Source organism: Papaver somniferum, chromosome 3, assembly GCF_003573695.1.
Source record: "Papaver somniferum cultivar HN1 chromosome 3, ASM357369v1, whole genome shotgun sequence".
Classification (NCBI taxonomy): Eukaryota; Viridiplantae; Streptophyta; class Magnoliopsida; order Ranunculales; family Papaveraceae; genus Papaver; species Papaver somniferum.
The window spans coordinates 952,604-1,024,692 of NC_039360.1; the positions used below are offsets into that span (position 1 = coordinate 952,604).

General features: G+C 35.7%; 2 protein-coding genes, 1 long non-coding RNA gene and 1 pseudogene across 6 annotated transcripts; 2 read left to right on the forward strand and 2 right to left on the reverse strand.

Annotated features, from left to right (window-relative positions):
• Positions 1-5,230: 5,230 nt before the first annotated feature.
• Positions 5,231-8,430, forward strand: LOC113360835 (annotated as a pseudogene).
• A 1,825-nt stretch (positions 8,431-10,255) lies between these two features.
• LOC113360836 (protein NUCLEAR FUSION DEFECTIVE 4-like) lies at positions 10,256-12,086 on the forward strand. The gene is made up of 3 exons (XM_026604284.1): positions 10,256-10,585; positions 10,672-11,537; positions 11,622-12,086. Exons 1-3 carry the CDS (start codon positions 10,256-10,258, stop codon positions 12,070-12,072), a joined length of 1,647 nt encoding a protein of 548 aa, XP_026460069.1. The 3' UTR covers positions 12,073-12,086.
• Positions 12,087-24,750: 12,664 nt separating this feature from the next.
• LOC113355119 lies at positions 24,751-27,796 on the reverse strand. Of its 2 annotated transcripts, none has more exons than XM_026597899.1 (7): positions 27,676-27,796; positions 27,145-27,265; positions 26,830-27,034; positions 26,465-26,666; positions 25,625-25,697; positions 25,310-25,514; positions 24,751-25,149 (listed from the first exon to the last, which is right to left on the reverse strand). In XM_026597899.1, exons 1-7 carry the CDS (start codon positions 27,732-27,734, stop codon positions 25,046-25,048), a joined length of 969 nt encoding a protein of 322 aa, XP_026453684.1. In that variant the 5' UTR covers positions 27,735-27,796; the 3' UTR covers positions 24,751-25,045. The 2 variants fall into 2 exon arrangements, 1 of the variants encoding a protein (XP_026453684.1); XR_003362129.1 differs by having other exon boundaries at positions 24,782-25,149; positions 25,629-25,697.
• Positions 27,797-56,159: 28,363 nt separating this feature from the next.
• On the reverse strand, positions 56,160-58,273 carry LOC113360837. Of its 3 annotated transcripts, none has more exons than XR_003364824.1 (5): positions 58,118-58,273; positions 57,917-58,005; positions 57,107-57,188; positions 56,782-57,008; positions 56,160-56,683 (listed from the first exon to the last, which is right to left on the reverse strand). It is a non-coding gene; the product is annotated as an uncharacterized LOC113360837 (long non-coding RNA). The 3 variants fall into 3 exon arrangements; XR_003364823.1 differs by having other exon boundaries at positions 57,107-57,239; XR_003364825.1 differs by lacking the exon at positions 57,107-57,188 and having other exon boundaries at positions 56,162-56,683.
• Positions 58,274-72,089: the final 13,816 nt, after the last annotated feature.

Consider the following 72,089-nt stretch of genomic DNA (forward strand, 5'->3'; position numbering starts at 1 on the left):
AAGGTTTTGTCTTCAAATCATTTTCCCTCCAGCCTTTTAAATATTTGAACATAATATGGAACCTATAACTCTTATGTTGCACAAGATTATCCCGACCAACATAAATATGATACCATTTGTTGGGGCATACCGATCTGGGACGTTATACACAATGTGGAACCTACACAAGCAATAATATGCAATACGACGAAAATAATACCAATCACACAACATGAAAGATTAAGACTTCCACTATGAAAAATAATGGGTTACAACGATATCTCCCAAAATGGGGTTTCACACAACTTCAAGGTGCATATAGCACTTGGATAACAATTCCATCTTTCTCTACTCACTACTAATTCTTTACCAAATACTTAGTTAAATTCATCCAATAACAAAATAAAGAAGATGAGAAACTTACTACTAGAATTTGACCAAACCCTAGAATTACCCCTTTGAAGAGATGTACGATTTGGTGGATAAATCTTCACCAACCAAACAGATTATTCGCTAGAACACCTTTCTTATTCAATCTCACAACTCAAATATTCACCAAATAGTGGCTACTTCTTTTTTCTCGCTCCTTATCTTCTCACTGCGGCTAAAAACTCTTCTCTCTGTTTTTTGCTCGCGGATTTCTTATTTCACAAAAAAGAGATTTATACAGATCTCGTTTCCTTTTCCAACCTAACTAGGTAGCTCCTAGTTAGCTCATCTTTATTAGCTAAGGAATACCTGACTATTGGGTCCATAAGGAGTGACCATCCCAACAAGAGAGACATGAATCTCGCATATGACAAGGATTTGAGTTGTATTTTAAGCCGAGAAAATTGATTATAGAAAGTGTTGCTTCCATGGAGAAATTTTGTTACATATGTCTTTTCAAATCCATAATATCAATTGTATAATTTAAGGATTGTTTATGTGGATAATTTCAAGTAACGGAGTTGTCAATAATATTATATTAAGAAGGCACTACTATTGTGTTTCGAACTCTCAAGCTTTGCTATTTGTCCGAGTTATGTTTCTGTTAAGGATTGTTTACGTGGATAATTTCAAGTAACAGAGTAATCAATTGTATCTCATTTTAACACCTATGTTTTTCTTTTCGGAAAAACTGTGATTTTGCAAGCTTTACCAAAATGACACTTCAGAGGAGCAATGTACAGAGAAAATTGAAAGCAGAAAAAAACAATCATATATTGCAAATAGAATTAAGAGCTAGCTGATGGAAAGCTATGGTTTTTGTTTCCTCACTGGTAAATATGGTGGAAGAAAATATGGAACAATGCATGCAACCCCTAAACATAGAATCACCAGCCATCCAACCCAGATAGCTTTGTGTGGGATCTCAAGTAAGAGCTCATCACAAACTATATGACAGATCAATCAACATAAATAATAAATCACAAGAATCATAAATTATGAACAAAAAGTATATTAGTATTAACTACAGTCATTGTGGAATGAAAGACGAGATGTATTGACATTTGTAAAACTCGGAATTGACTCATGAGTCAAAATACTGTATACACATCTGGAAACACAGATTATCCAGCTTAGAGGATCCAGAATAAAGGAAAAACAAAAACGAAAAGGGAAATGACTTCCAATTACGGTCCATATAAATGGGTCTATGGCAGATTTTTTATATCAACGCAGCTGGAGTGGAAATGACTTCCAATTACGGTCCATATCAGTGGGTCCATGACAGATCTTTTCAGTTACTTATGCAGACTTTTGTTACACATGTACCACAAGGGAAAATATAAATTAAGGACATTTGTAATTTCAAAGGTCATGACTATCTTGTTGGAAAAAATTTAGTTTTTGTGAATAAATAAAACATGATGCCAATTTGGTTTCTTGTGGGGATATTCTCTTGTCTCCCATATGCTTCATAGCACAACTTTTCCTAAGAAATTTGTTTGATTACTCTCGGGTAACACATGTGGTATTCTCAGCTGTTGCAAATTTTAAAGTCGTTGCAAATTCGTAACTGCATAAGAGCTGTTACAAAATTTAGTTGCTAATCGGGAAAAATGGTGTGGTGATTTATCATGAAATATTAATTAATCATTCATCATAAACAATTAATAGGACACTAATTAATAAAGTTTGGTAATGGTTAGTTGAAAAAACCACGGCCGTAGATTTATCCCTCCTAGACAAATCTGGGCCGCTCTTTTTCTAGCCTAACTTAGCCAAGCATTATTTTGTTTTCTAGATTGATTTTTTTTATTCAAGATATGTAAAATTAGCTACATTTTGTTATAGTAGCAATTGCTTTTTATATGGTAGTAATCAAATTGTACATTCTTCCTATTCTCACCCTTCTCGAGTATAATACATGCCATGATATACATAGTGAAGATGTAGGTCCACTCCAGGGCATAATGAAAGTGAAAAGATATTAGACTGCATGGTTTCAAAAGCCTTTGTAGGCAAACTATCTTATGCGGCCAAAATAAGTCCAGGGAAGATCAACCGATTATGAATCTCAAAAGTAAAGCCTAAATCAAATGTATCTTTTTAATCAAAAACTTACATAAGAACTCGATTAATGTTTTTAAACCCTTATAATTTTTCATGATTTGTGAATAACAAGAACATGTTTTACATTTAATGAAGGCTTGTACATTACAATTTGGCTAATGGTCGTTCTTCTTTTTTAATGGTTTTAAGTTCTTCATTAGTAGTTTTTCGCGGTAGATAAGCGGTAGCATAAACTTTTTTTTTTTTAGTTTTTCTATCTTGCACAATAGAATACGTAAATAGAGAGAAGAAAACATGGAAAAGAGAATAATCAAGCCACATCCTCGCCCACCTCAGCAGTTGGGTTTTACGGTGGGTTTGACTTAGTGGAATAAGTATATAGAATTATTGCACTACCTTTTGTTTATGATTCTTTTTGGTTTTGCCTATTTCATATCTCCACTTTCACTAATTCCCATCCCAACCACATATATCATATTTTATATAGCTCTATGAAAATTGGGTAAACAAAACTCATTTTTATCTTCCATCATTAATGATTTATTAGGTTGCCAAATTAATCGTCAAATTATCATTTTCATCATGTTTTAGAGATTGAATTTTGCATAGATAGAAAAATAACCCGTTAACAAAAACTATTGGATTTGGGAAAACCTAATACCGTGAAAACCTAATTAAATCCTATGAGAAACCAATTATATGTTTCCTTATCATCTCAGTTTTTTAGGTCGTAGACATTGTTTCCGTCACATCAATAGGAAATAGAAAATTAATTACAACTTCTGTGATTGATTAAAGATTTTGTTTTTGATTTAAAACCATCATTAAATCGTTGAACAATACAACTGTACCAGTAATATACAATGTGAAAAAGGAAATACAAGTAGTTACGAAAGTTAATGGTGGCAGTAGATCAGAACTTAGTACTGGTAGTAGTTAATAGATTTATTAGGATTAAATTCGAGAAAGCAAAAGAAAAAAGACTACTGTGAATGAAGATGAGTAATAGGGTGAGTTTTGTTTACCCTATTTAAAAAGAGTCCTACAAAATCTGGCTTATGTGTTTGGGAGGGAGATTAGGAAAACTGGGGATAGGAAATAGGTAAAACCTTCTTTTTTGTTCTTCCTTAAGGCCGAGTATTATGGAGGAAAGAAACATGATGGATGAGACGTAAATGCGTGGCATAATGTTTGGTTCCTTTTCTCTCTCCTTGAATATGGAAAAGGGGTGAAGGATGAAATTTTGGGTGAAATATGTAGAAAAATAGGCAAAAATTTAATAGATATATTTTCCTCAAATTTTTGGCCCACCTTTTATATTGGCAGTGACTAAATACAACTCATATTCTAGTTAATTACAATCCTTCCAAAATATCAGAAACCTCGTTGTGATGGGTAAATAAAACTTACCTCCATCTTCATGATATTTGCAGACACAAAATTCATGTTTATCTTCCTTTTTCCATCATTTTTTCCTTGGTTGGACCTTCATCCATTAAAATTTTATTTTTACTTCATTGTTAACTTCAAAATCAGTTGATAAATCCAATTTAAATCCCAAGAACATACATGGGTTCACTTCAATTTCAGCAGTGATAATATAAAACTAGCATGTGTATTCATTTAATTTCAGCAGATACTAAGCTATTTCGTAATATTTTGTTTGGTTTCTCATATTGGTTTTTCTTTTATTTATGAAAGTTGTTCCAAGAAGAAATAAAAACTAAAACATTCATCAACAAAGACACGATAATCACATCAAATGTTTATGATAATGAAGAAAATCGTTTACCTACAAAACTTTTTTACGAAGAGGAGAATAAACATTGTGAATGACTTTTAATTCTTTTTGTTACATTGATGATTAATTTGATTGGATTTTGATTAAGAGTTAAGAGAATCCGATTTTGGGATCACGTAGAACTATAACAAACTACCAAGTTTTAATAATAAACAAAAGTTTTGTTCACCCATGGAAAGAAGGTTTAAGAAGGCATTACTATTATGTTTCGAACTCATGAGCTTTGCAATTTTTCTGGGTATTATGTTTCTGGTGTGACCATTTCATCTTCCGTGCAGACTACTTGACATCGACGAACATGCCCTTGAACTATCAAAAGTACCCACCTAGCAAAGGTCGGAAGTTTTTTTTTTATCAGTTTTTTTGTTTTGTTTTTTACAAAACTAGTCATAAAAACCCAAAATGACCAAACTTGTGGTACAAAAACCCCACTCAAATGTTGGGATCCATCAAAACTCCATCCTAAACATAACTGATACAAAAACCCCAAACTTTTAAAAATTGATACAAAAATCTCAAATTTCAAAACTGGTTTCATCAAATTTTATGATGAAACCAAATTTTGGTTTCATAAACCACGAGTTACTTTTGCTTCGTTGGGATTTTTGTGTTAATTTTATTTTGACGAGTTTTTTGTGGATGGATAGTGAAACTTTTGGAGTCATAAGTCGCGGACCATTTTTTTTAATCGGCAAAGATTAGAAGTATTGGTTGCCCAAAAATGGAGAAACCGAGAACGCCAACAAAACCACTTCTAGTCTTGTTTTGGTGAGGTTGCCTTCGGGAGTCGAGTCTAGACTCGGTCTGATGGTTGACTAAAGAGTGTAATAGGAGTGTAACAAACACTCCGAGCTGAACCATAAACAAAATGTTGGTAAGCCCTAGAAAGTAGAAACCCTGTAGAGAATGTAAAAGCAGAGAGGAGTTTGCAGAAGAGAAAAGAGAAGAGAAAAATGAAAAGGATGAGTTGAAATGGATGGAGATGCAAGATTATCCTCAGCAGTGCTTATGATCCAAGCTATTATTGTAATAAACAATACAAATCTGCTTACTGTGGAAATTGGTATCTAATTGATTGCTCTGGGGGTTGTTTTTCTGCTGATGAAATTCAGGTATGTTGAAACTACATTTTGATTTCATCATAGTTGTTTCTTTTTCTTTGTTGAGACAAAAGGAGAAGGCATCATCATGTTTTATAGTCTGTCTATTGATTGTTTTATTCCAGTGCATGTTGACAAGGCATCATCATGTTTTCTACGTTGTTATCACGTCATTCCTGGTTGTTGATGTTATCATCCTACCTTTATATATGAAAAATGAAGATGCAGCTACCTTCATTCACTAATTTTTCCCAATTGGTAAAATCTGTTAGTTCTATTAGGTATCACTTCATTTACTAAATTTATTGTCTTGTTTAATGGGGTAGTGTTTATTGGTCTAGCATTTGGATGTCTATCAGAATTCATAAGTGAGGTGGTGTTGAGGTAGGAAGGATACGACATTTATGAACATCTCTTAATGTCAAATGTCATAGTTTCACCTTTGGTTGTTGGATTATTACATATTGTGAAGTGGTAAATTTAGTATATTCTACTTCGTACACAATTTTATCGTACAATTGTAGATTACTAATATTATGAATGTAACATTGGTTATTACTTTACCCAGTCTGTACTGTCAGTTATGAGATTTCTCTATTATAATAGTGGAAGCTTGTTTTGGCATCTATTTTTCATACAGGGCTTGTCAGGCTGCTCTTTACATATTCCCTGGATGGTTTGGCACCTCTAGGATCAGCTGCGGCTTCAGGTTTTACATTTCATGTCGAGGCGGCGAAAGGTGGGGTTTACTGTTCCTTGATCATTATATGTTGATTATACAATAAAATATTTATTGAACAGCCTAATCTGTGTTGTTGTTCAGAAAATTGAACAGGTTTTGGGATCAGCCCTGCGCAACCCACAAGCGCCAGCTTTGGCATATTTGAAGAATGAGCATATTTCACTTTTTATAAATTTTTTTGGAGATATGTATATTTGTGATGCGTATCTCGGCTTGATGAAGGTCTGCCCAGAAGGTGGATTGGCTGCATCACTGGCAACTGAAAGCAGGCATACTGTTGTAATTCACAAATGATTTTGATATTGATAATGAAGGAAACACATATTTTACAGCTAGTAGCATTACCTACCAGAGGAGGTTAGATTTTCTTGCATACTCTGATGTTATTACCTCTGGATATATTGATTTTAGCTTTAATTTTCTCTTATTCATGTAGTCCATGCTAGACTTAATGAGATTAATCTCTGGACTGTAGGCATTTAATTATAGTCATCCATTGCAGTATTACCACTAAAGAAATTGTAGACCCATGATTCACTATGACTCTTTTATTTGAAGGGTGATATTGGTGCCTTGACTTACCAAGAGTAAATATTTGCATGTTGTGTGTGTGTGTAGAAATCTGGAAATAGCTCTCACTTGGGAGATTTCATCTTTTAGTTGTTATCTTCACCTGTAGAGGTATCATAGCCACATAGGTGAAATGGGAAGATATCCTGTTAAGGAGATTTTGGCTTCCTAGCTGCATAGACGAAAGTCTTCATGGTCATTATCTTGCTCTGGATGGACAAGCAGATAGGAAAATGGAGAAGCCATAGTAAGTTACAAATGGGTTTTGGAAGTTTAAGATTCTGAGTTTTCATTCCTTGTTCTCATCTCTAGCGTTTAACCTTGTTTTGCCACAGACCAAATCTAATGATCAAGCAGAGTTTCATAAAGTGTGTTGACACAGTGACTCTTAGAATTTTTACTAATCCCGTCAAAGTGCCTGCACTGACCAGAGAGTGATCTGGAAACAGTCTTATCCTTCAGATGCTGCTTGTCTCCCTGCAAAAGCTAGCACAGTATCAGTTCAGAGCTGACCACATAGGGATATTCAACGGGGCCAACCTACATCCTTCAGCTGAACTAGAACTTAACCATCTCATAGGGTTGAATATAAATCAAGATTACAAATAAATACCCAGGAAATAATTAAGGTTGTCTACTCCGATGATATCTCCTTTTGCAACAAAAAGCTTGGCTCTCTGTCAGTTATTATGTTACAATTATCTCTGTAGTAAGAGTATATCTTACCATGATTCCACATTGTGCGTATATAGCTATCAGTATAAGGCACTATTGGGCATTAGACCATGATGTAACTGAACATGCTCGTGAGGTAGTTGGCCTTGTTGGGTTTCAGCAGCATATCATTTACACATGGCAGTGATGGTTTCTACAAGTCACTAACACTTTATTTACTTGTAGGAACTTCATTCAGCTGGTTTTCTCGGGAGACAATACAGGGAGGCTTTTGAAATACAAACCAAATACAAAGGAACCCACCGTCCTTGTAAGAAACCTCCAATTCCCTAATGGAGTACCAGGGGCAAGGACAAGTCGGTCTTCATCTTCTGTGAAGGATCCCTCGGCAGGTCAGTCTCCTCCCGCGGGCAAAAGTATAAATTCTTTTTGATGCTTTTACTTGTTCCATTAACATATTATATTAGCTATGATTTAAAAGGGAAGGAAGACACCATTAATTATGTTCTGTTATCCATGTTTAGTTTGTGTATGGTGAAACTTTAGGACGAGGATGTGACTAGATAGAGCTCCCAATTTTATGCCCTCAAATCCTCAATTTTCTTGCTGTTGCTGGTTATCTCTTCTCAAAAACTCTAGGTCGTCATATTTCATGCTCATTGGAATTCAATCGCATACGATGCTTACACTTGAGTTGTTAATAGGAGGAGATACTGGTGGAAAGGAGAATAGGCGGGGACTTCTTAGGTATTTGCCTTTCTACCTGGATTTCCAGATAATGTAAGAACCAACCTTTAGAAAGGGAGAATTTTGGGTGGCTGTCCACTGTTTCCGATCCATATACAACTATATGTATGTGTTCTTTACCTGGACTCAGTAAACTCTTGCTGAAGTACCCATTCATAGCCAAGATCCAATTCCTCCTCAATATTGGAGGCCGACTTCATGGAGTGCTCGTCAATGCAAATATTGGAGGACAGTGAAGGTAAGGTCGTTAAAAGCTGCAACTGAAGTGAAGGAGAGATGGAAAACTATGGATAGGTAGAGTCAAGTGCACGCGATAGTCATACCAGAAAAATATATCTACTTCCTTTGTCTCACAATGAAAAGTCAAGTCTTTACAGACAAAATTGGAATCGATCGGTAATTCAGGATATTTTGATCTTATCTTATTTGAATTGGAGTGTTCTATTACCTCTATTTGTCCCCCACGCCAATACTGCTGAAACCAATTTGATTAGTCAATGTATTTTTGAAACCTTTAAAAAAGTTCAATTGCATCAACAACACTTCATTTTATTTTCAAAGGACAAATACAAGAATATCATTACTACCGAGACTGGAGTTCCTTGGCTAATTCCCACTGTGGTTAAAGACCAGAAGAGTTCCTTCCTCTCACGACCCGAGTTCAAAATTCATCAACATTAAATTCTTTACCGACAAAAATAAAGAAGGCTTATTTGGGTGCAAAGTTGTGCCATCAAAAGTTATCTGAAGTCGACCTATAATCCACTGGGTGCCGTACAGACCACAATTTTTCACCCACAATTAAAACGTAGGTACGTCCAAGCGTCCAAGTGAATACCACTGGCCGAAGTTACAGAAACTTGGTTATAACACGCGCCACTCTGGTAAGAATTGTGCACAGACTGTGCAAGACCACCATGTGCTTTCGTTTCTCAGCGGATTTAATGTTTTTCTTTCTTATTAGGTAGGTGATTGACGTCATTGATGTCTTCCTCATTGGCAGAGCCGGGCCTGAGGGTGTGCAGGGTGTGCGACCGCACAGGGCCCAGCTCTGCCTGAGGCCTTTTTCCCTATGGATCTATGATGTATACTCACTTTCCCCTCCAAGCCCAGTAAGCCAACGTATCAAAAAAAGAAAAAAATCTTTGCCTCTGTTAAGACTAAGGGTGAGCATTTAGCCCGTAGTCCGCGGATTTAACCGGGACCAACCGTTCTTTTGCGGATGGATGTCCGGACCGTTCGTTAATGGGTTGGATGCGGATGGAATTTTTGAAATCCAACGGATAACAGATTGGGCCCGGATGCAACCATGAAAATCCGTTGGACATCCATATCCGTTAAATTAAGGACCTTTATATAGTTCTAGAAAATACTATGAATCATTTAGGAATTTTTAAGATGTTTGCTTGGGGTGTTGTACATGACATTTTTATATTTGTATGCATATATAGGATATGCAGGTTTTATAAGGAGTCATTTGTGTTAGCTTTATTTTCTTTACCATAATTTTAACTAAAACAAATCCATTGGATTATCCGTACCCAATCCGTCCATCCGTGCATCCATTGGATGAAAATTCGTTGGATCTGGATTGGATGCGGATGCCAAATTTGAAAACCGTAGTGCAATGGATTGGATGCGGACGAGGCGAAAACCGGTCCATACCGGCCCATGCTCATCCCTAGTTAAGACTCGAACGAGTGACATGGGTGAGATAATTAAGTTCCTTAATCCACTAGGCTGACTACTTGTTCTTGTTATACTTTTCAGCTCCAGACCATCAGTACTTTTTGAATCTTTATCATATTATTTCCGCATGCACCTGCCCATGACTATATATTTTGAGTTTGCTTTGGGTATTTTTGTGCATGTAGGTGGACATTAAGAGTTATCATTTGCGTTAACTTTATAAAAGGCCCTGCGAAACTTTTTCGCACAGGGTCCTTCTAGACTCAGGACCGGCTCTGCTCATTGGTGGCTAACATTGGCAACAAGGTGCATGCTGAGCTGTTGGATCTTCATCTTCATTATACTTTCCATTTTTATGCTGTTGTATATAGTTTCCATTTAATACCGACATATTTACTGAGCAAAATAAAATAGCGACATCTTCATCAGTTAAGATTTTTAGTGCTAATAAACATGCATGAATCTTCATCTTCTCCTTCTTCACTAGGAAAATGGTTAGGGTTTGTAACAGCAATATGGGTACAAGCGATATCAGGAAACAACTATACATTTTCAAACTACTCAGCTGCTCTAAAATCATTAATGTCTTTAACTCAGCTACAACTAAATAATCTATCAGTAGCTAAAGATGTTGGTAAAGCTTTTGGTGTTCTTGCCGGTATAGCTTCCGATCGTCTTACTACTCCTGTTATTTTATTAATTGGATCTTTGGAAGGTCTTATCGGTTATGGCGTTCAATGGCTTGTTGTTAGTCGGAAAATTCATCCTCTTCCTTACTGGCAGGTATAACACTGTTCCATTTCTCCAGGTCCTGCACTAGCACACTCCGATGTGTACATTTCAGAAACTTTTTTTTTTCTTAACTGCAGATGTGCATATTTCTGGCCCTGGGAGGAAACAGTACAACATGGATGAATACAGCGATTCTAGTTACATGCATGCGTAATTTTCGTAAAAATCGCGGTCCTGTATCTGGAATCTTAAAAGGGTTTGTGGGTTTAAGCACAGCAATTTTCACAGATGTTTGTAGCGCTTTGTTTGCTGATAGTCCTTCAAAATTTCTACTCATGTTAGCAATAGTTCCTGCCGTGGTTTGTCTCACCGCAATTTTCTTCCTCCGCGAAGTTCCGGTTACAAATACGGCTGCCCAACAAGAAGAAGAATCCAAATATTTGAACTTCTTCAATATCGTTGCTGTCATTGTTGCTCTATATCTCTTAATATATGATCTCTCCGGGAAGCACAGTCATCTGATGTCTTTGCTTTTCGCTTCTGGACTTCTATTTCTATTAGTAGTCTCGCCATTATCTATTCCGTTATACTCTATATTTAAGAACTCATCAAACTCTCATAATATTAATAATGATGATGTTGAAACAAGAATTCAAGAAGCAGAAACACAAACAGTTGAAACAGAAATGAGAGAAAAATCGGTACAAGTAGTAGTAGAAGAAAAAGATTTAGAAACTGATGACAAAGTTGTTGAAATGGATTACAAGAAACCAATTCTTGGCGAAGATCACACAATCTTAGAGGCAGTTCAAACTTTAGATTTCTGGATTCTTTTCCTTTCGTTTCTTTGTGGTGTAGGTACTGGTTTAGCTGTGATGAATAATTTGGGGCAAATGGGTTTAGCTCTTGGGCATGCTGATGTTTCTATATTTGTATCACTTACAAGTATATTTGGTTTCTTTGGTCGTATCGGCTCAGGAACGATATCTGAATATTTTCTCAAGTACGTGCTGTTTCGTAATCTTTCGTGTATTTTATATTTATAATTTTCTGTCGACTTTATTGAATTCATTCATTCATAATGCAGGAATCATGCAACACCAAGGCCACTATGGAACGCTGCATCGCAAATCCCAATGTCTCTAGGATATGTTGTTTTAGCCATTGCATTACCAGGTTCTTTGTACGTGGGCTCAATTGTTGTTGGTATTTGCTACGGTGTTCGTCTTGCCATTACAGTTCCCACTGCTTCAGAACTATTTGGCCTTAAATACTATGGTTTGATCTACAACATTCTAATCTTGAACCTTCCCCTTGGGTCATTCCTATTCTCTGGTTTGCTAGCTGGTTTTTTGTACGATGCACAAGCAACTAAAACAAAAGGAGGTGGAAATACATGTGTTGGATCTCACTGTTACAGACAAGTTTTTGTGGTCATGGCTTTGTCGTGTGTAGTTGGTTTGGTGTTGGACGTGGTACTTGTGTTCCGAACGAAGAAACTTTACAAAAAGATCCAAATCGGTAAGAAGTCTGGCTAGGAAAATTAGGTGTAAATCCGAAAGAAAAAAAAAATGAAACTGAAGATTAAGTTCCTTTCGATGTTAATTGTATGTTGAAACTTGTTTTTCCTGAAAATATCAGCTTGATCTTGATCAGCGCTTATTAAATTCAAAAATGCTATCAATTTATCTCTTTCAGCACATTTATGTCACACAGTGCTAAAATTTGAGCACAACAGGAAACATCACATCACACAATCTGGCAAACACAACACGGTAGTAGATTCGTGGATTGAGTTGTGCCTGGTTAATCAGCACGTGAAGTAAGCATATGCAGTAAAGCACAACAACATGGGAAGAACGCACATAACGTCATGTATTGTGTGTGCTAATTGTTGACCATTTTATTTTTGTTACCGTAACTAATTTTCTAACACTATAATAACAAGGTGTTTATTTTTTGGTGATTCGGGTTCTAAATCGGATTTAAGCCTTGATTCGGACGAGTCAGATGTCAGGTCCTTTGTTTTTTTAGTTTGAATCAACTTTAAATCACGACCTGATTTAATCCCTGACTATGATGTGGTTGAGTCGGGGAATGAAATGCCCTCAATTCATGAGACTAAGTCATTGATTCATACATTTTTGAGTCATATCTGATTCAAAATAAACATAATAAGTCGGATCCAAATGAATCAAGTGTCAGGTCCAAAAACAAAAAACAAACATGATATACATGACCAACCTTAAATTCTTCAATACTTTTTCTACGTATATATCCGGGTCGAACAAAAAAATCTAACTTGTAACTAACTATTCCCTCCGTCCCACTAATAAGTGACCTAGTTACTTTTAGATTTTCTCCCACCATTAAGTGACCTATATCACTAAATAAGGACATATTTTTAAAATTATCCTTTTAATTGATTATAAGAAATATAAGAAATAGCATAATTTGAAAGACATGTTTATATTCGTTATATAGGTGTTTCAAAATACTTTTCAATGGTACGAAGTTTGCGAACATCCATGGTATAGTTTGAGAGATAAATCATTTCAAAATTTCACTATTTATTATCCATAAGGTATGATTGTAAAGAGTGCTTAAAAATACTATTCCCCTTGCTTGCCTTAAAACGTGTGCGAACTTGAACTAGGTCACTTAATAGTGGGAGGGAGAGAGTACACAACAGAGGAGCGAGAGCGTCTGCAAATCGGTTTCCTTCTGAGTCAACAAATCATGGGAGATTCAAAAAAGGTTATGCAAATTGAATGGAAGACATTTGAAATCTCCAAGATAAAGCTGGGAAAAAAGGTGGTATTCGTGCAGAGGAGAAAAGGAAAGACGGCAAGAGGTATTGGATTCTTTTCTCGTCAGAAATTGGACGCTGGATCAAGGAGATTCTAGCATTTATAGTAGATAAGAAGACCAAGGAAACTCGCTGGACCAGAAGAGAAGACTCGTATTTCTTCTTAGTAGAGATCAAAAGCAATAAAAGAGGAGAACATCAAAATTGCAAGATATGATGCCAGCAAAAGAAGGAATAACTCTGTCTGTCTTCCCCAAGGAGTAAATGAAAAAGGTTGGTAGAAAATGGACGAAATTCTAGAACAACAGATTGGTGTTAATGCTCGCTCTACCCAATAGTTCCTTACCAGGAAAGATATAATAAATTTCTATTACATGACAGTTCTAGGACGTCTCGAGTAATGTTGGTATCTTTTCAGGGTACTTCTTGGAGTGAAATTGTAAAGTCCATATCATATAAATTAAAGTGGAACCAGTTTATTAAATTGGTAATTACGGGAAAAAAATTATCCATTTTTTATCCAAACTCTGAAAGTGAATGGATGAGTGGTTTGACACCATTAAAGTGGTCTGAAGCAGACACATCTATTGAAGTAAAATAGAGATCTTGCATCAATGAAGTTCTGCCAAGAGAAGCTCTGAATAAATTTAAATGGTGAGTGAGAATAACAGGGCTACCTCTACATCTCTGGTCGGAATCAAATTTATCGCCATCGGCAACAAACTTGGAGGGCTTGCAGAAATTTAGAAGAAAAAAAACTTGTCTTTGTAACCCAAAAGTTTGTAGAATTTCTATCACATGAGATCTTCAAAAAATCCTAGTTGATCTAGACATTGAAATTGAAGGAATCTTTTATCTACTTTCAGTTCGGTGGCAGCCGGAATACATCCGTAAAAAGTCTCCCTCGCAGAAAGAATAGCATTACCTTATGACAGACTTGAATAAAAAAAAAAGTACAAAATTCAAATGTGTCAGTAAGAAAGAGACAAACAACAAGTTCTCGGTCAGACCCGAGTCAACATGGTCTTTTTCAAAGAGGGCAGAATGTAATTTCTAGTGCTGACTCAGGGGGACTAACCAAATTATAATTATGTTATAAAACTTCAGGAAAAAGAAGATTCAGTTACATAATCAGGCAAATAAAATGGGAATTTCGAGTTTTGGTCCAAAAACTACCCCAGAACCGCAAATGGAAACCACCTCATCCTCACTAGTATTAGACGACATCAATCCAATGAGTAAGGAAAAAGACAAATCATTATCCAGGAAACTGCTAAAGATCATCAATTGAGGTTCAAAATGGGAGAGTGGTCATTGATTTAAACAATCTCAACTCTGACTGGATCAAATATTGAAACAATATTCACCACTGTAGAACTAATGATGGATGTGAGCAGCAACTTAAGAGTTAATATATAAGACGGGGAAACAACAAGCATTGCAACACATATTTTTTTTAAATAATTGAAAGGCATGATAAAAACTTGGCCAGTTTTGCTGCCAAAAAAAATGAAGGGGCACAAGCTATTACAAATGGATTCTAATCAAATGAATGCTCACATAATATCATGGAACGCAAGGGATATCAATGCAGTAAACAAAATGGATCATCTGAAGGATTTGATTCAAAAATATAAACGTATTGCAATGGTCATTCAAGAAACCAAAATGATAAAAGTTTCAAATTGGTTAGTGAAACGTTTATGGGGCAATGAAAGGAATGGTTAAAGGATGATAGCTTCAGAAGGCTTGGGTAGAGGTATGCTGACAATATGGGATACATACAAACTTGAATTCATATATGAAGTGGTTTCAACAGATACTTTGAGCCAGGAATTTGTCAATAAATCGGACAGATTTGAATCGACTCTCACCAATTTATACTCTCATTGTCTGACTGAGGAAGAAGAGAATTCTGGGAAGAGTTATATTATTTGGTTGGTTGGTATGAAGGAGCTTGGTGCATTGCTGGGGATATCAATGCTGTTAGAAAAAGATGAGAAAGGAATAAGAGAGGAGGATCACAGCTTGGCAAGAGACTCTTCAACGAATTCATGCATATGAAGACCTAATATATTTTCCAATGGATGGAGTTATTTACTCCTGGTTCAATATGAATCAAGACCCAATATTATGCATACTGGACAACATTATTATATCTCCAGAGTTTGAAGATAAATTTCCAAATGTGGCCCAAACCCTTCTCTCCAGAAACTCTTCAGACCACTCACCATTTCTTCTCACAACATGGTAATGTGATACGTCACAATCCTCCTTTAAAAAAATCAAACTTATTGGCTGCACCATAAAAAAATTCTTAGTAACTTGATAACCTGGTGGAATGTAATCGAGTACACTGGGTCCCTAAGTTTTATTCTTTCTAAGAAGCCTCGAAACTTAAAGTACTTCATCAAAAGATGGGTCAAAGAGAAATATGGGTAGAAAGCATAGAAAAAGAAGAATTTGATAAAGAAGATTGATGAATTTAATTTAAAAGAAGAGGATGGAAAACTTGAGACTGTAGATTCATAGAAGAGCTAATAGCAAAGTTGAGTTAAAACATATTAGGTTTGATAATTCTCAAAAAATGGCAATATAGATCTAAAACAACTCAACTTAGAGATGGAGAGAAAAAAAATAAGTATCTTCATCAGTTAGATAATGGGAGAAAGAAAATAAACACAATGTACAAGATGATAATGAAGACAACTTCAACCGTCTAGAGATTAAACAAGAATTCAGCAAGCATTTCTCAAATTTATTCACTGAACTACATTCTTGGAGACCACAATTAGAAGATTACGATGTTCCAAAAATATTTGCAGTTGTTCAAGAATGGTTAGAGAGACATTTTGAAGAATTAGAAGTATGGAAAACAATTAAAGCTTGTGGAAACAACAAATCTCCAGGGGATGATGGATATCATATGGAGTTCTTTAAATTTGCATGGGAAGTACTCAAAACTGATGTGATGAAAGTGGTACAACAGTTCTATGACTCAGAGAAGATAGACTAGAGGCTCAATTGTGCCTTCATTTGTCTCATCCCCCAAAAAAAAACATCCGGACCTCAACATTTAAGACCCATAAGTCTGGTGGGCTGCATTTATAAAATCATCTTCAAATTATTAGCTACAAAATTTAAGTTGGTAATTCCCAAACTAATGAGTGAACATCAAGGAGCATACAATCAAGGAAAACAAATTCAAGATGGAATTCTTATAGCAGGTGACCTGATTGATTCTAGAATAAACTCAAAGAAACCAGGAATTCTTGTCAAGTTGGACATTGAAAAATCTTTTGATAATGTAATTTGTTTCTGCTTAGACTATCTGCTTAAAGGTGCAGGGTTTGTTGACAAACAGTGAAACTGGATATGTTGGTGTCTCTCATCCTCTCAATCTTCAGTCTTAGTTAATGAAAGCCTTAGCAATAAGTTTAAACTTCATAAAGGATTGAGACAAGGAGATTTCCTCTTTCGCTTTATCTTTATTCTTGTAGTTGAGGCATTAACAAGACTTCTTAGAAGAGATGAAGAATTACTAATTTCTGGATTCAGCACCCATCCTGACATTAGTGTGTCTTATTTGCAATTTGCTGATGACACACTAATGTTTCTTGATGCAAAAGAAGAAGTTAATGGAAGCCTTAGAAATAAGTTGAAACATTAGAATTGACTAAAAAATGAGATTTCCTCTCTCCTTTCCTCTTCATTCTTGTAGCTGGGGTATTAACAAGACTTCTTAGAAGAGTTGAAGAACTATTGATTTCTGGATTCAGCACCTCTCCCGGCATTAGTTTGTCTCATCGCAATTTGCTGATGACACGCTACTCTTTCTTGATGCAAAAGAAGAAGTTGAAAATTTTGTAATGATACATCAAATTTATGAAGCTATCACAAGTTTTAAGAGTAAATCTTGAGAAGAGTAAGGTGACTAGCATAAGAGATGACCACAAAACCCAAGCCATTGCTAGAATCCTCAACTTTGACATTGAAGCTTTTCCCATAAAATATTTAGGAATGACACTTGGATCAACAAGGAAACAAACTAGTATTTGGGATTCAACTCTTGGTATAAATTCAAGTCAAAACTAGCTAAATGAAGAAGAAAATTCTTATCTAAAGAAGGTAGATTTGAATTGATTAGCAGTGCATTGGCAAGCCTTCCCGTGTATTTTATGTCCCTGATTTAGATGACAGAATGATAAAGCCAAAAAAATAATGGTGGGGTGGGGGTGGGGGGTTGGGAATATGAAGTCTTAGAGCCACTAAAAAATTCCTTTTAGCAAAGTGGAACTGGAGATACACACAAGAAAGAGAATCCCTATGGAAGAAAATCACCAAATACAAGACTTTGCCTGAGAAATATGATGTGTTTCTTAAAGAATACAATTCTTCTTATGGGGGAGGTTTCTAGAAAGATATTTCAAAATAAAAGAGCATCATATAGTGGAATTCAAAAGTGATTCTTTGTTCAGGGAAGGGATTAATCATATTTTGAAGGGATCCATGGAAGAATCAAATACCCTTTTGTGAAACACACAAAAAGGCTTTTAAAGATGCAGCTCATAAAGATGCCAAAATTGCTGATCTAGTCCAAGATGGAGTCTGGTGTATTAATCTTCTAAAACAACCTACAACTGAAGTTACAAGCGAGTTGGAAAACTTACATGAACTTCTAGGTTCGACTCCAATTCTTGAAGTCCCTGTGGATCATAAGAAGACACTCTAAGCTACCTCCTATCTTCTAGCTATTCTACAAAAGTTGGATATGAATGGCTCATGCAACAACAAGGTCAAGACTCTGCTGAAGACTGCAACTATGTATGGAAGAAGAACGTACCATCAAAAGGAAGACTACAACTCAATACTTACAGTCCACAATTTAAACAAGAGGGGTTGTCAGATTCAATAAACATCTTGTCCACTCTGCATTGGTGTTCAAGATGAACCACTTTTACAGATTTTATCACGAATTGGAAAGCATCTCAAATTTAAATTGAAAGTGTATCGAGCGTAGAGGGATAAATTCATAAATTATGTAATTTTCTTGGTTGTTATAGCTTTTCTCTCTTTAATAAAATTTTACCTCTTTTGTAGTAAAAAAGAAAGAAAGAAAGAAACTGGCTTTTCTAAGCGCTCCTTAATAACGCGTTTGGATATAAATTTGCTTCTGACTTCTGGTTCTCCAGAAGTCGAAGTCAGAAGCAAAACCATTTTGCTTCACAAAAAGTTAATTTTCGACTTTTAGAAGTCGAAAAGCTACTTCTGATATGCTATTAAACAAACATGTTATTAATGAAACTGTAACATCTTTTTCAGTAATCCAATGAACAACAGAAAAAAATCGGTTATTATTAAATATGAAAAAATTTGGACCAAATCGTACCCAAAAAAAGAACGACTAAATTGTCACCGATTTTAAGAATGAAACCTGTTTTGAGGCATACCAAATTTTGTTCCGGAATACACAATAAGGACAAAATAGAGTCACTATCACTACGTAGTAAAACCAATAATCCCTTATCCGCGATAGTTGATAATGACAGTAATGTCCTTATCATTTACTTTTTTAAAAAAATAATTTTTCAATTTACATTTTATTTTAATTTTTTTTTTAGTTTTTTAAAGTTTTTTCTGAAATTTAAATTTTTTAAAACATACTTCGGTTCGTCTGAGAAGCCGAACTTCACTCTATAACTGTTAAACCTAAGTTCGGCTGACTCGAGCCAAAAATAGGATAACCAAACTTAACATTGTCCTTCATAAGGTGAAGCTCAGCTAACATTTTTGTGTTTAATTATCAGCCGTATTGTGTTCATTAGCACTTTCAGAATGAAGATCAATGAGTAATTCGGCTGATATTTCGTTTCAATTGTAAGCCGAAGTTCACTATGTAACTGTCATAAAACCCGAGTTCTTTGTAGAGAGGATCTGGTTCTTGATCTACAACTTCAGTCAATTTGATTTGCTGATTAGAAAAACGAATAACGTCTCTACAATTAGTCGAAGATGAAGAAATTTGTAGTCCGGTTAGCGTCGATTGGAGTAAAGAAGATAAAACCTTTTTTGATTTTTCTTTAGTTTTTCTTCTCCTACAAACCTTTTTTGATTTTTCTTCTCAGAACCTTCATCTTCCCTCCTGCTAGTGTTGATGGTATCTAATGGATTCCTCTCCACAGTTGTCTTATCTCTTTTAACTTTTCTATTATCCCCTTTGCTGTGTATAGATTGTTCTTTTGTCCGTAGTTAATCAACGTCCTTTCCATTCCGCTGCTACTGTTCTCTCTGTGTCGTTGTTTTATTGTTCTGCTGTTATAGATAATTCCCATACTGGTTTTGTTGCAGCAAAGTTTCCTCTTCCGGAACTCGTTTCACTGTTCCAAACCCTAAAAATAGCAAGCCCCAATAAAAAAAGTCTCTCAAGAGGAAGCATTGCATGACAAGGTATTAAGAAACACCTCTCTTCTTTAGAATAATATTGTTGCCCCTGTTTCTTATATGCGTTGATGTTCGCAAGATGATGCGAGAGAGAAAGAAAATAAACCTAAAAGAAATAGACAACCCCTTACCATTAATACTCGCATGACCCTTACGAGTTTCAAAAAGAATCCTAGCACTACACAACATGAGTCTAGTACTCAGGCGAATTCTTGTGCTTCTGATCAAGCTAGCATTACCACTTCTCTGTCATCTTCTACCCTTCCTCAGGCGAATGTTATCGCGTTCTCCTCATTCTCTACTCCTGCCATCAGTCATGTTCAAAACCCTTGTAAGGACCTTATGCTTGTATCTCCTCCACACTCTTCTTCTTTTCCCAATGTGATTTCTAGCTCCCAGGAGTTGAGTGTTACAACTCAGGACATCACCTTTTCTACTGAGTAAGTCGTTGCATCTTTGCAGGATATACCCCTTTCCATTTCTTCAACTATTCCCATGTATGTGGACTACCTCTTCTATTCCCCTTTGAGATTTACCTCGTTCATCCCTTCCATGAGTACAGTATTGACCACTTCTCCTCTTCGTACAGATACCTCTCCTCAAGCGAGGTTGACTTCTTCTGAGACATATGTTCCTGACACAGCAAACTTGGGAACAAATCCTCTTCTCGATACAACTCGCTCGCTCATATTCCAACGATTCATCCCAACAACGTTTGTGCGAGTCCCTTGTCAAGCTTCTGGGGGACGCCTCTCCAGATAAATCTACTAGGAGCGAGATCTTCTCTCAGATGGATCCCTCAATTATCGAAGCTTTTGATTGTATGGAATCTCGACGCCTCTTTATCCAAGCTGAAGGGTTTTCAGAGTCTAGTTCCATTATACGAGATCTTACTCGTCAGAATGCCATGTTGAAGGCCGATGTTTATGCTGGGGAGGTCTTGGGTGAGAAACTTCGCAACAAAAATCATGAGCTCAGAGGTATTTCCTTCTCTTTCTTATTAATTATATGATTATATCTTATCTCGCTCTTCCATTAAGCTTTATTGCATGTATTTATTCGCAAATTTTTTTTTGCCTCTGCTCGTGTGAATATATAGAGATACACCAAAAGCAAAGTCATGGAAAGATTCAACTTCCCATATTCAGTTGAAGATGCTTGTAAGGAGGATATAGAGTTGGGTGATCAGTAAGACCAATTGAATAATAATCATTCATATTCGCTTGATCAAATTGATAATTTGAAAAGTGAGAATTATGGTCTTAGTTCCCAAAATGACTCATTAAACTCCCAAGTGTCCAAACTTGAAAGGTTACCAGCGAGCAAGTAGAGCTACAATACCTCGCGCGTCATGGAAAATGAACAAATCTCCAGACGCTTGGATAGATCTGGTCACCTATGCTCTGTCCAACATGCCTCTAACACGAGGAAAACCCAGCATGTGTCTCGCCAATCCAGAGAATTTTTCTAAAGGCCGTCGAGAAAGCTTGAATTTTATAATCGACGCAAGGAAAAGTCCTCGTTCAAGACAAAATCGAATGGATGCTCGAGGAGTCACCAACTTCTTCTGAACAACTTCTCTAGGATTTATCAAAAGGCGAAATGCTGGAGATTGAAGACGTTTTTCATTTCCCTGTTGAACCGCGAAAAATGCACCATCTATGTTTGGAACGTTTTTGAGCCCCGGAGTTTCTTCTTCTTCTTCACCAGCAGAAGTCTCATCCATACATGTATCGTCTCTGGAGGCATCATTTTCCTGGGAGTCAGACATCCTAGCTGTAATGTGCACAAAACATTCTACTTCACTGTATCATCATATAAGGTGCAAACTTCGACAATACGACGGAGTTATATAACCTGATAACAGAATACTTATGCAGACATCTACAAAAATGGCAATTCTTAACTCTTATCTTTTTTACAATTTCATTAACACAGTAATTGTGATATAAGAGTTAACGCTCCAAATTAGTTCGTTCTTTGAAACCTGCAATAACGAACAAAACCTTATCATGATGATTGAAACTGGTTTTCCATAAAATCATGAACATAATTTTCATAGTATAAACATCCACAATTGGACTATGAAATTTACACCAAGACAATATTTCATCATAAATAAATTATCTAATTGCAAGGGTTGCTCAAAACCCGTGTTTTGATTTTACAAAACAATGAAAAATCGTGATTAACTCACGTAAAAAAATAAATAAATAAAAAAGCATGAATTATTTATGTAAAACATTTTCAAAAATTGTTCTTTAACGTGAGCACACTCGCGTAAATAAAATATGTTATATATTTTATTTTTTTTGGAACATGTCACGGTTTCATATAAGAAAAACTTTTTTCCTTCGTACGATCGTCTGTCTTCGACACGAACGTTTACACTAATTTTTGTGAAAGCTCACGCCTTCAAGATAAAGTTTTTGTTTTCATGAAAGCTCATAAACTAAATTTATCACTGGACACAGGTCTATGTATAAAAAAAATCTCTTCTACGTCAGGAATTATTACTAGTTTCTTAAACTAACGATCGAACGAACGTACATTTTCTAAAACAACTACCAAAAATATTTGGTTAAGAGGCTTTTGATTTTACTATTTACAATCCTTTTTTGTCTTTATTCAATATGCGCTGAAATTTTTAGATATGCCCTAAAACATGGTTCGTCTGATATATGATTTACGCAAATTATAGGGGCAAGTGTCAATAGGATTTTGGAAGAAACATTAAGTTCTTGTCCTCTTTTATTTACTTTGTTATGCTTAAAAAATAAAAAATTCATCTCGGTCTTCTTTTTCTTAACAAAAACTTTTCACAGATTCCCGTCCCCTACTGTCCTCCGTGGGGCCCATGGGACCAAAAAAAACTGTGAGAGCCTTTTAGCATTCGGCTTTTATGTGGTTTATTGTGCGGAAAATGGGTCATTTGTCCATATATTTTTAAAACATGGTTCTAATGGACGAGTAAAAATTGGTATGGGTGAAATGGACACCAAAAAAATAGCAAGAATGAAACTGGATTCATCCTGGCTTAAACTTTAAAAATAGGGAGGATGAAACTGGATGCATCCTGATGTAAATTAAAAATAAGAAAAATTATTTGAAAATGGGTAGGATAAAACTGTTTACATCCTGACAATATTTACATTTTTGTCCAGTTAAACAGTATCAAATTTTACATATCTTTTTCACCAAAAAATTGTTGGTTTTGGTCTTTTTAACCAATTTTGTATTTATTTTGTTATCTGTTTAGAATCAATGTTTTCTTAATCCATCTCGGTCTTCTTTCTTCTTTTAATATTTCCCCCAACCACGTAGGTGTGCACCATCAGTGGCGGAACCAGAAAATGAATGTTGGGGTGGCTTGAAAACAAACTGGTTGGACTTGGGTTGGCTCAAGCCTAATATTTGGGCTTGATTTGTTATAACCAAACACAATTACACTACAAAATGTAAAGTTTTTTTGGACTTTGGGCTTGCTTAAGCCAGCCCAGGTCTCTACATAGATCCGCCCCTGTGCACCATGGTCCTAGAATGTGTACCTACTACCCACTGACTTTTTTTTCCTTCTTTTCCACGACCATCATCAACTCAGGTCGGGCCTTAAGCACGAATGTTGTAATTTTTTTCCCTAATCTATTTTTGATCATTCCCCCCCTAATTTATGCTTTTATACTAAATGAAATTTCTATTTGGTAATTGATTTCTTTTGTGTGAGTTATTATGATACAAATAATATAAAATTTGTTGAAATGAATCAAATGCTCTTTAATTTCTAGGATTTGTGCATTAAAATAGCAGTGACATTTGATAATTATTTGGTTGATCATAGGCATAAGGTACTGTTTCGAGTCTTATTCAACAACTGAAAACCATGATCTTTCATCTTTAGTGTTTGTGCAGAAAGAAATTACACGGGCAACAAAAAAACAAAGGTTGGATTCCGGGCAAAAAATTCCCATGAACGACCCTGCATTACGGGTTTGTAGCAAAACTAAACCACAGTTCATTTCTAGAGGGATGGTTAACCCATATGCATGCTTTTTGACATAACGTATCAATTGACTTTCCAACTAGCAGGTCGCGTACACCAGAATCATTAGGCTGATCACACTATGGTCATCCAAGATACCAGATTCAACGTGGTTCAAGGTAGCCTCCTAGCCACTAACAATCTAAAAATGCCAATCGATTAGGCGCTCAGCGACCAATAATTTGGTAGAGCCGTTAGATTTTTAAGTTTAAAGAGAATCTAATGGCTGAAATTGAAAGCGCCAAATGGCATTCTCAATATAATCGTTAGATTTTGATTTCTAACATAAAATCTAATGTCTAGGATTAAAAGCGCCTAATCATTTGGCACTTTGAAAAAGTTTTTCAACGCCAAACCATTGGTCGCCTATTTGTTAGTTCAAGCTGACATCCAAGCAAATGCTCGAGCTTTAGCTTGAATCAAGCAAACTGCAACACTTCTGCAGTGCTTATGTAACACTCCTCAGCTTGTATCTTGAATGTTGGATGACCATGGCGGTCAGGCTCAGTAAATTAAAGAAGCGTATCCGAATAGTAGCTGTAAAGCTTTCCACCTTAAAACAAGAATTGGAATTAAAGCAGGTGTTAAAGATGCCGAATCTAAACATCCGAATTTTCAATAAATACATCATTTTAAACACTTCTTGAAATTCAGTACACAAAAAAAGCATTTACATCAGTCCGTATTCAAGTTTCTAGGGGTAATATAGTTCTTCCATGCTACTACAGTTAAAAGCTGCTATGAATTTTTGGCTGCTCGGGAGGCAGAAGGTATATGAAAAACCAGAAATTGACAAGGGGATGGAAAGCAGATGCACTAATCAAAGTGGCGTAGGAGCATGTTCAACAAGCGCATGAGATATAGAAGGACAAAGCAGAAGATACCAGGAAAATGTTCAAATATTTTCAAGCCTTTCTTGAATTTTTTAGATGAAACTGTTACTATACTGGCAGCATAAAGGAAAAAAACATCCAAAAGACGCATTAGACGACGACATAGGGGAGTAATAATAGTCAAACCATGATATTATATCATCTGTAAGTTGCTCAAAAACTCTTAACTATATCTGAATACAACCAGTACATCGCTTAACACAGCCCGGATTTTCATTCAGAGGCACAAATATCAGAAGGCAACTACACATGCGTCAAGCATTTTCCAGCTCTAATTTAAGTTTCAATACACATGACTGACCATTGTCGTGTTCATAAAAGGTTCACTGTCAATCATCAAGGAATAATCCCTGACCGCCGCGTGAGAATCCTCCACCTTCAGGATGCTGAATATTTTCAAGCGTGCAATAACAGCAGCCATTGTTTTTATCTCCTGCAAGACGAGTTCATAGAGTTGCCAATAAGTAATCATAAATCAGAATAGTGATCCCCGATTGACAACCAAATCAATCAGCAAGCAAGACAATGCACCTAACTGTAGCAGAAAGAGGCAAATGTAACCACACAACCACATGTACATGTTAAATACAAACCTGAAATGGAGTCTCTTCGCCCCATGCATTGGCAAAGGTTGATGGCACGAACCCCACCGATAGTTGTCAATTCGGCAAAAAACATCTTCTCTGGAGCATCAGCGACATCAGTCTTCTTAGCCGTGAAGCCGACATGGTGAAGAATGCATGCCTCAAGAGGCACAGATGTAATGGAACCAGGCTCCACCAGCTCATATTTCTTATGCTAATGAATTTTAGGCCAAGGCAAGAGAACAAAAAAGAAAGATTAAGAGAATCCAACCAAAATGGCAATTGATTTCAAGAAATGCAATAAAGATTCAGAAGAAAACTGACTGATATTGTGTTATAGAAATTAATGGCATCAGCTACATAATGCCTTGCTACATCAGGAACTTGTTTATTAGGCCTGAAATTGTCAAGATTAAAACTAAAATCACTTTGAGCAAATCAAAAGTACTCAATTGAGTTTATGATAAAGATCAAGATGTGTTAATAACCATGTCTAAGTTTAAGATCACAACCCCTACTTGCCCTATGTTCGCTCAAGACATTAAATTCATACTTGAAAACAAAATCACTCTAAAGTCTAAAATGAGTACTGCCTAAGTTGACCCCGAAGAAGCATAAACATACCACACAAAAGATAAATGTGCACGACAAAGATAGTAACCAAGCAAAGCGGCAACATTCTTGTATCATACTAGGTACATACAAACATTCTTCCATGGAAAAGAAAAGGAAGAAGAAAATGCACCAAATTATAACCTATTGTACTCAAACTATTTAGACAAATTCTTCTAAGAATCATGTAATACAAATATTTGGCAGTCTAGAAAAACAATCCTGGCTCAGATGAACGCTGGAGGCCATAGAGAAGTAGTACGTAGTTCATCTTTATGTGCCAATTAGGCTCACAGGCAAAATAGCAATACTCAAAGCAAATGGAAGTGTTTAAGATGTATTAGACACGGGTAAGACAAGGTAAGCAAACATTGTAAAGTAATAGTACAAGTTAAATCTAGCAATTGGTAAAACATGAATTGCAAATAAAATCCAGAAACTAACAGAAGCAACCCCAAAATATAAAAATTCGCAACTAATAACTCAGTTAGGGATTACAAAACCCCATCCCAGATCGAATAGATGATTGTTGGAAAAACAAAATAGAATTACCAGTCGGACACATCCGTCGAATGCTTGGAGCCATCAAGTGAAAGTTTAGACGCATCCGTCAAAGGCAAACTTTTGGAGTTGGATGAAGAAGAACTACCGCTGTCATCACGGAATCCTCCACGACCGCCACGCGAGAATCCTCCACCCTTAGGATGCTGAACATTGTACCACGTGCAATAACAGCAGCCATTGTTTTTATCTCCTGCAAGACGAATTCATAGAGTTGCCAATAAGTAGTCATAAATCATAATAGTGATCTCTGATTGACAAACAAATCAATTAGCAAGCAAAACAATGCACCTAACTGAGGCCCTGAGGCAGTAAGAGACAAATGAAACTACCACATCTACATGTTGAATACAAACCTGAAATTGAGTCTATTGGCCCCATGCATTTGCAAAACTTGACGCAACGAACCCCGTTGGTAGTTGCCAGTTCTGCAAAAAACATCTCTTCTGGAGCATCAGCAACATCAGTCTTCTTAGCCGTGAAGTCAACATGGTGAAGAAGGTCCGCCCTGCGAACCACGGGTGTCATGGCACCAGGCTCCACCAATTCATATTTTTCACCCTATGAATTTTAGGCCAAGGCAACATAACAAAAAAGAAAGATTAAGGATATCCAAACAAAAATGGCGACTGATTTCAAAAAAAACAATAAAGATTAAGAAGAAAACTGACTGATTCGTTGTTATAGAACCTCATGGCATCAGCTGCATATGGCATCACCAGATCACAAGCTTGTTTAAATGTGTACTTGCGCTTCTTTTTGGGTTTCGCATTCAGGTCCTTTGGAACATGCCTGAAATTGTCAAGATTAAAACCAAAACCACTATGAGCAAATCAAAAGTATTCAATTGAGTTCACGATAAAGATCTAGATGTGTCAATGACCATGTCTAAGTTTAAGATCATAACCCTAATTGCCCTATGTTCGTTCATAAACAAGCTTTCACCAAGACAAGCAATCCTGGCTCAGGATGAACGCTGGAGGCTACGAAGAAGTTTAGTATGTTTTTCACCTTTCAATTAGGCTCACAGAACAAAAATAGCTAACAGAAACTAACAGAAGCAACCCCGGCACAGATTCATTAGTAACAAAAGAAGAATGTTTGTAACAGTTAAAGAAGTGGGAATATCTACTAAAAGATGATGGATCAACAAATAAATAGCTAATAGGGGCTTCAAATTTGGAAAAATAAAATAGAATTACCAGCCAAACACCTCCGTCGAAGGAATCTCTCTTTTCCTAGCTGAACGCAGAACCACCATCGTTTTACCCTCTCTCCCTCTCTCTCTCGAGACTTCCAAACACCTCTGCGTTAACGCCTCACCCAGTAATATATAATGAAATTTGGTGGGCCTGTTTAATGGAAGGTCCATCCATTTGCGCCACATTTGTTGTGGTTTGCGCTCAGTACAGTCCATATAACGCCACCCCCTCTTGTAACCGAACATCCTGAAAGGAAGAACACGAATAACAGTTCGGTTCTGTAGGATTGAAAACTATGTCACCGAACTCTTTATTCGGTTGTTTCGCAAAAAAAAATCTTAATACTACAAAGTAATCGAACTCTACCGAACTGTATTATTTATTTTGCCCACTATGTTGATTTCTCATATAACCGAACTTATCCAACACAGTTCGGTTATCTCGCAAAAGTTTTGAAAACTACAAAGTAACCGAACTCTACCCTTTTTACGAAAATAAAATCAACAAATCCAGTCTAACCGAACTGTGTTATTCTGGTCACTGATAGACGCATTTATATGTCTAATATATCTCATTTGTATATAGTGTTAGTACCCATTTTTGTACTTATTATGTTGTTTTATTTATTTGTAGGTGTTTTTTGGAAAAATAAACTCCTGCGGCGAAATGAGCTCAAAAAGTAGTGTTTTACACCCCCGGAGAAAATTACTAAGGGCACCTCTGAACTGCACCAGAGACACCCCAGAAATACACCGGAGGCGTCCCAGAAATATGTCGGAAAAGTCCCAGAAAAAGTGTTAGAGGCACCCTAGAGAAATTATTAAAGGCACCCCCATTTTGGATAAGGGCACCCCCAGGCACCCAAAGGATGCAGGCACCCGAACTTTGGATTAGGGGCACTTCATCTCTTTCATTTTCAAAAACAGAATTTTGGCGGGAAATGGAGTTCTCAACTGTGTAATTTTCAATCACAAAAATGAAGGAGTTATAGGTCAATTCAATGGCTGAAATTTTATGGAGAGTTGTGATATGGGTTAAGGAACACATTATGGGCAGTGGGTTTGATCAGAAGTGGCTGGAATTCTCGGTGTGATCCTTGAGCCCAAAACAGAGCACGTACACTGTATCACGAGCAAAAGTGGAGTTCTTGGATTCTTTGGTCTTCTGATTATGCTAGACCTGCGGTGATAAGTAAAAGTAAGCAAGCAATTTATGTGGTCGTGCATGGAGGAGTTCTACTGATGTTGTAAGAGTGCTGAGGCGTGGAGAAGCTGAATGGAAGCGTGCAGGAAGCAAGTTGATGTGAGAATTTTCTAAAAATGGCAATTATCCTCTATTTTTGGGCAGCGTCAATAATAGGATTAATGGAGGATTATACGACATCAATGGTCGGATTTTTGGCCCCAAACCACTATAAATATACGTACAAATTATGTTATTTACAAAAAAAAAAAGATCTAGCACAAAAAAAATATTGCTAGTACATATCAATATCTATTAGGTATTCACAATAAAATTTATACATATTAATATCTATGGTTAACTAATTTTTCAGTACAGGGAGATATTTACTCTTGTCTTGTAGTGTTGAGAACATACATTTATCATCCATGTTGGATACCAAGGAGGTAGACTCATATTGTTAATTGATGAAGATGATAAGGGTATTGGAGATTATATTAATAAGGGAAATTCCTATCGAATGAAAAATCATGAAGTTTGTTCATTTTTCTCCCACTATGGACTCAACAAACATAAAAAACGAGTGGCCAAAGCAACAAATTTGTTGGTTTGTTGATTGCGGACCAACAAGAGACGCGCGTTTCATTTTAAACAGCGCGGACGAAGAAAACCCGCCAGTGGGTGAAGTAAAACCACACAGATTGCGATAATCCGCCGACGGGTGATCATCAAACCCCAACAGCTACATATCAATGTATAAAAATAATAACCATCCAACGGCTTGAAATTTTGAGCTCTATAAATACTCTAAATTCACACATTCTACATAATCTAAATCTCTTCACTCACGGATCATCTACAAAAATGCCTCCCAGAGTGTCTGCTAGAGTTCATGGTCCTAGATACACTCTAGAAAAGGATTTAGCTGTCTGTAGAGTCTATATTTACCAAACTAATTATATCAATGAGAATGCATCCAATCCGATGTTGACTTTTTTAATAAAGTAAAAAGATTGTTCGTCATGGAAACGGGGAACATTTATTCACATGACGCCCCCAGATTGTCAAATTGTTTTAATTTAATTTCTCAGAAAATATCTGCAATCCTAGGTCTACTAGTGCACAATTACCGCAATAAAATCAACGGTCAAACTGAAGCAGAAGTTGAAATAAGAACACTGACGATGTGGGAAGCATCTCACGGACGACCTTTCGACTTCCAAGCTTGTTTCAACATTCTTAGAGAGCTCAATAAATTCAACATTTTCAGCAACTTACATGTTGAACTACTCGGAAATTGAATGAAGACGTTAATTTATGGTTATGTAGTAGTTGCTCTAATCTAATGTATTTTCTTTAAACGAATGTAGTGTCTTTTATTGAATGAAGTATGGTTGTATTCATGAATTATTTGATTGAATACATAATCATAACATAACACCGAACTAAAAAACATAATACCATTGTGAATCGATTAGTTCCTACACTTTAATCAGCCCACTCCACCAAAAAACACCTAGGACATTTCCAGAAATGTCTTTCGTATGTGTCTTATTCTGTAGAAGTGCACAAATGCATAAAAATCCAGCAATCGGACTTTGAGATTCCGCTAGTTTTATATGTACAATGTTTGTATTCTTGATATCCATCTCTACAATGCTCACAGTGTAATAACTACTTCTTCAATTTGGATTTAAGTTTGAAGTTTCTGCGCAGTGTTACAAACTTTTGTTCTTCTTCTTTAACCTTCATACCATCATCTATCATATGTGGTTCCTTTGGAAAGTTGGGATCCTAATACTGCAAATACCCGATCTTGTCGGATTGTGATCCAATCACCATTATGATACATGAACAACCTTCCCGCATACACTTTGAATACATGCAAGACATTGCGTTAGACTGTGGTTATCCAATTAACATAATAGACAAACCTCTTTTGCTTCGACGCATAATATTTGCTTCGCTTTTATTTTAGAAAACATGGCAGATGTTGCTGGCTAAAAATTATTTTTGTTGGTTTGATTTAAGATCAAAATTAGTGTTGTTTTTATTAGAAAAAAATTAGTCGTTGGTAATTCAAGTCGCGGTGTAGGTAAAGACGTGCGGTTTTACTTTGACCTCTAACTGTAACATTTTATCACCCTATCAATTCAACTCTTCCCATCTCCAAATTCACATATTATTATTTCTTTATAGAACTATTAATCTCTCAATATAGAGAAAAATGTCTTCTATAATTGGTGGTCCTAAGTTTACTGAAGAAGAGGATTTAGTTATATGCAAAGTCTATGTTTTTCATAGGATAGCCGCTGGCATGCGCGATCAAGACAGGTCTTTTTGGACGAACAGGTCTTTTTACAATGTTCATCTCACAAACAGGAAACTAGGGAAACCGAGATGCTTGTCGATTATGTGCTCGTTTTCAATTAATTAAGCTTGTGGCCACACCATTCCTTGATTGGGTAAGGGAAATTGATCGAGAAAAATTCATCGGTGTAAATGAAGATGAAGTGATCCAAACAGCTCTAGATAATTGGGAGGAAACTCACGACAAACCTTTTATTTACAAATATTTTTTCAACATTCTTAAAGATGGTCCATCTCAAGCACATTTGTACTGCACCCGAAGGGCTCTCCCTGTCTTTACTATCGAAGAAGATGTTACTCTTGTTCGATATCGGATAAATCATATAACGAGAAATATGAACAGTGATTATTTATGGGAAAGAGTGTTGTAAAGGTTTGTAGCATTTCAAAATGAATATGAGAACAGCAAGAGCCTAAAATTAAGATTTTCATTCATTAATAAGGATGTAAAACTTTATACAGAAGTTTTGTGGATGGTTCACCGTAGTAATTCAGGTTTGGCCAGTGAAGAACTTGAAAATACGAGGGTACCAAAATACACCACCAAATTTTTCTTAGCAAACCTGCATGGGCTAAACTCAATTAAAATTCCGATAGTTACAACTTAATGAATCTCAATCAGGAATTATAAGAATAGTTTATATCTCTTTCTCTCACAATCAATATGTAAACAGGAACAAGTCCGTGAACCTGATTAAGCCCTGAGAGTACTTGGACATTTCTAAAGATCAATATCCAAGATCAATCAAGTCGTATCCAACAATTACGATGGATGTATTTACTTTCAATGATTTACGTACAACCTGTGGTATTTCAATTAAAAAGATAAATAATATAATGCGGATAAATAAATAACACAGACACCAGAAATTTTGTTAACAGAAAACCACAAATGCAGAAAAAACCTGGGAGCTTGTCCAGATTTAAACACCAAACTGTATTAAACTGCTACAGATTCTAGCCTATTATCAATACTTCAGACTGGAATGTAGTAGAGACCGAATCCACTGTCATAGTAATTCAGTTACAGTCGCGCTCCTTAAGCCTCTTGAATCTCACAAGATTCTGCACAATTGATTCCCTTAGCTGGCGTCCTTTACATCCTAAGAGTTGTTTCAACTTAATTAAAGACTTAAAATAATCTGCCTCCCATAGATAATCCTATATGTGATTTCCGTATCAAAATATCAAGGTGAGATAAGAAATCGTTTTCAATAGATAAATTCTAGCAAACCTCAAAAACTCGATAGTTACGACTCCCGAAGAGCACACACCTCACAAGTAAAACCTACTTCGATTTCAACAAAGAATCGTTCAAGAGGAATATGATTATGGAATCAGAAAGTCTAGACGAAGATACTTTGCGATTTCTATCTAGCTTTCCTGATCGGAGTGAGACTCAACAATCAGTAGAAAGATCTGGATACATGAACTATCAAAATAAAGATAGTCGTACCTGGCTTCATGAATCCCTAAGCGAAGTATTTTTAGTCTCTAAACCTAAAACGGTTTAAAGGAGATGACGACTCTAGTTTACAACTAGGACACACAAGAAAAGCGTCGGGGATTCAAAGATCCCAGTTTCTTGAGGTTCTCCTTATATAGACTAAATCAAAGGTTGCTTTAGATTTAATCTAAGGTAGCTTTTGAATCAAGCAATCAATATCCACCGTTATATGAATGTTTGATTTGATATTAACACAATAAAATATACACTCTGGTTAGGATGAACCGTAACCAAACCATGTACAATGACTTATTCATGAAAGGTTAGACGAAACTAGTCAGATGAACCATAAGTTTAACCATTTTCATTTAACACTTTGAGAATTTAATCTTGATTAACAACCATAGGTTATAGTGTGATCAAATATGTCTAGATGTATTTTTAGAAAGTTTTTCGAATGCCGATTATCTCATACAAATAATTCTGATGCATCTGAAAATATTCGACTGGGTAAGTACGTGTACCTGATACGTGTACTTACTTTCAGTTCGTGAGTTATTTTGTGATGGTACGTATACCGGGTTTGTATACCCTTAAGACAAAAACGAGTTTAGAAGTCAACAGATCTTTTCCGGTTTGCATATTAGGTATGCGTATTATTCTAGTTCAGGAGACAACATATCTTTTTCGGGTTTCATACTAGGTATGTGTACCATTCTGGTTCATGAGTCAACAGACTTTTTTGGGTTTGCATACCGGGTATGTGTACCAAAAGTCATTGCAGAATTATAGCTACGCCGGTACATGTACTGCGATTCCGAACCTATAACAGTTGTGCTAGTATGTAAGCTGGTACGTGTATTATCTTGTATCCAGATTTACAGTAGTTCTATACATCTCTCTAATAATAAATTTGAAACATTTCGGAATAACATCAACGACACATATCATCGTTCCTGACTATTTTCAAATGCTTAACTTGAATCATGATTTAGATCATAAACAATAAATTGTTCTTAACAAAATTCATCAAGTTTTGAACAAATGTTCTTAAGATTAGTCAACATATTTCGAGAATAATTAACAAGATAAACTTGAATCGAAATTTCAATTATGCATGTAAAGTCCACTTTAGTCATGCGACTTAGTCTCATAGATAGAAAGGTGAAAACTTGAGTAATAAGTGGTTCAGTCTTCACTTACCTTTTGTTGATGAACTTCTCCAAAAATTTCGGTGATGTTCGCCTTCACACGGTAGAATACAGTGATGTATGGTACTCAACTACACACAATATCTTAACTAACTTGTTGTTTATCTGTTTTTCAGAAAACAATCGCTCAAACCAAGTTTACTGAAAAACGGAAGAGAATTTAAGCATTTTGAATGGTATGAACTCTATAAAAATAATGTCACTGGATTTGATGTAGTTTGATGTTATTGTTGTCATTATTAAATCAAGTTACTAGATATGTAAGTTTAAATGTAATAAGTATCGCTTAATATGAAATGAAAATCTAATTTAAGGTCTAAATATTTTCGTTGATTAACATTACTGCCACTTCTTTTACAAGATATAAACTTAGATAATAATAAGAAATAACTAACAAATTCAATAAGAACCAAGTAAAAATTTGTCCTCCTGTTTTATCTTCATTTGACATATCTTACATTCAACGTGTTTTTTAACAGTTTCTCCTTTGTTTTTGAATTTTCTGTTGTTACCTTTCAAAATTGGAGCTTTTCTTTGCCTTTTAGCGGAACATTTTCTTGGAGCTACTTATAGAACTTGTACTTCTCTTTTACTATTTTCAATTTTTTTAAAACTTCCATATATCTTAAAAACTGCAGCTTCAAGTTTTGCATCGCAAAAAATTGTTATAGCCTTTTCAAACATCACTAACTAAAAATTTGAAATAGATTAGTAGAGAAAATTCAAGAGAAGCGAATTTTGGTGTGAGTGGAGTGTTTGATGATGGTGGTAATTTATAGTGACAAAAACATGATCGTTTTTTTTTTTTTTGAAAAAGTAGCCGTTGGCAAATGACCTTTTTTGCCCACCAGCCGATTATCTTCGTCCATGCGGTTTTAAAGAACGTTCCAGCGGGTTTACTGCAGCCGCGCGTGTCTTGATGATCCTCCCAGTACCTTTACTATAGTGAAAATTGCAGTTTCCCATCCACCTGACTGATTAAATTTTTGAGTTTGGTAATTGCCATAGGAATTGCCCAAGGGGTATATTGAAACCCATTAGAACCTTTATCCCTCCGATACATTTTCCGGGTTATTTCTAGTAATGGTATCATCAATAAAAAAAAAAGTAATGCTGATAAATTACAGGCAATTGGAGATGGAACTTTTATTGCAGATCGCCCTCCAATACATTTTCCAAACAAAACCAAATTAATGGCAGTAAGTCTTGTGATTTTGGAGAAACAGAGAGTGGGTTATCTTTTAACTTGGTTAACATTTGCCATCTTGATTGACGACATTTTGAAGAACTGCAAATCCATCTTGTGATTACTGAATTCAATCCCTAGATATTACAGAGAATGAACATGGTGAGTATTTTTATTCAACTGTCACAATCGATCACCGATTTCCTATGACGCACATACATCACACACTTAACGACCCCTGATTCTAGGACTGAAAATGCTTTGTCCGTTCTAGGACATACACAGCACTCACACCATGCACCAATAATGATCAGTAATCGACTTGTTTATGAATTCATTGTAGTGTCCATTTGCAGGCAGTGGCACTCAGCAAAATTAAGATTTCTCCATTCAAGAACTGCAAGCTACTGTAGGAAAAATCCAAACGATCTGATTTTTCTCGGTAAAACTGATGTAGCTGCTATATATAAATTCCTTATGTTTTTTCTCGGTAAAACTAGCGAAAGCTAGCTACTGTAACATTTAAGTATCCAAAAGACAGAAGTCAATTTCTACTGCTAATTCTGATATAAATATAAGCGGTTCAGTTCAAGAAAGAAATTCATGTAAAAAACCTGGGAAAGAAATCCTGCAGTCAATAGAATTATCGAAATAAATCATGTCCATTCAATTACAAGACAAATAAGCACCTTCTACATCATTACAATCATTCTCATTTAAAGGAGAAAAGTAGGCACCTTCTGGCTTCTGACTTGTACATCCAAGTACATACAAACAGGGGTAAAAGAAAGCAACAAAGAAAACTTAGATACTATTCTATCAGCAAAGCAGATAGAGGCCAGAATACATAAAGAAGGGAAGGTAGAGAACCACCTGCCATGGACAGGCGAGAAACTTCACTTGCCCTAGCAAATTAATATCATCTTTCTCACAGGACTTTGTGATAAGGCGAAAAGTAGGCATCTTTTGGCTTCTGACTTAAACATTCACGTAGAATACAAACAGGGGTAAAAGAAAGCAACAAAGAAAACTTAGAAACTATTCTATCAGCAAAGCAGATAGAGGCCAGAATACATAAAGAAGAGAAGGTAGAGAACCACCTTCCATGGACAGGCGAAAAGCTTCATTTGCCCGCGGAAACTGACATGATCTTTCTTACAGGACTTCGTGATAAGCGCTTTGAAATCTTTTTGATCAACAGTGCAGACAAGTCTCAAACCCAATGACTTTATTATCACCCTACTAGTAGATAGGGCCTTAAAAATCTCTAATCATGCTTTTCATACGCCGGGAAATAGAAGATTACCTGTTTAAAAGAGCAATAAGGCATCACCAACGAGGAAGACAATTTCATTTATTCTGCCAGCAGCTGAAACTTCAAGTAACAAAGTGAAAGTTTCTGGCATAGACCGGAGATGACCGAAGATGATAAATTTATCGAGACCCTTTCATAGATACCATCAGAATCACTTGCAAAAACAATGATTTATGGAATGTGCAAAACCTCCATACACATACACATATCCTACTCCATTCCCATTTTTCCTATTTTTCTCGAACCACTTTTCATAATTCTTTACTTTAGTAGATCCTTTTGGTACGAAGGTCTGAAGAGGAAGAAAGTTCTCTAGATAAAAGTCGAGTTTATAATCGATATGATCCCGCCTACAGTAAATAAGTTTATTAGTAGTATCAACATTATCGACAAGAGAAGGGGGGAGTTCTTGTAATTCCTCAGGGTTAAAGAACTGAATAACCCCGAAATCAAGAGAGGTATACTTCACCGCCTTGAGATGTTTTCTCCTCAAATCGTAGAATTGAACACATTTTCCATCAAACCAGTACAAGATAACTCTATCAGATGAACACAGTATCTGTGTTATAGGCTGAAGTGTAGTAGTGGTAATTGTTGTAGTAGCAGTCGTGGTGGTGATGGTGGTAGTAGTAGTAGTAGTAGCTGTAGCTGTTGCTATGGAGCAGGGATGATTAGGTATATCCTGAACCACACTACTATTACAAACATCAAAAGTCTCTCTGGTCCATACTGACTTGACTCTGTCCTTCAATACATACAAATGAACCTTACAGCAACAACTGCTATTCATTTGTTGCTGCTCACCCGAGGCTATTGTCTCTAGGCGTGCAATACAAGGAGATCCTTTGAATTCTAAAAGACGATGATCCACTAGAAGTTGCTGCTGGTCAGTAGTTATTGTCGTTGCTGCTGTCTTTATCTTTAATTCACATTCAGCAGGAAGAGAAACAAATTGAAACTGTTCATTGTAGATGTCAAAACATAGTAACATTTCCGTTTCCTCATCCTCACCAGTTCCTCCTAACCCATCTCTAGTAAGTACCCTCCAGTAAAGAGCTCCAGCAACATATATGGCTGATCTAGAAAAACTCATCCTTGACATAATCATCCTCTTTTTCTCTATATTTCCAGTACTAGAAGTAATATTTGTAGAAAAGACGGGGAGTGTATTAAGAGTATTAGACTCTCTCCATGATTTGCTTCCCAGTATGAAAACCATGCACTTGAATGTGTCATGTACATCAATAACAGATGATGGCGAGGAAGAATTGGAAGTAACAAGGACAATTTTGTATTCATTAGCTAATGAATCGAACCCGAAACCGCAACAAACAATGAAAGCTTCATCAGGGATTGGATAAAAAGTGCCCAGATGATCTTTTGGTCTGCAACTCGGGTTTAGTATAAAAAAGCTAGCACTTGAACGAACTTGACTTGATCTAAGGCAAACTAAACCATTACAGTGACCCACCAGATCTTGTTTAAGAATGGTGCTTGCATGAGTTAATTTACGAAAACAATAAACAAGATTATTATCATCGTCATCAACATCACCAATATTTAAACTTAAAGTGGCATGCTGTAGAATTTCTCCTCCTTGATATTTATTAAGAATATCAAATATGAGATCTGGATTTGTATTTCGACAAGATTGAAGTAAGTGTAAGGATGTAAAGTGAGGATGAATAATTGATTTGTACCACAGCTTACAAACTAAAACACATTCCTTGGCAAGCTTCTTAATTGGTAGCCTGGTGAGTATATTACTCAGTATTACCTCATGAGGAAGATTTTGACGAGGAGATTCAGCTGCGGTGCTACAAATGTTCAATTTCCATTTCTTGCTATACACAATTCGAACATCATCCATCTTATTCCTCTTCCGGGTTCCGAGGTTTCTCTTCTCATTCTTCTTCCCCCCCTCCATAAATAAATTGACTGATTGATGTTCTTCTTATGTGAAAAGTAATCAGATTGAACAAATGACATCCAAACCAAAACTAAGGGTAAATCGATAAATCCTAAACCTACAGCTTTGCCGCCAACAAATTGAAAGAGAATGAAGACTGAGAAAGTGAAATTGAAATTGAAAATGAACACAGTAAACCCTAAGCCTATGTATAAAACAAACACGTGTGGATCTCACGTACGGCTTTGTCCACCTCTCTAACGTACCACCCAGAGTGACCGGGTTGAGTCTACTAGCTTCCCAAGAATATCATTTCACATCCAAAAGAATCTTCTTCAATGCATAGTTGACCTTTCTGGGCATACCGGATAAAAAAGGGTTAGAAATAGTAAAATCAAAAATTTCTTAACAAAATATTTTTAGTAATGGTAAATCTGTCCTTATATTATTAGTGTTAATAATCTTGATCAGTGATTAATAATTCTGATTAGTAACTAAGATAATTTTGATTAGTTATAAAGGTTTATGTAGATGGAAATTTTTGTGGATTTTTTTTTTAGGTTTTTATCGAGAAGAAGAGTAGGAGAAGGAGAAAGAGAGAAACAAATTGCTATCTCGATTCAATGGAGGATGAGGAGGGTCATTATTCATCTAAAAAACCTAGGAAAATACACATCAACTACAACAATGATTCCCAAATGGCTGATTTCTTAGATTATGAGAATGATTTTACACAAACTCATACTCAAGCTCAAACTCATACACAAACTCAAGATGATGATTTTTATGAGCCAAAATTCAGATGATGAAGACATTGATGAGGAACCCAATGTTTCTAATACACAGGTACACTTCGTCCTTTGTGACGCTTTCTGTGGGTCTTACATTCGCTGTTTTACACCTTTTCATCATTTTAGTCAACTTTTAAGCAACAAACATGTATTTTGAGCAAGTGATTAATATGAGAAGTTAAACTCCAACATTGGGACGATGGAGGGAGTCGATTTTCATCATGTGGTAAATTTAATTTATTCTTTTTATGACTTTTGCATTTATTTTAAATTGATTTATGATTTGAATTAATTAGTTATTATTTTATTTGATGGGACATGCTTGCTTAAATGTTTGATGTCTCATGCTTACGATTTATAACTAATATTCTGAGAATCTAATTTGGCAAAATAAGAGTCCATATATTTTATGGATTGAGCGGTAATTGTTAAGAATAATAAAATATACCACATGCATGAGAATTAGCCAAGTCCTTAGTCCCAATACCTCTCGCCCATTGTTTATAATTCTTGTATATATTTATTTATTTTATTATCTTAAAAACTTTAATCTTTATAAGTCTGAGAGTTCGAAACTCATTACTACAACCACTTCAAAAATCTCATCACCGGCTATCTCGACGTCATTATTTATTTGCTCAAAGACATGTTGGTACCAAATAAAGAAAGGTTTGTGTATTGTTTCACCGATCAACACAAACACTTTGATAACCAAGCCACAAGTATGGTATAGTCGGCTCATAATAGGTTGAAGAAGAATCTTTTTGGTTGCGTTGACACATTTGTCACGGTATTTGATGCAATGGATGAATATTTCAAAAGTGATGTTGTGAGAATCAAAGTGGCATTCGAACATAACCTTATGTTCAAACATAAAGATTATGATAGTAAATGGCTACGGGTAATAACTTATAGAGTCTCCCATCTATGCATTGACTTATTGATGGAACAAGTAGATTTGATTGACAAATTATCCGCTGACTTGGAGGAAGAGTGTGTTTGTAAAATGAAAACATTTACGGGGCTTCCATGCCGCCACAACATACTTCGATACAAGGGTGGTATCATACCATTTGAAGATATTGATCCTTTTTGGAAACAATTAAGCTTTGACCCTCTCCCAACCGAAGATGACGAGGATGATCTAGAGATTTGGGACACAACAAATGGGAAAAAATTGGCGGAAATTTATAAGAAGATGTTCCGAGCTCAAAAACAAATACTATGGAACAACATGATGTCGGTCATGTATCCTTTCACCCAAAAGAATATGTTGGAACCGGAGAAGGCGGTCCCGAAAGGTAGGAAGAGGAAGAAAATGAATAATTTCCAAACTAGACAAGCAAACAAAGAACTTTTGGCTGCCCATAGGATGATAGAACATTAGAATTGCAATTAAATATACCCTCAAAACGCAATATTTGAATGATTTAATTTTTTGTTATGAAATGTGTCATTTTTTGTAACGCAGAAGATGGTTCGGCTAATAAGTTGCGAGTCGAATGCATAACTAAACCACAGTTCGGCTTATACCATTAATTTCATGCAAGCCGAACCTGACAAGTTTAAAAAATCTAGGTTTTTTTTTGTCAGGCTCGGCTTATAACATTAGTTTCATGCAAGCCAAACCTGACAAGTTTAAAAACCCGTAGTTTTTTTGTCAGGTTTTGCTTATAACATTAGTTTAATGCAAGTCGAACCTGACAAGTTTAAAAACCCTGGATTTTTTTGCCAAGTTCGGCATATAAATGGAATTATAGGATAAGACGAATCTTACTAGTTCTAAACCCAGACTTTTTTGTCAAGTTCAGCGTATAACTTGAATTATAGGATAAGCCGAACCAGACATGTTCAAAAACCCAGAGTTTTTTTCTCAGGTTCGGCTTATAACGTGAATTACAGGATAAGCCGAACCATACATGATTCTTAAACACATGTAAAATTTTCATTCCGAATAAAAAAAAATTCATTCATTGAAAAGGTGGATTACATCCCCATTACATAATAGCCTTACAATAAATTTCTAATATCCTAAACGGGTAATGAGAAACCTTCTAAGAATGTTGTAGTGATTTTCGTATTTGAAATTATTTTCTTTCCATCTTCGACATTCCTCTAGAGCTCGAACTTCAATATCAGAGTTTGTTTCACCCTTGAGTCGATATCGACTCACAACTCGAACTAAAGCTATAAAGTCTGTGACTTTTTTTTAATAGTTTGAATTCGGCAAAACAAGGAAGCATTATAAGTTTCCGTGCAGAACGCTTCATGAATTCTTACCAAGTAGTACATACTCATTAGACCCTTCACTCATCGTTCTCCCCCCTTCTTTGGATAGTATGATACGCAATTAGTGCAAAGAGACAAATCTTCTTCTAGAGTAAACTTAGGAGTTGGGGGTGCCATTTTTTTGAGAATATGTGCTTTATAATATGAAAGAAGGGTAGGTATATATAGAATACAGGTTTACAAACGACTATATCTTTCAAATAAAGAGCTTTTTCTAGATTTTCCTCAAAAATGTCAAAGTTCGGCTAATACGAAATTTGAAATATAAGCCGAATCTGCATAAGTAACGGCTAGATTTTCAAATTTTTGAAACTTCTTGAAGGTTCGGCGGATAAAAATTTTCCAATTTAAGTCGAATCTTTATAAGTAACGGTTGGATTTTGAAAATTCTTACAGGTTCGGCGTATAAAAGTTTGCACATGTAAACCGAACTATTTAATGTGTTACATGCCAATACTGATTTGAATATAAACTACCACGATAACATTTTTAAGTTGATTAAATCTTAAATAGTTCAACGGATCTTGAGGGATATATCTCTAACGAATCCCGACGACTAGTTCTCCAATAAATCTCGGAATTATTCTCTTTAACCATGTGTAACACATCCCAAGCTCGTATCTTCTTCCATGGCGTATTTTCCAAAGGATTTGAATTCTAGCATCCTTAAAAAAGTAGAATTCGCAAGTTAGTATTAAAAAAAAGGCTTACATTGTTTCTTAACATAAGCGATGTGGAATTTGGAACACTAACCTTCTCTTCATTAATATCAGTGGGATGATATTGATTGACCCATCTTAATATTCTGATGTAATCTCGCATAGTATAAAGGATACTCTCAAATCTTTCGGATAATTCCATCCACTTACGACGTTTTGGATTCCCAACTAACTCAAAATGGAATTCTTTAACTCTTTCCAAAATATGGAATGATATTCATTAGGCCGCTCACGATAAGTTCGAATAAAAGCTCTAAGAAGAATTTTATCATCTTCAACAATGAATGATTCCATTTTTGAGTATAAATGCAAAAAAAAAAAAAATTGTAAAAAAATTTGGTTCGGAGGAACAACACTAATTTTAGTAAAAATTTGTTATATAGGGCAACACTATATACAGAAATTCCCCAACGGATCAATGTTTAAAAAAAAAAAAAAAAACTAGTCGTTATTGAAATTTGATTTAACAGGTTCGGCTTATAACTTGAATTAAAGAATAATCCAAACCTGACAAGTTTAAAAACCCAGAGTTTTTTTGTCAGGTTCGGGTTATAAAATTAGTTTCATGCAAGCCGAACCTGACAAGTTCAAAAACCCAAAGTTTTCTTTTGTCAGGTTCGTCTTATAACATTAGTTTCATACAAGCCGAACCTGACAAGTTCAAAAACCCAGATTTTTTGTCAGGTTCGGCTTATAACTTGAATTACAGGATAAGCCGAACCTGACAAGTTTAAAAACCCTGGATTTTTTTTTTGTCAGGTTCAGCGTATAACTTGAATTACAGGATAAGCCGAACCCTTCAAATACATGGTTCGGCTTGCAACTTGATTACCATATAAGCCGAACATTTAAAATTCCAGAGAAACGACTTAACTAAATAATTGTTACGCTATCGATTAAAACATGAAATTCAAGGTGTCCATAAAACCACTTAAGCAAACATTAAAAAGAAAGTTCAGAGCCTAAAAGTCAAGGTGTTTGCAACACCATTAAAGTGTACTTAATACTTGATAAAACATTAAAGAGAACTTGCAAACATAAAGGTGCACTTAACCACGACCTATCTTGTTAGTTCCACGACCACCTCTTCTTCCACCTTGGCGTTCATCTTCCGACGCATCATTATCACCAGATGGGCCGCTAGTACTACCTCCACTTGTACCTTCACCAACTTGTCGAGACCTCTTAGTGGTAGGACTTTTTTCGGGTACCTCGGGTCCTTGTCCTTGGTTTATAATTGCATCCCACTTTTTGTAGAGGTATTTTTCTCTTCAACGGTCATAGGTGTTTTGCAACCAATGTGGTCTTCATTTTTTTTCAGCATCTCCCTACCCGCCACAACTTATTTTCATTTTTCAATAACTTCAACCATGAGATTGAAGACATTTTTTATCATGAACTAATTTATGCAAGAGTATAAAGTGAAGTCATTCTTTCCATTATCTTGAAAGCCTTCACTACTTCTTCGGAAGTAGACTTGAAGGAGATCTTGGTTGCCTTCGCCTTCCCCTTATTCGCTACCTTTTGACTTCTCTTATTGATAATGAAGTGATGAGAAATTTGGGTATACCAGTCCATGTAGCCGGGATCATCTTTACAAGGATCATCACCTAAATGTGCTAACTTGGACACATCTAACTTGTTACTATCTAATTCCTTCCAATGATCAAGGGTTGGTTCGGGTTCATACTTTGGTTCCCATGATGAAGTGGTGCTTTTAGTTCCTCTAGTACCCTTTGGCAACAAACTGAATTTCTGGTCAAACAAGGGAACCTATTGGATGCATCCTAGTTGACGGAGTACTCGCCGAGGATCGATATCACATAACCACCGGGATAAAATAATGGCCCATGGTACATACCCACCGGCGTATCCTCATCTTCAAAAAATTCATCTTCTTCATCTTCCTTCACATATGGTTGAAATTTGACGTCATCAACACCCACTTTGTCTAACGTATCTCTCAAAGTTGTTACCAACGCCTTCTTGTTCCTTTTCTTAGCGTCCTTATACTCGTACCGTGATGAAATTGGCTTAGCATCAACCCACTCGACATCCTTTTCAAATACTTTGGGCAATTCCAAAAGTGGGAAATGGTCATATATCCCACATCCAAAAATTAGAGGAATTGAAGTAATAAAAACAAAACACTAGGAAAAAAGTAAGAATGAAACTTGAAAGTTCATTTGAAAACTCAGGGGAATATTCGGCTTATAAATAAAAAGTCTTATAAGCCGTACCTAACAAGTGCAATGTTCAGCTTATACGTTAGTACGGTTATAAGCCGAACCAGACACTGATGAGCCAGAAAATTGAAATTTGATGGTCGAGAATTACCTGAAGCATAGTGAAGTTTTCTCCAATGTTTGTACTTGTCAACCTAGAGGCGGTCACAAGTTGATCCAGCAAGTAAGCTAGCGCAGCCGTTCCCCAAGAATACTTATAAATGGTAGCAATATTCTTCACCAATTGGAGATAATAAGCATTCACCTTGTTTCCGGTTGTGTCAGGAAAAATATCTCTACCAAGAGTATAAATCAAGTAAGCGGTTCCGGTTTGCTTTACTTTGATCTCGTTCATTACCTCCCCATTCTTCACTTTCTCCTTTGTGTTCTCAAATTCCTTTTTTAAGTTAGTTAGCTTGATCTTCTTATTCTTCTTATTTTTCCCACCAGGTATAAAAACAGAATTAACATCTTTAACGGATCGACAAAACTCCAATTGTGTGCATCCCAACCAAGAGTTTCCTCGAACAAATTGTAGAGATCTTCCCAATTCATGTCATAATAACCAGCATCCACACTTACACCCCTTGCTTTAAGGCCTGTAATCTTACTTGCATCATCAGGAGTGATTGTCATCTCTTCAAAAGGTAATTGTAATGTCTAAATATCTCGAAAAAATCTCTCGGTAAAGGCGGAGGCTGTGACACTATCATATTCCTGATGTCCATAATGAATTGCAGGCCATAAAGCAGAGGATTGTACGTAAGCAACCACCTCAGGAACCTCTTCAGAAAGTTTCCATTCCGCTGCCTGATGTAATTTTGAAATTGTTTGTAAAGTGGTAAATAAGATGTTCGTTCAACTCGAACTTGTGTAGTCTTAATTTCAGACTCAAAAATAAAAATATATACAAAAGATGTCACAAGATCAAGATACTGAGACTCGGGATTCTACCAATTCTTATATTCATGTGATTCAACTATTAATTCTAGACAATTGTAGCTTATAATGATTACAAATATTGACCCTTTCTTTGCCAAAAATAGATTTCGTAAAGTATTAGATGTAAATCATAAGCATGATGCATCAAAAGTTCTTAGACTAAGCATACACCATCAGACAAAATCACAAATAATCAAGAAAAATCATAAATCAATTTAGAATAGTGCAAAAGTCATATAAGAATTAAATACAATTAACACATACGTAAAGAATGGCTTCCTCCATCATCCTAGTGTTGGGCTTTATCTCATCATGTTAATCACTTGCTCAAAATACATGTTTGTTGCTCAAAAGTTGATTAAAAGGATGAAAATGTATAAAACAGTGAATGTACGACCCACAGAAAGGGTCCACAAAGGAACGATAAAACCTTATTGTTGTTTATAAACGATACTCAACTCCTGCTGTTGAAAAACGATACTCTTCTGCGGCTATCTCGCTGTGTCCAATTTTCATCGTGTTCTTCAGCTCCTTCTTCTTCAGCAGCAGCAGAACCCGATTCCTGCAACTTCTGATTCTTCGTTTCTATGGCCTCTGCTCGACCCCAAAACTCTCGATAAAACTTCTGGGACTCGAAACAACTTGTATATATACTTACAGGTCAATAAAATCCGGTGAAATCTCTCCCTGCCTTTCACAGGAAGTCACAGAATAATTCTTTTATTTTTTTTCCTTTTGCTTCACACGGCTCTTTTGTTATCTGATACTTTCCTGAACTCGGTAAAACTGCATGTTTGAAGAGTATCTTCTCCCTACGTAACTTCCATTTAAACCAAACACCGGAGAATATCATGTCCCCTGTTTTGCCGATAAGCTCTCATCCCCTGGTTAATCGGATATCAATGTTTTCCTTCCCTCTTTTTACGTGAAAAAATCATATTACCATCCATGTTAAGTCGTAACAGGGTCATACCTATCCAATTCAGAGAAAATCTACATCTAAATCTCTATCGAACACAATCCAGAGATTCACAAACCCGAGAAAACTCCATTCCCCTATGTTGTTGAGAATCAATTGTCCATCCCATTCTAGTCGATCCAAACTAATGTTAGTCTAGTCGTGTCCAACCCAACCGAATTTAGCGATTGAATCTATCCCAACGAGCCCTAAAATTCGAACCCTAATTTGCATCGCTGTTGTCATGGTTTCCCGCCAAAAATCTTTATTTGAAATGTAAAGAAGAGAAGCCCCCTATCCAGAATAGGGGGTGTAAATAACAGGTTCCCTGGAAATGGTTATCCCTTATCCAAAGTGAGGGCCCGAATAGCAAATGTCCTCTCAGGTGCCTTTAACAACTTTTCGAGCCAATTTCGCCGCAAAAACTTATTTTTCCAAAAACACCTACAAAGAGATAAAATACCATAATAAGTACAAAAATGAGCACTATCAATATATAGAATCCGGACGATTTAGACACCAAAATGTGTCTATCAAATACCCCCAAACTTATTATTTGCTAGTCCTCGAGCAAAATAAAATCCTAACTAATTGTCGCAGGCATCGTTGATTGCATTTAGCGTATGCAATAAGCCTTTAAACCCCTAGGTGGCCTTAACGGCCGAGTTATAGTCTCGGGAGGGCTTACCATAGGTATACCCACAAAACCTTTACTCCATACCCTAGCTATCTACGCAGAACCTCTGAAGGCACTAAAGAACCTCCTTGGTTGGCATACTTATTGACTACGGGAGGAAGTACCCTGATGCGAATTTCCAATTGTTGTACACGAGTTTGCACTCAAGCATACTAAAATTCATATATAAGTGACAAAGCTCTACTCAGATAGTCGCACTATGAACATCAATATCCGGAGTCAACAAATCATATGGATAGATTAAGAGATGGATATAGAAAAACATAGATGGTTTTGATGTTGACTAGGTGAACGGTGTTTCTCATATCTGTCTGAAGGCCACTGCCAAAATGAACCTATCCTAAATGACTTAGATACTGGTCTTGACTAATATCAACTCAGGCATATACAAGGGAACCAGTGGTCAATAATCCTAACTCTAGGTCAACACAACTGGCATATACAAGGGTACCAGTGGTCGACTCTATTGAATTTTATTCCGTTTGGTCTAATGGTCTGGTCTCAATTTTTCTTTTTCTTTTCTTTTTTTTTTCTTTTTTTTTCAATTTTTTTTTGGTATCTCAATCACTCTATTTCATCCTAGCAGTGGTAACAATTTGAATCGTGAGCCCCACCTAATCACTTAGAGAAACATATTTTAAAAATAAAATAAAATAAAAACAGAAATGAAAGGGACTCAACGAGATATGGCGAAACTATCATGTTATTTCTAACACCTGAGCTCTGTGCTTTTATGAATAGACTCTTTATATGTTTCCATCTAGTCAGACTGGTTCCTCAACTCCTAAAACCAAAATGCTTCCATCCACTTAGATTGGTTAGTGACATCCTTAATAGGAATAAATTTCTAAGCTCTGGAGTTTAAAATAATGCAACTAAAAAGTTTCCCCCATACCCCCAAACTTAAATCTAACATTTTTCTCAATGTTCTAAAGATGAAATTAAAAGCATGAACAAGGAGAAACTATTTCCATTTGAAGAAAAATTGTTAAGGAAAGATATTACCTGGTTGCATGAGAATGGGTTACCTCCCAAGAAATGTTAAATTTAAAGTCTTCATCCAGACTAAGAAATGATTAATCACCTCGAATCATATAGCAATAGCCGAAATAATTGTCGGTTATCGAAACCAAATAGACTACCACAAGTAAAAGGAATCTGCAACATGCCAAGAAAATTAACGAATAAAGCATACCCTTGTCTAGTTTCCTGTTTAAGACAACTACATCTAGTTGTGGTTCGGGTTCAGGATCTATGAAAGGATCTAGATAAAATATTTTAATGGGTTAGATTTCCTCGTAGCTAATATCCAAAAGTTCAGGTTTAAGAGTCTGGAAAAACTCAACTAAATACTTAAAAGCACACAATAATAACCTGAATAATTGGGGATCCTTAAAGTCAATCAGATTTGACTTACAAAGTTGACCACAGTGAGAGTGATGGTCATTCTTACAAATGTGTCGATTATAATATCCTAATGGACTTTGGCATAGTCTCAAAACTAAATAACTGACATATTTTAAACTCATACGTTCCCACAATTGGTAGAAAAGTTTTTGGTGGGAAAACAATATCGACCTGGGTATCATAGCCTGGGTAAACCACATCAACCTTTAGAGGATGGGTTTCTAACAACTGAACTTCCTTATATACATCGCTAGGTTCAGGAAAACGAGTATGAAGATAATCTGTTAAAATGGTTAAGGCACAAATTTCAAGTCCCAAGTGAGGGACCTTTCTAAGAGTTAAAGCACATGGAGAATGATAATCACCCCCAAACTTAGAGTTTTCAGTGTCTCTAGATAGACTAGGCACAACTTCCCTAATTTCTAGGTCATCAGATTCTTGAAAATGGGCAATTGATCCTTCTAAGTTATAATCTTGCGGTGCATCCTCACTCATCTCTACGAGTTCATCTAAGACTATTGTTTCTAAATCGTACGACTCTAAAACAGTATTCTCAGGATAAACTGGTTCCTCTAAACCTTTATTGGCTTCGTAAAAAGGAAATACTACATCGTCTAAAACGGGGGTATCTGTAGTCAAATCCTATTCCTTTTGAATATGTGAATAATTATTAAAATTATTTGGATTTGAACTAGAAATATCATTATCATTATAAAACTCAATTGGAGTAACAAATTCCTGATCACTATGCCTACATGTTTCAATTTCTTCATCAACACTATCCTCATCATAGTCATCATTATAATAACATGAAAATGGTTGAACCTCATCAAAAGTAGTGTCACCAATTCTAACCTCGTCATCCTGATTATGGAAATAACTACATCAAGGGCACTATCGGAAACACTATATTAGAAGTTAAGATTATTTTGAGCAGTTCCTTTTTGGGCCTCTAACAAAAGCTTTTGAGTCGATTCACATGAATCCCTTATAATATCTTGCAACGAAAGCTCACTCGAGTGCAGTTTGTTTATTCATTTATAACACAAACCTATTTGTATTCTCGTTTAACTGCTTAAGAGACTCTTCTAGAGGAAGAACAGGTTCAGAAGGATCATAATAAGGACTAGTTTTTAACATTTTCATTATATTTTCCAAAGACGAGGAACTAGTACTATAATATTCCTTATTTTCTTGCTCGTATGACTGGTGCATGTGTGGATAATAATTAGGCTCACCATGGTATGATCCATAACCTTGAAAAGGTTGGTGTTCCCAACCACTATTTACACTATGGTCGTAATGTGAATAATGTCCATTTGGAAACTCGGTCGGATATTCGTTGTATTGGCTATTGTAATACCAGTTCGACATTCTATTTGCACGGGTGTTCGTTGTGGTAAATAAAAACCCACTGACAGGGGATTCGTGGGTGGATAGAGTCTTACCTCCCATACCATACGGGCGATGAACCGTTGAAGTCGACTCAGGCCACCAACTCCAATGTCAGTGTGTGAACCCGAGGGGCCGAGACGGTATCGTAATCGTCGTCCTTCCCTGCAAACAGTTTTATTTAATTTTTTTAACCCTTCCTTAGGGTTTTAAAAATAATATCCAATGTCCAAGTCCAAAGTCCAAAAATTACAAAAAAATTACGAAAAATAAAACCTTATTTACAATTTCTAAAAATAAAATAAAATATCTATATACAAAACTTCTTCTTCACTCCTTATGGATTTCTCTTTTCTTTCCTTCTTTGGCTTAGCTTTTCTTTTCAGCACTTTCTTTTTTTTTCTTAGCTCAGCTCCAAATCTGAAATCAACAAGAAATACCAAAACGCGTAAAAAAGAACAAAAATAATAAAAATAAACCTAAAAAATAAAATAAACCTAAAAAAAATCTAAATACAAGTCCCCAGCAGCGGCGCCAAAAATTTGATGTAATTCTGAAGTTGTTTGTAAAGTGATAAATAAGATGTCCGTTCAACTCGGACTTGTGTAGACTCAATTTCAGACTCAAATATAAAATTATATACAAAAGATGTCACAAGATCAAGATACTGAGACTCAGGATTCCACCAATTCTTATATTCATGTGATTCAACTATTAATTCTAGACAATTATAGCTTATAATGATAACAAATATTGACTATTTCTTTGCCAAAAATAGATTTCATAAAGTACTGGATGTAAATCATAAGCATGATGCATCAAAAGTTCTTAGACTAAGCATACACCATCAGACAAAATCACAAATAATCAAGAAAAATCATAAATCAATTTAGAATAGTGCAAAAGTCATATAAGAATTAAATAGAATTAACAAATACGTAAAGAATGGCTTCCTCCATCATCCCAGTGTTGGGGTTTAGCTCATCATGTTAATCACTTGCTCAAAATACATGTTTGTTGCTCAAAAGTTGATTAAAAGGATGAAAATGTATAAAACAGTGAATGTACGACCCACAGAAAGGGTCCACAAAGGAACGATAAAACCTTACTGTTGTTTATAAACGATACTCAACTCCTGTTGTTGAACAACGATACTCTTCTGCGACTATCTCGCTGTGTCCAATGTTCATCGTGTTCTTCAGCTCCTTCTTCTTCAGCAGCAGAACCCGATTCCTGCAACTTCTGATTCTTCGTTTCTATGGCCTCTGCTCGACCCCAAAACTCTCGATAAAACTTCTGGGACTCGAAACAACTTGTATATATACTTACAGGTCAATAAAATCCGGTGAAATATCTCCCTGCCTTTCACAGGAAGTCACAGAATAATTCTTTTATTTTTTTTCCTTTTGCTTCACACGGCTCTTTTGTTATCTGATACTTTCCTGAACTCGGTAAAACTGCATGTTTGGAGAGTATCTTCTCCCTACGTAACTTCCATTTAAACCAAACACCGGAGAATATCACGTCCCCTATTTTGCCGATAAGCTCTCATCCCCTGGGTAATCGGATATCAATGTTTTCCTTCCCTCTTTTTACGTGAAAAAATCATATTACCATCCCTTTTAAGTCGTAACAGGGTCATACCTATCCAATTCAGAGAAAATCTCCATCTAAATCTCTATCGAACACAATCCAGGGATTCACAAACCCGAGAAAACTCCATTCCCTTATGTTGTTGAGAATCAATTGTCCAGCCCATTCTAGTCGATCCAAACTAATGTACCAACCCTGTTTAGTCCAGTCATGTCCAACCCAACCGAATTTAGCGATTGAATCTATCTCAAAGAGCCCTGAAATTAGAACCCTAATTTGCATCGCTGCTGCCATGGTTTCCCGCCAAAAATCTTCATTTGAAATATTAAGAAGAGATGCCCCTATCCAGAGCAGGGGTTGTAAATAGCAGGTGCCCTGGAAATAGGTTATCCCTTATCCAAAGTGAGGATCCGAATAGCAAATATCCTCCCAGGTGCCTTTAACAACTTTTATAGCCAATTTCTCCGCGAAAACTTATTTTTCCAAAAACACCTACAAAGAGATGAAACACCATAATAAGTACAAAAATGAGCACTATCAATATATAAAACCTGGATGATTTAGACACAAAAATGTGTCTATCACTGCCTTCTGGTGTCTCAACACTCGGACTGCACGGTTGTAGTCGGGAGTCTCATAAATTCTCTTTGCCCAAGAATCATCATAACCAATCAACACATTTCCTCCATCTTCCGGAAGACCATGAGGAAAATCATCTGATCGAGGTGGAATTACGTCATTTTCATCAGGAATGTGGAAACATGTAATCCGTTGTTCTATAACCTTCTCGGGTTCTGCAACCTTCTTTCCTTTGTCGGGTTTTCATTGGGGTTGTGTTTCTTAATTATTATCAGCTTCTTCATCATCATCAACCCATTATGGATTGACCAAATAGAATAGTATCCCAGCTTTCCGCTACTGCTAGTCTGTCATTTTCCTCCCCTTTCTTCTTCCTTTTTTGATCATTTTCCTTTTCCTTTGCCTCTTCCTCGCTATTCCTTCTTCTTGTCTTCCAAATCTTGCTTGTTCATATTTTTCTTCTACAATGTCAGTTCCTCTACCTCCTGCTCCCAATTTTTTCTAACCTCCTCCTCGAGGATCGGGAGTTTTAGAAGTAGAAGGCGTTACCTCCATCTTCTTCCTCTTTTTAGCTGCAACGTTCTTGACACATGTATAAAACTTATAAGCCTAATACTTCGAACAACAAAAGAAAACAAACTATAGGAAATAGTCGTGCCATGCTTAAACTTTAAAGTGATAGGTATAATAGGTGATAGCTATTATACCTCCAGAAACCTAAACCACCGCCTGTAAACCACTACATACACTACTCCCACCACCACCATCATATCGATGGGTTAGAGTGGAGTGGAGGGTTGTTAAAGCCTGCTTTTGATTTCCTTTTGTTTTTCCACGTCGTTTTCTTCTAATGAATTCGATGTTTAAGGTTTTTTAGGTAGTTTCTCGGTTTTTAAAGCCTGTTTATTTGTTTTCTGCCTCCTTTTGGCTTACTTTTCTTCATACACCACGAGTACTGCTTGTAATCAGGTGGCTTCGGTGTCAGTTTCCTAATTCAGTAGGTACTTGAGCTGCAAGCGCTTATGCTGTTTATTTTTATCCCTCAATGATTACCGCAGGTAAAGATGGTATGCTATGTCCCTTTAAGGATTTTCACGGGTGCCCAGATAGGGGGATTGGGAGTAAAGGGTTTGCATGTTTGATCCCCCATCTGAAGCGAATACACCTCTGCAACATGGAAAGAAAAACTGCACTTCAACAGGCTGTAAGTCGAGACTTGGATATTTTTATGGGTTTAGAGGGTACTTTAAGGTCTTTGAAGCAATGGATATGCTTCGAATGTATGAGCATCCAAGCTTGGAGCAGGGCATGAAAATATGAAGGGGATATTGATATTAGTCCGGTGTTTGATGCTTCTGGTGATATAGCTGAAGCAATCATAGGGGTATCTAAGCCGAGTTTGCAAGATTTTTATGGTCAGTTTGGGGCTTGTGAGTTTGAGCTCAATGAAGAGGCAGTATATGCGGTTTTCAGGGCTCCCATATGCACTGTCAGGAGTATTCCGAAGGGCTGCAGGATGGCTTTTTCCCGCATCCTTAAGGCATCTCTCCAGAAAGTTGTGGCAGGACCTGGTTCCGTCAGACATTGAGTGAGATTATTGGTGTTTCCTCGTTTTACGCTGGGGGTTTTTCGTCCTAAAGGCAAAGTAGAATGTAAATTAGCCAATCGTAAAGCTATGTAGCAGAAAAAAATCCTTCAAGCGCTTGCAATTTGGGGTGAACCTGGTGGCGCACAAAAGCTTGTTCGAGAGGTTTTGAAGGTACCAATATCGGGAGGTGTTGTTCGGATGGAGAATGATGCGGAGGAAGACAATAGGCTTGGCACCAATGCTACAACTTGTTTGCGCAATGTAGCAGATGGGCATTTCACTGCTGCAGTTAAATCCATCAGGTATTGGACATGGTACTTTTATGGTTGGACAAGCAGCACTAAGAGATGCCTCAGGTAAGATATCGAAGCATGAGAAAGCGTGCGTTGACAATGAACATGCATTTATTCCCTTTGCTTTTGATACTTTTAGTTACCTAGCTCCAGAGGCGGTTGGACTTCTCAAGAGAGTTCAGAAAGTCATGCACACTAATGTCATGACTCCCTTTAATAAAATAAATTATATATTTATTGATTAAAAAAAAACTTGTCAACAAATCAAAAGGTTTGGCTAACCCGAAGTAACATAAATGAGCCGAACTATGTCTTTAAATTTTGATTATTATACACAGAGAGTGGTTCGTCTTATAGGTAGAAAACACTTTCAAGACGATCCTCCATATTTAGCTTAAAACTAAAACTATTGAATAAGCCGAATCTAAACTTATGAAATTAAACACAAATTCGGCGCATAATAAAATCATGCAATAAGCCGAACCTTCACTTGCACAACTTATGAAATTCTAATAATACATATTCGGCTCAGAACTAATACTATCGAATAAGCCGAATCTATGCACCTAAAGGGTTTTTGAAGCTTTTTTATTTCAGGGTTTGTATCAAAGAGTAGGGGTGTGTGACCAGACCCAACTATGGAAAGATGACTTACCTTTGTTTCCAGGAAGGATTGTATTCATTGGTAATTATCTTACGCTCTATCGATCCTTTCGCAAATATTTGCATCACTCTTTTCTATTGTTGGACCATGTAAATGGAACTCCTTCAAATCCCGCATCTTGAAGTCCTAGAGAATCAATGATTTGCGTAACAAAAGCATTGTTGCTTGAGCTCGAATCGTTCCCACCTTGTTTTTTTGGACTAGTCTAGAATGATGTTTAAATCTCCAATTAGAACCCAAAGTTTTTGGATCTGTCTAGCCAGGTCCCCAATATGTGTCCACTGGGAAACTTTTTCATCAGCATTTACAGCACCATAAACACAAGTAATTTATATTTTTCCAAAAATATTTGCATTAAACTGGCAAACATTTAGATGTGCAGAAATTAAATTAAGCTCAATGTTATTGTGCCAGGCTATAGCTAAATCCTTAGTGATTCCAACTGACGGAACAATAAACCAATCATTAGAATTAGATTTTTTTTAAAATCAGGTTCATTCTTTCGAATTGGACCTTAGTTTCAGATAAAAAAGGAATATCTGGATTACACGTATGGCAGAGGTGGTTTAAATGGTCCTTACCGATTGGAGTCTCGATACCTTGGACATTCCACGATAAGATCTTCATAGCTAAAAATACCAATGAGGAAACATAAAGCTATTTAATGATAAGAAAAAAAGGAGAAAAAGCACCGGAGGGAACTACCAAAACAGAACAATGAACGCATAATTTCAACAAAAAAAAATTAAGAAGAAAGGGAAGAATCAATTCAGTCTATCCCAGGAAGAGTATTTAACAACTGAGAAACAAGACCTAGTGCAAAGGATTGACAGACCAAAACCATCCTAGATTTCAGATTCAGCAAAAATTCAAAAAGGATGCACCTGAGTATCACACATGGAAACTGACTACAGAGTTAGGATAACATAAGATGATGGCCGGGAAACTAAGAAACTAGAAATTTAGTTATAAAGTAGGTCACTTAATAATGGGACGTAGGTAGTAGAAATTTAGGAAAATAACACATAGAAGAAAATTAATACACCCAGATTAAGGTTAACCAAGGGGAGAGAGCAAAGGTGCAAACAAATAAGGAAACACTAAATTGAACTACAGCAAAGCTAAATTAAGGAGCAGAGAAAGCTAAAAACAGAATGGAAGTACAAGCTAGATACAATATTACAGCTACATATCAGAATACAAGAAAAGAACATAAACTGAACTACCTAGCTGGACTTTTCTTCCTTGTTATCACCTTGGAGATTATCACTTGGACCAGTAGCAGAATTTGCTGAGAATTCACCTTTAAACCATTGGTATGGGAATTCCTTGAATGACCTTTCTAGTTCAATAATTTCCAATCATGAGAAGACTTCACCGAAGTATAAGTCTGTTCAACTTAAATACTCCGGTCCCTTGTCGATTTTCAATACTTTAACCGCGAAAGATTTTTAAATAGATTTCCAACATAAGACTAAACTTAGATTATCACAAGTTAACTTAAGGTTTGCAGTTCATTCAGTTGGCTTGATAATTTATTGGCACAACATATCCCTAGAAATTGAAAAGTTAGTTTTTTGTGAAGTAAAACAGTTTTACTCTGATTTCTACTACTGGAAAAGCAAAAGTTAATTTTTTGTGAAGTAAAATAATTTTATTTCTGATTTCTACTTCTGGAAAAGCAAAAACACTTCTGGTATCCGAACGCGCTACAAGAAACGTTTCGACTTTCCATCATTTGCACCAAACAGCAAGGCATACTCCCATATTGCACCGACTAGATACTTTAAACCTGAACAGTTAAACCCATAGCAAGAAAGGTACTTTGCAGAGGGAAAGATAAATAAAAAATTCCACGGAAAGTGGAAATCTGTTCTTCATTCCACGAAGCTGTAATTTTGTCTTGTAAAGCTATGGGCTGAGTTGTACAGCTATAGTCTCATGTTGTAATTTTTTTTTCTCTACTTGTATCAATACAATGCAAACCTTTCTCAGAAAAAAAGAGAAAAAAAAATCAACTAACAAAGAATAACCATGATTCATCTACTAGCAATGAACACGAGAGGCACTAGGGAAAGATATTGTCTTCTGCTTGTCACTAGCTGCAGTGGCGCAAACATAATCTAAAGCAACAGAAACCACATACAACTATCAAAATCGCCAAACCCCCCATTTTCAAGCTAGAGAAGCCTGAAAACCAAACTTTGACATCAGCATCAGCAACAGCTATGATCAAAAGCTTTTCCGCAATCTACGTCAACGACAGGATAAGTAAGACGGCATATACAACCCGTGTAATCCTATCAAATTCACCATTTCATTTTCAGGAGGTGAATTTTTAATATTTACCTCTCTGGGGAAAAAAGGCGGATTGACGTCGGCAGACCCCCCACTTCGATATGAAACTCCGGCCCTGTAATCCTATCAAATTCATCACCTCTGTCCGGTAATATCCTTGGATTTCTGTGTCTAACGCTTGGATGATAATCAATCATCACTCGGAAGAGATATCTTTGAATGAAATATCTGTGAGAATACTCGGCTCTGTTCCTCATTGTCTTGAACTGAATAAATCCCTGCACAAGAAGAAACACTTAGCTGAAAGTTGGCCACTTAATTCAAATCTTAATAGGTTAACTGAAAAACAAAAATTAGAATTGAATAAGTTACTAACGCGAGCAATCAGGCTAGCTTGAAAGTTGGCCCAGTTTCCCAGCCAAGGCGCGGTAGGAAGGAACTGTTGGAACGCACGCACACTGGGTATGAAAAAAGTTCCGTGTGAAGTCCAGTTGATAACTTGATTTGCACTAGATATAAATTATGAAGTATTATCAAAAATTCAGGTCCTTGTATTGGCAGTCCCAGATTTGGTGCATTTAAAGGAACAACATTTTTTAAAACAGCCAGTGGCATGTCTGCACCAGCATCAACACCACCCATGCCATCCTCAGCCAGGTTATCATCATCACCCAAGTCATCACCACCACCCTGATGCATGACTGGAGGCATTGGAGGAGAAGGAGGTATGACTGGAGGTGGTGGAGGAGGAGGAGGTATGACTGGAGGTGGTGGAGGAGGAGGTATGACTGGAGGTGGTGGAGGAGGTATGACTGGAGGTGCAGGTGGAGCAGGAGGCATGACTGGAGGTGGAGGTGGAGATATTACTGGAGGTGGAGGTGGAGGAGGGCGTACAACTGGAGCTGTGAGTTGATTAATTTGATAGGATAATCAAGTCTGTATGTAAACATCGTGTAAGGCTGTCAGTTCCCTATCTGACCGCTGATAAAACTCACCTAGAATTGAACATTTTGGGAAAAATTTTACAAAGAATTCCAAATTCTCCTTCAAGATACGTGGTTTGGGAAAAATTTTACAATAAGAAACGCATACTCCGAAAAAATATACAGATTAAAGCAAAAATGAATCAATTAGATAAGATTAGATTGCAAACACCGAACTTAGAGAAGGAGATAGTGAAACTTACGGATATTAAGGCTTTTGATTATCTTTTATGAGAATCCTTGTCCTTACAAGAATCGAGGTTGAGGTGGTTATTAAACGTCGTTTGGAAAGCTTCAAACGTTTACAATAAGAAAAGCATACTCAGAAACTTAGAGATCGATGAAAATTAACAATTAGATAAGATTGTAAACACAAACCTAGAGAAAGAGATAGTAAAACTTACCGAAATGATTATGTTTTCTGAGAATCCTTCTCTTAAGTAGAAGAGGTCCAGTGGCGGTGGTTAAGCGGAAATGATAAGAGAGGAATTAGGGTCTACTCTGGCTCTCTGTTGCATTTGTGTGCCTTTGTTCTTTTAAGTAGAACTAGTTGTTTGTGTTTCTTCTTCTAGAAACACCAACAGACCCTGTGTTTCAACAGGAGAAAGTGGATGACAGCTCATAATAGCTGGCTAATCCGTAACAACGAACCTGGACGTATTAACACGCTCTCGTGTACAGAAATAGGTATTATTATTAGAGCTATGGCTATGGTTTAGCACTCGTTCACTTCCCAAGTGAATGAGAGACCAGGTGAAGTAGGTTTGTTGACCTTAGGGAACAAAAAAAATATGCATTAAGAGGCAGATTTTTAGCCTTCTACGTATGTATTCTGTTTTTTTTATTAATAAATTCTCTGTAGAATCCAGTAAAAGAATTTAAATTAAATTAAAAAACTAAAGATATGTCTAAGAGGCTAAAAATCTGTCGTTTAGAGATGAAAATTATACCAAACGGCTAATGATCAGCCGTTCTTCAAACGACACATTTTGAGCCGGTTCTCTTGGGAGGTAGAACATCAGTCGTTCAGTGAAGACTTTTCATCTCTCACTCGTCTCAGTGACTGCACGAATGATTCTTGGGGAAGTGGGCTCAATCACTGCCCATAACAGCACCAAATTAGACCAAAAATGAGTGAGGCTCATTCATATTGAATGAGGATCCTCACTCCATAGCCCTTGCTATTATGGCCTAGGTAATGGCAGTTCCGCCCATTAATACCTCGTTTGGTTTAAAGAATTGGATTCCTAGGAATGCAATTACGGGGTAATTCAATTCTAGGTATTGAATTTAAATCCAATAAATTAGCGTTTGGTTGAGGTAATCCAATTACTATTGATTTTACCCTGGAATCAATTCCATTGCATTACTAGACTAGTGCAATGAAAATCTATTATTTTGGAGGGAACTGGATTCCTAAGAATCAAAATTCTCAATTAGATGGAGTTGATTTGGGTTGTTTGGTTCAAGAAATTGGTCACATTCCCCCGGAATTGGATTACCAAGAGTCCAATTCCTTGAACCAAACATTGTATAAGAGGTTAATAACCAGAGGTTCTTAATAAAAAGGAAACATGTTCCTCATGAGGCTCGCTGGTAGGCTAGCACGAAAACTTGTTCAACTAATGTATTAGTACGTTGCTTAGGCTTCCAATCAACAACCTAAAAACTCAATCCATCTTTCACTTCAGAGTAAAAGTAGCACTGGTGGAACTTACCCTCCCTCTGATTGGCTGGTGAACGTAACCGCGCGCTCTCAGTGGATCGAGAAAAAACATTCGTATTCGTCGGATGAAATTTTGTGAAATATGATGCATTGATCTGACAACGTGCGGTATAGATTGGGTAGCTGGTTGGTACACACCTGACGGATGGTCCTCATTGTTTGTTATGCTAGCCACCGGATGGTCAAGATGTGGTTTTGGACGACTGAGAAATTATTTTATACTCTTACACCTGGTTTACATATTATTTTAAAATTTATATTCACTTGGATCGTCGATATTGTGCTTTCCATACATATTTGATTCCTAAAAATATTAGATATACTGGATATTTGTTGGATAAAATTGTTGCCGTGGCTATCAGAAAACATATTTGGTATCCAAAATTATAAAGATCATTTAATTTTAAAGATGTTAATCGATATTATTCCCTAAATAAAGTTTCGTTTTATGGATTAATTAAATTTTATTTCAATGTGTTATAAATCTAAAGTTTAATTACTAAGATGTTTTTTTGTGTTTAAGGTTTGGGTTTGCATACCTTGGACACCAAATCCTCTATCTATATAAATAGAGACCCGAAACTCTGTATTTCATACATATCTAATGAGAATTTCTCCCTTCTTCCCCTCTATTTTGTGTCTCCTTCTCTATTTTATAGTTTCACAACACGTTATCAATAACGTAACTCTAACTGAGCGATATGATTTTCAATTTCTTTTTGTTTATTACATGTGTACTCAATTGATTTGACTCTATTATGGTTAAACCATAAGTATATCTAGCGAATATTTTTCTCAATCTTGTTTAGCATCCTTTTATCAACTTTTTGAGGTTTTATTTTGATTTTGTCTCATATGATTCATAGATCCTCACATGCTTCTGAATATAACGAGTTGATTTTTTTATTTTTTCGCGTATGAGTTTGTGTTGTTGTTTTGGTCTCAGGGACCACTACTACTGCCATAAAACACCTGACCAGTGCTATAAGTTCTTTAACCATTTTATTTTTCTGATTAATGTCCAAGGTTAATCAGTCGTAAATCCGGTTCACACCGATGGATTTAGGATCAATAGTATCTACGAGTTGTATGGTATATATATTGTAATTTTTAATATGCTTGTAAATATGATTTTCAATCCATGGTACCACACGTGCCCACCATCTAATGATGGAATCCTCGTACATATCAAGTATTGTTATGAAGCCGTATTAATCATGTCATCATAACACGAGCACCATTAATACAGTAGCTTTGGGGATTTCAAATACTCATGCGGTGCTTCAATTTCCTTTTGGATGACACCAATTAAATAGGCCTCTGATGTGAGTGATGATCAATAGTGGCGTCCCAAGTCAACCTATGACTCGTTATGGAGTGCAGGCTAGTTAATTTTGTAGACCGATTTCTTTCTTTTATGTTCTTTTACGGATTATATTCCCCTAATGAAACCATAATAATAATTGGTTTACACATTTTTTATTCCTTTGTTGAAACTGTAATCATCATAAATCGGTATTATCCCAGTCTAAATATCTTAGCAGTAATTAATTACGTGCATGATTCAATAACCTCCATCCAATTAATTATGGTATCTTCTTCCATTGTAGGAAGATCATGTGATTTTTGTATTTGGTTTCTATTCATTTACAAGAAACCATTCATCTACCACATAGTGGATTTCTTTTTCTTCTCTAAAACCATGATGATAATGATTTCTATTTTTTTTTCTTAAAAGAAATCAACAAGCCAATTATACTTGGTTTTCCCTATCTATCTTAATTAGGACTATTCCGCTTGTAGTTTTGAAAACAAAAGATCAAGGGTGCGCACCCGGCTTGTTAGCCTATATAACTTGTCTTTGTAGTGACTAAATTTATCTTGAATGTAATCTCTTTTGAAAAACAAAGTGTCCACAATCTCATGTCGTTGGAATTATTTGGAGATTTATTTGCATATTTTATATTTTTGGTTATAACCAGTAAAATTTATGGTTTGTTCAATTTGTATTTCAAGTGGACTACTATAATTTTAGGATAATTTTTTTTATGGCTCTTGGAGTCAGTACCTACTGTCTAATCTGGTATTGTTAAAATCCAGAAATTATTATAAGTATATGTCCTCGAATTAATCGGATGATACTTTACAAAAATTGATTTCGTATATGAGATGTAATTGTTTCCGCCATAATCTGGGGGAGACTATATACACTATCAAAAGCTGGTGTCAATTAATTTTAAAAGTTATATCAATTTCTCTCCCATTATATCAAATCGATAAATGCTGCCATTAAATAATAGGCGTGAAAATGTCTCATGTAGCTTTTCCATAAGCTTGGTCGTTTGAAAAGGAAAATCCAATCACTTCTAGCAAGCATGTAGCATTTTAATACAGACTACAAGTAGTGCTTCAGTTGAGTGTACCAAAATCATATTCAAAAATATAATATCTTCTCACATGAAAACGAGGAGATTATAATGCCCGCGGATGCTGGTACCAGTAATTGATTAAATTTTTCAAAATATGCATAAATTTGAGAATCGTGTTGGCTCGTAGTAAGCCAATTATTGTCAAAAATTCATGTATAGTAGCTACTGAAATAATAAAGATGCTGGTTGTTAACCCCTCTGCAGAGGAATGTCGACATATGTGATTGGTTGGCATACAATCCAAATTAGATTGGATTAATTTCTCGATTAACGCAATTTTGGATCCAAGACTTATCACCTTAAACATGTCAAGCCTATTAATTACAGGTTGGTGTGGTCATATTGCGTTTTTACACGAGAAATCTGTTCGTTGTAAAAACAATTTGAGGGTTTTATTTTTTCGCATGCCCTAGGATTGGTTCAATAATGGTTCTCCTTGTATAATGCACTTGGCGTGGTAGTCTTTGAAAGACTCATATTGCATTCACACAAGAAATGTGGTCGGAGAACATATACAATTTGTAATCCTTGCAGGATTCAAATTATTTTCAGGCAGCCACCTAACTCTATTTTTCAGTTTTAACAATCTTTTATGTGCTTTTAAAAATTTGGTATGAAACCAAAAATCCGGATTAATTAGTTGATGATATCAACTTTATAGGTCTCTTGAGGAGTCCTTAAAAACACAAAAATCCACGCTTTAGCAGCATAAATTCTATTTCATTTTCTTTCTTAAATCTGCAGTTAGAATTATGTTAGCATAAACTCGTCTTTAAGATAGAATATAGTTATTCTTTTGAAAAACTCATATAGTTGGGTTAGCATCGATAAATACGTCAAAAGTTGTATTCTTTTCCCTTCGTTTCAGGTTTTGTCCCATGTGGTTTTCCTGACTAGGTTTTAACGAGGAAACATCTCTGGCGTTTAAATTTATCTTAATGTTGATATTTGTGCTCTTTTTCCTTCGTCCATATTTTTTCCCATTGGGTTTTACTGGCAAGGTTTTGGTGAGGCAATTTCATTCAACATGGTGGTCATCCAAGGGGGAGTTATATCAATTTTTTTTATTTGGTGGATTCCCACCATTAACTAGGTCATCTTATTATACCAAATCAACATAACCATCTCCTAGAAATTTGGATGTCCTTATGAACCCCATACAATGTGTTTGTAAATACAATTTTTTTATTTACACAAATGTATCTATATCTTGCCACTTCATTGAAGAAACTACATCAACTATTTCTGCAAATCATCTTCAAGAATCTAGCAACCCAAGACACAAGTCGTCAATGTATTTAAAGAAGCATGGAGACTCGAGAAAACTACTATAGAAGACTAACACAAAAGAAGACTTCATGATCAAGTAGCAATTTTCTTCACGAAAGAACAAGAATCTTCTGCATTCAAGAAATTCGTTCATCAAATTGGGAAGTCATGATTCAAGATTTGCAAGCCAAGATTTAACTGAAGTACTCATAAGGAGGAGCGCCATCATCAAAGGTGCATTTACTGGACTTATCGCGTTGTACTCTTTTTCCTTCGTCAAGGTTTTGTCCCACTGGGTTTTTCCTTATCAAGGTTTTAACGAGGCAAAACTTGTGTGTCCAACATTGTTTCAAGTCTTTACGTGCTTATGCAATTTCAGGTTTTTCTCTTTTGAGTTTTCCTAGTATATCTGTAATGACTTAGCCACAGTGGTCATCAGGGGGAGTGTTATAAATCTAAAGTTTAATTACTAAGATGCTCTTTGTGTCTAAGATTAGGGTTTGCATACCTTGGGCACCAAGTCCTCTATCTATATAAATAGAGACTTGAAACTCTGTATTTCATACATATCTAATGGGAATTTCTCCCTTCTTCTTCCCCTCTATTTTGTGTCTCCTTCTCTATTTTCTAGTTTCACAATACAACGCAATTTTTCATATTAATCATCATTCATACAATAAAGTAAATTTTATTTCCATGCGATTTTTTTTATTATTAATTATTCTTTACATTTCAAGTAAAAATGAAGATAAGATAATTTTTATTCTTAGATGTCAAATATGCTGAATATTTTATTTTGATATCATGGTTATCCAAACTATTTTAAGATTTCGGATATTATTACCAAAAGAAGATTATTCTTGATTGTGTACTTAATGCTCGAGTTAATGTAGCTATCCAAATATATAGTAAAAATTGCATCCAAAAATATAGTGGCTATCCAAAATTATAAAAATTGGATGCAAATGATATTGCTTGATTTTATTTCCAAAATAAAGTTTTGTACTCCCTATTGAAAGTACTTCAAATGCAACAGTGAAAGGTTGCGATAATATTTTTTGAAGGACAAAAAGTTTTGACAACAATGAAAGGTTCTTAAACAAGCCCAAACAGGGAAGAGAATGTTAAAGCGAAGAAACTTGACTCCTTAGAGGGAAAACCCCCATGAAATTCATTTGCTTGATCTGTTTTTTCCCAACCATTATGTAGTGGTGCAAGTAGTGAACTTGGTGATGTTAAAATCTACTCTTCGTTTTGAAATCCATGGAAGTTTAACCCTTTCTTTTTTCTCTCAAGCTTTAATTTACTTATAATTTTCTCCAACCGGTTTATCCGTTCATAAGTTGTTACGATCCAGCATAATTTCTAAATTATGTCATAGTTAATCTATGAAATTTGAAGCATGTCGTTTCTAAAGAACACCTTGCATGCACCTAAGTCTCTTTTTATTGCATCCTATATATTTGTGTACTTTTGTAGGATTGCAGATTATTTTCTCTTTTACAAAATAAAATTGATTGTCATTTTTAGTATTTTTTTTGTACTGTCATTGCCATGCTCATCTGATGCTTATTTTATTTTTTTGGTTTCTTTAGGAGTATAATTAATGAATATTATCACAACAGGAACAAGGTTTGAGAGAGACGACATCCAGATCACCTGCTTCTTTGACATAGTCCTTAAATATGTAAGCCAAACAGTTTGTTTGATGGAATTTTTTTCTTGATGTTCCTAAGTTTTTTGATGAACAAATAAAAGGTGTACTTAATTTTTTTAAGGTATTTGGCGTTAGATTAATTTGGGTTCTTTGTTTGGAAGGATAATTAATATGGTAAACCAATCAAAGGTCACATTATATGATTATAACTAGTATGTAACCCGTGATACGCACGGGTATAATGGGAATCGGCCCCTATAGGTGAGGCGGGGCTTCGTCCCGCACCCATCACGGAAGGGGTCCCAATTAACAGTTGTAGTTTATAATGAAAACACCAATTATCGTTACAATTGAAACCAAATTCGCGTATTGTTAAAGTGGTGAAGACTGAGCAATCCTCTTAAAGAAATTATTTTTGAAAAATTATACCAACCTTTGAAATCACTAATTAGTTCGTTACATTGCTAATATCAGTATTATTGGTAGTTAAAATAAAAATCATACTCGATATATAATTGCATTGATGTATTATATTAGAGACACTAAAAATAACATTATATTGATATAAAATATATTTCTAATTCCAAATATTCTTAAGCATATGAAGTGCTTCTCTCCAAAAAAGATGTTATCAAGGAAAGGCACTGATATATCTTTCTTTAGAAATCATACATTTGCATTAAGAATCAAGCAAACAACTCTATTGCTCTTCCAGCCTCTAACTTATTGTAGTTAAATGAAAATCACATCATATTGGTATCATTATCTGACGTTAAAGACACTAAAAATAATAATCTATTAATATAAAATAGATTGCCAACTCTAAATATTGCAAAACATATGAAATATTTCACGTCAAAGAAGATGTAATCAAGGAATGCACTGATATGTCCCTCTTCAGATATCACATATTTGCGTTAAGAATCAAGCGTCCATTATAGAACTCAAGTAGTTGGATTTATACTAAATAGTGCAGAATATATGAAGTACTTCCCGTCAAAGAAGATTCAATCAAGGAAATGCATTGATCTTGTGAAATTGTTTAAGTACATTTGTAATATCCGTCTCAATTTCAAGGGAATGCATTGATCTTGTGAAGTTGTTTAAGTACATAGTCTCTGGGTAATATAATGTGGACACTTGCCTAAAAATGAGTGGACAGCAGAAAATATATAGTAGTTGATTAATAATGAAAGGCAAATTAATGTGATATAATTCTGATTATCCTTTTCAGATTCTTGACATGCAAAAACGTGTCTCTTTAAGGAGTTTTTATTTATTTATTTATTTATTATCTTATACCATTGGAACATTATGATTGGTTGAATTTCGTCACCTTGTCGCATGTCGTGTTTTCATTGGAACTTCTCTAAATTGAATTATCACCCAGTGAATTTTTGGTTAAGCTGAAAACATAAATAATCCCATGATAGCATGCAAAATGTATATATAGAATTTTCTTTGTCAAAGTTTGGTTTTTATGTCGACACTTAGTAGCTACTGATAGGAAGATAAATTATAAAGATAAAAGAAAAAGTTGTCTAACAAGACAAACACATGTTGACATCCCTATACTCATTTCCTTTACTATCTAGATATTCTTAGTGCATGACTTACTCGATAGAATAATGAAACAATAAACTCTAAATGGAATGAAACTGTTTTGTAGTTAATGCCTTTCCGTGCGTCAATTTTTTTTAGTGGTGAGACTTGATTTTAAAGAATAAGTATTTTCCTAATTAAAGGGATTTGTATTGACATTTTGAGAGAAAGGAAAGGGGGAGACGACATAAAAAGTTTGTTAGTCGACCAAGAAAATTTTAGTGGTGGTGTCCGTATTCCACTTTTATGTGAAGTCCTAAGAAGATTTATCCTACCACTAGATATAGTTGTTACTGCTCATTTGTTCGCCTTTCTGAAGACGTGATTCTCTTTTTGGGTGTTAACAAAAATTGGTCTTTCTGCATCGTTCATATCTTTATTTGACTAGCGATTTGAGATAGGCGCAACACAATCACAAACTCTTTCTATATTTATGATTTTTTTAATTAAATTTATATTTATAAGTTTTTATGATGCTACTGATGATGATGTGAGTATGAGTATGATTGTCGGGCAGCGGTCCATAGATTGTGATTCTTAAAAATATTTTTGATGGGATACGATATATCCTTGGGAACGGTTTTGTTTTCCTAAAACCACGTGGGCTCCCTGGGACGAGCGGATTTGATTGATTTGATTGTTCTTATGGATGTGGTGTTTCCATGTGTTTGTGATGCTATTAATCATGCTAGTTGTTTTAAAAAGAATTGAAAATGTTTGATAAAATATTTTATTGCTTCTTTTCCTACTGGGTGTCACAACTCACGTCGTTTAATGACAAAAATTCCAGATTTTATGACACCACAAGGAGCTAATGGCGGAAAAGCGTAGAAATCGGTTTTGGCGTTATCATTAGTAGTTTGCATAGGATTTATGATTGAGAATTGTAATAAAATATCATCAACTCTTTTAGATGATTTAATTAGTTATTTATTGACTATTAAAATTTTAGACATTATTGGGTAGTGTATAACCAATGAAAACAATGCTTTGTTTAGACTACTCTATTTGATTGAAGATTAATAAAAATATTTTTTAAAGATTTTAATTTAGTGTTTCTTTTGTGAATGAAAAACTTATTAGTCCCACATAGTGGAGTTTCCACTCTTTAGTTGTTTTTAAGAGACTATATAAGATTTTTAGTCCCACATAGGGGAGTAGCTCTTCTTAAGTTGCATTTGTCAATTATATAAACAAATTTACTACTTTTGTTAAAAGCATGGTAAAGGGGTTGATCTATATTTTAGAGGGACCCCTAAGGGAAAACATGGTAAAGGGGTTTCTCTATATTTTAGAGAGACCCCCAGGGGAAAATATTTTGTATTACTTTAGCATTCACAATTTTCCTTAATGTTTTTTCGGAGTTGCCAAGCTCAAGTTGAGCATCTACTACATATGCTAGTAGTAGGTGTATTAGGGTGTTTTATCCTGGAGATATCCGTCCTGTGAGGGCTATAGCATCACTCTTGAGTGTAGCCGGGCGCTAATGTCTTAAAGACAGCGTGTTGAACACGCAACTCACTCTGTTTTCCAAAGTTTTGCCCTGTTGATGTTGCGGAGATATGGAGAGCTTGTTTGTTTCGTCAAAGCAATCACTTTCATTATAAAGGAGCTAAGTATCAATAAATTTTGCTTATTTGATTTTTTTTTGTTTTTGATTATTGCACCCAAAAAATTTTAAGACATTAGTATTTGTAATAATCATGGATGTTTGTGAAGTGAAAAACAAAAAACGAATTTTTGGTCAGCTGTAGAGTTTCTCAACATAGAAGGAATTTCCATGAGCCCTTTTGACACAACTTAGTAGACATCCTGATAGTTATAAAAGTATTTTTTTATATTTTACAAAACAGAAAAACGTTTCTGAAAAATTCTGACGAGCAGAAATTTATTGTTAACTAAATTAATTTTTGTGGGGTAACCATGAGTTTTTTGAAACGCTGATTCAAACGAAGTTTGTATATCTAGATGTTATCTTCAAAACTCATATTTTACTTTCTGATTTGGAATTGTGATTTGTGAATAAAGGTGTCATCTCCGAGGGACATGGCTAATAGCCGCATGTGGTTGGAAACAAATCTTCCAAAGATGGCAAAGGTGAGAACATCGAACGCAACTCTAAGCGTGGTATTCATAATAAAGGTATATTTCGTAAACCTGAATCTAATATTACTTTAATTAAGGGTGATTTTTATGTTTGTAAATTCCTGGACATATGGTAGTAAATTGTAGACAACGTAAAAACCTTAATAAGTAGTAAGTTAATGCTAATTTAGTTGAAAAACCTAGAACGAGTTCAGTGGCATGATGTCAGAAGTTATTTTAATAACCAATGTGAAAGATTTGTGGGTGGACTTTGGAGCCACCAAGCATGTTTGTTGAAACAGAGACATGTTCACCTTCTATCAGAGGATAGAGGATGTCGAGAAACTTTATATGAGTAACTCATCTGCAACAGAGGTTGCATAAAAGGGAAAGTTCGAGCAGAATCTCATATCTGTAATATTCTCACATTGAATGAAGTTTTCATGTTCCGGGCATATGCAAGAATCTTGTATCTTGTTCTGTTGTAGATGGTAAAAGATTGAAGATCTTCATTGAATTTAGAAAACTTGTTGTAACTAAGGGCAGTGACTTTTTATGCGACAGTTATAAGACTTAGGGTCTATATAAGCTTAATGGAAAAACTGATGATGTGAACATAGTTGATTCTTGTGCTTTCTTTGTGTGATTGATTGTTTTACGTGGTAGACTTGGAACCGTTGACTTATAAGTCAATGCTTAACTGGCTAGCATAGGCTGCGTACCCAAATTTAGTTTGGATTTCGAACACAAAAATGAAATCTGTGAAGAATCTAAATATGTTATAAAACCTTTTAGCACAAATGTTCAGAGTAATTCTAAGCCTTTATAATTAATTCAATTAGGTCTAGTTGACATGAGTTCAACCCAAAACCACTATGGTAAAAGATGGTTATAACTTCCGTAGATGATTGTACGAGGTACTATCTTGTATACTTGCTTAGGGATAAGTATGACGCCTTAGAAACCTTAAGATGTATAAACTTGAAGTTGGAAACCAATTAGAAGCCTTGAACATAACAACCACATCCTTAAGGAGATGATAATTTTCATGTTGATTAGTTCAGGATTACCTGCGGCCTTGTGGGGGGAGGCAGTCCTCTTAACTAGTATATCCTGAATAAAACACCCTTTTAAGGATCAGATGAAACTCTATATGGTTTATGGAAAGGTGGATGGCCTTCTTATGAATGCGTCAAAGTGCAGGGGTGTTTGACTAAGATTGTAATTCCTCTTCCTAAAAGAACTAGATTGAAACCAAAAATGTTGATTGTGCTTTCGTATAGGGTATGCTGAGTATACTTCTACAAATAGATTTTTGGTTGTGTGTTCTGATTTTTTCTGACTTTGGTGTGAATATTATTACGGAGTCTAGGGATACTGAGTTCTTTGAACATGTTTATTCTAAACCTGTACCTCATTAGAGATGTATTGTTGATCCCCTAGATTTATTTTCAAATAGTCAGAACTTATTTTAAAGGAAGATGAAGTTGATGTTGAGCCTAAGAGAAGTAAAATAATTAGACTTGAGACTTCTTGTGAAACCGAATTTATAACATGCCTAGATTAGTATGATCCCCAGACTTGTAAAGAAGCCTTGATATCTACTGAAACTCCATTCTGGTAAGAAGCTTCATTTAGTAAATGGACTCAGTCCGTCGGAATCAGACTTGGGAGCTTGCTAGTTTACCTCCAGGGAGTAAGACTATAGGATGTAATGAGTCTTTAAGAGGAAATGTAAGGTAGATGGAACTGTGGAAAACTATGAGGCTAGGTTGATATCTAAAGGATATAAACTAAAAGAAGGTGTACATTTCCTTGATTCTAATTCGCCTGTGACAAGAATTACTTCCGTTGAGATGCTAATTGTTATTACTACCATAAACAACTTGGAGATACATCAGATGGATGTTAAGACAGTTTTTCTAAAACCATGAATTAGATAAAGAAATTTACATAGATCAACCTGAAGATTTGTAACGAAAGGTTATGAAGACAAAGTTTGTAAGTTGAAAAAACTTTGTATGGTTTTCAAATAAGCATGTAAATAGTGAAATGGAAAATTTAATCATGTGATAATGAATAGTGGATTTAAATTAATGAATCTGACAAGTATATTTACAAGTAACTTGTTAAGGATGCTTGTGTGATTGTATACTTGTATGTTGATGATCTGCTTGATGCAAACATAGATGTGATTAATTCCACTAAAAACATGCACTGAATGAGAACATTGACTTGAAAGACTTGGGACCTTTTGATGTAATCTTAGGGATAAGGATTTGAAGATAATCAAACATTTATAGTCCTAGTCATTCTCATTATGTTGAGTTGTGCTTAAGATATACAATCAGTCTGATTGTAAGCCTGCTTGTACTTCGTACGATTATTCTTGTAGTATCAAGGAAAAATAAGGGTAATGGAATATCTTAACTTGAATACTCAAGAGTTATAGGATGTCTGATGAATTTAATGAACTGTAAGAGTCCAGACATTGCCTATATTGTGAGTAAGTTAAGTATATATACTTGTAGTCCAGAACAAGAGCATTGGAATGCGCTTAGTAGAGTATTATGGTACCTAAAATACTCTATTACCCTTTGTTTTATTTATGAAAGGTATCTTGTTGTCCTTGAGGGACTTTGTGATGCAAACTGGATAGTTGACTCAGAGGAGTCTAAGTCTACAAGTGGATATGTTTTCACTCTAGAAAGAGGGTTTGTTTTTGGAAGATTTTCAGACAAACATATATTTCTCAATTCATTATGGAATCTGAGAGTATTGCGTTAGATAAAGCACGAGAGGGGGCCGAGTGCCTAAGATGTTTTTTAGAAGACATTCCTCTCTGGCATAGGCCTGTGCCAACTATATCTATACATTGTGTTAGCCAAGATATAATAGTTAAAGATAAGAAATAACTAATCTCAATCGGCGTTATTTTCATTGATTGGCTAAAGTCCAAGGAGAATTTCGCGCAACCTTTGACGAAAGGTTTGTACAAAGAGATAGTTAAAAATGCATCGAGGGGGTTGGGGCTTAAGCTCATATATTAAACTTATCATGAAGGATACTCAACCTTGATGACTGGAGATCCCATGATCAAGGTTTCGAAATAGAAACTAATTTGTGGTGGGTAAAGGTAAACACTATCAGAGATTTTCATTCTCTGTCCCTTCCCTATGGTGTAGACGTGATAATGTGACTGCATGTGGAGGATGACTTTTTAATAAGTCTTAATTAGTTCTATAGTTTCAATTTAAGATTGAAGTGGGGTGTAGCAGTAAACACTCTAGATGAAATTCACCTATCTGAATGAGGAAGTGGGTCGCTTCCTATGAGAATATGAGCTGATTCTCTAGAGCATTCTGAGAAACATGATACGTCCAGGGCCAAAACGGACACAACGGCACGAGCTTGGAAGCAACCTTGGAGATATCATGTGTGGTTATTATCGCGGATTACACCAAATGCTAGAAGTTCAAGATATCGCGTTCACTGTCTAGCAAGTAGTTCCGATAATCTCTCACTAAGCAAAGGTTCAAGACCTCATGGACACCTCTGCCTATAGTGGTATTTCCTGTTTTTCGTTTTTATCTATTTTTAATTCATTT

Coding starts and splice junctions, on each gene's coding strand:
- LOC113360836 (XM_026604284.1), top strand. CDS start 10,256: ATGCATGAATCTTCATCTTCTCCTTCTTCACTAGGAAAATGGTTAGGG. Junction 10,586..10,671: donor ATCCTCTTCCTTACTGGCAG/GTATAACACTGT, acceptor TCTTAACTGCAG/ATGTGCATATTTCTGGCCCT. Junction 11,538..11,621: donor ATATCTGAATATTTTCTCAA/GTACGTGCTGTT, acceptor TTCATAATGCAG/GAATCATGCAACACCAAGGC.
- LOC113355119 (XM_026597899.1), bottom strand. CDS start 27,734: ATGGTGGTTCTGCGTTCAGCTAGGAAAAGAGAGATTCCTTCGACGGAG. Junction 27,266..27,675: donor TCGACGGAGGTGTTTGGCTG/GTAATTCTATTT, acceptor TGACAATTTCAG/GCATGTTCCAAAGGACCTGA. Junction 27,035..27,144: donor GGTTCTATAACAACGAATCA/GTCAGTTTTCTT, acceptor TAAAATTCATAG/GGTGAAAAATATGAATTGGT.